Source organism: Pseudochaenichthys georgianus, unplaced genomic scaffold (genome assembly GCF_902827115.2).
Source record: "Pseudochaenichthys georgianus unplaced genomic scaffold, fPseGeo1.2 scaffold_558_arrow_ctg1, whole genome shotgun sequence".
Taxonomy (NCBI): Eukaryota; Metazoa; Chordata; class Actinopteri; order Perciformes; family Channichthyidae; genus Pseudochaenichthys; species Pseudochaenichthys georgianus.
Genome location: NW_027263119.1, coordinates 51,240 through 113,739, shown reverse-complemented (window position 1 = coordinate 113,739; position 62,500 = coordinate 51,240). Strand labels below are relative to the sequence as shown.

General features: G+C 41.7%; 2 protein-coding genes across 4 annotated transcripts in view; one reads left to right on the top strand and one right to left on the bottom strand.

Annotated features, from left to right (window-relative positions):
* stxbp4 (syntaxin binding protein 4) overlaps positions 1 to 4,178 on the bottom strand; it is a 17,195-nt gene extending 13,017 nt beyond the window's left edge. Inside the window, exons 1-4 of one of the 2 annotated variants that reach the window (XM_034079197.2) lie at positions 4,064 to 4,178; positions 792 to 865; positions 94 to 189; positions 1 to 18 (exon numbers count right to left, since the gene is read on the bottom strand). The exon at positions 1 to 18 is cut by the window's left edge and continues 52 nt beyond it. In XM_034079197.2, the coding sequence (XP_033935088.1) occupies positions 1 to 18; positions 94 to 189; positions 792 to 865; positions 4,064 to 4,113 (238 nt within the window). In that variant the 5' untranslated portion in view covers positions 4,114 to 4,178. Of the gene's footprint in view, positions 19 to 93; positions 190 to 791; positions 866 to 2,548; positions 3,086 to 4,063 lie in introns of those variants that run through there. The other variant, XM_034079198.2, reaches the window with a different exon arrangement.
* A 19,347-nt stretch (positions 4,179 to 23,525) lies between these two features.
* LOC117443236 (hydroxycarboxylic acid receptor 2-like) lies at positions 23,526 to 44,934 on the top strand. Of its 2 annotated transcripts, none has more exons than XM_034079194.2 (5): positions 23,526 to 23,722; positions 24,687 to 25,280; positions 37,133 to 37,300; positions 40,052 to 40,198; positions 43,575 to 44,934. In XM_034079194.2, exons 2-5 carry the CDS (start codon positions 24,888 to 24,890, stop codon positions 43,926 to 43,928), a joined length of 1,062 nt encoding a protein of 353 aa, XP_033935085.1. In that variant the 5' UTR covers positions 23,526 to 23,722; positions 24,687 to 24,887; the 3' UTR covers positions 43,929 to 44,934. The 2 variants fall into 2 exon arrangements, with proteins under 2 accessions (XP_033935085.1, XP_033935086.1); XM_034079195.2 differs by lacking the exon at positions 23,526 to 23,722 and adding an exon at positions 23,764 to 23,781.
* The last annotated feature ends 17,566 nt before the right edge of the window (positions 44,935 to 62,500 follow it).

The following is a 62,500-nucleotide window of genomic DNA, read 5'->3' as shown; positions in this document are numbered from 1 at the left end:
CACCTGACTTTAACCGACCTGGAAGAGACGGACAGGTGTGCGGTTTAATAATAATTATATTAACTAAAATATAAATAACCCTAACCCCCGTACCGTCCTGGGCGGCGAGCCCCCCGGCGATCACTCTCTTCACGTAGATACCGAACTCCTCTCCGGTCAGATCTCGGTACCCCCCGATCACCTTCACCCCTGAGCAGAGGCAGAGGTGATTCAGAGTCTCTCATACTCTGCATCTTCCTATGTATTCTTTAAATGTTCTTAAACTTAATTAAATGACTTTACATTTTTTCCTACATTTGATTTTAGTACATTATCTTCTTTGTATACAATTTGCATTATATTCATACATATTCATATTTCTTTCTTCATTTTATTATATTTTCATAAATCTTGTATTTTTTTCTACATTCTATGACTTTGTTCTACATTTCTATACATTTGCAAACATTTTCCATCATTATATTCACATTTGTTTTGCTTATAAAACTATTCTAACTTTTAAGATATGGTTTTCTTTGCTTTACTTGAAAGTCATTCATATTGTTTGTGTGGTATTCTTTAATATAAGTTGCATTGGAGATAAAACAGACCTGAAACGATGCTAACATCTAAACATACCGTCTGCACACTTCTATAAAGACATTTCTGCACAAACGTGAAGTGTTATTGGTCCACAGCATGCAGAGGTCACAGAGGTCACAGAGGTCAGGTGTGGTGTCCTTGGGTTTATGAAAGGCTCTATATAAATGTAAGTTATTATCGTCAGTATTATTTCGGGCTAGCATGCTCACCGAGTCCCTTCTTGCAGTTGCAGAACTCCAATTTCTGAACAGATCTGCTCGTGCCGTGCGGGCCCATCGCGCTCCTGAAAACAAGCAGGGACACATTCAGAAACCTTCCTCCTCCTCCTCATCCTCCGCCACGCAACACACTCTCAGGTTGGTCTGCTTGTCCTCAGAGGCTCGGGGACCTCGCCGGCTGCTGTCAGAGTCTCTGCTCAGACACACGTCACTGTGTCGGACTGAACCTCCAGGGCCGGAACCACAGGCTGCTAAAGGGGTCTTTAACCCCCCCCCCCCCCCCAACACACTTATAAACACAAATACGTTTCTATAGAAGCTCTAAGAAAAATACATGGAGGGGAAATTCCCTGAAAGCTGTTTTTAGGATAATGGTTTGTTATTATTTAATTTGTTTATCGTCTGATACAGGTGGAGATGAACGGCTCTAACAGGGATTAGTTATTGCATGAGAGGCTTACTTTTAATTCACCAGCGAGGTATTATACTCATCTCTTGAGCTTGTGTTAACCACAGATTTCAGGCTAACAACCCAAAACACAATTTGTGTCCTCTGCAGACCATTGACATGCACTAACACCTGTACAACTCACTACAGGAGAGGGAATAGGGACTCTTTAAAGGGAAGGTTGATGATCCAGATATTTGGGTCATTGAGTAAACAACAGATTTCAGACTAACAACCAAAAACCCATTCAGAAAACCATTGACATTTTCCCTGGAACATAACATATTGTTACCTAGGTCAAAAAACGACTTTCACACCAACGTAAGTACTAGCAGCTTTCTTATCAGTTTCAACTTAAGATAGGAACTCCCGCTGGAGGTAACCCTTTAGGATTTTAGCCTTTGCAGACCATTTACATGTACTATATAACACACTACAGGAGAGGGAATAGGAACTCTTTAAAGGGAAGGTTGAGGATCAAGATTTTGGGTCATTGAGTAAAAAATAGATTTCAGGCGAACAACCAAGAATATGTTCAGAAAACCATTGACTTTTTTCCTAAAACATAAAGTATTGTCACCAAGGTCAAAAAACGACTTTCACACCAACGTAGGTACTAGTAGCTTTCTTATCAGTTTCAACTTAATATAGAAACTCACATTTTATCCTCTGCAGACCATTGACATGCACTAACACCTGTATGAACCACTACAGGAGAGGGAATAGGGACTCTTTAAAGGGAAGGTTGATGATCCAGATTGTGGGTCATTGAGTCAACCACAGATTTCAGGCGAACAACCAAAAACACAATCAGAAAACCATTGACTTTTTTCCTGAAACAAAAATATTTTAAGGTCAAAAAACGACTTTAGCGTCCATGTAGGTAGTAGCTTTCTTATCAGTTTCAACTTAAGATAAAAACTCACATGTGATCCTCTGCAGACCATTGACATGCACTAACACCTGTATGAACACTACAGGAGAGGGAATAGGGACTCTTTAAAGGAGGCACGAGGGATAGTGATCCAGATTTTGGATTCTGGGTCACTGAAACTAAAGGTGAGCCAACGGGAGCTGAGGCCTGAGAGCGGTAAGCAGATCATGGGATGACCTGGAGTCAAAACACCTGACCTAATCTTCACGCCTGAGACACTATAAGAGAGGAGATTAGATCAGATTAGATCAGATCAGATTAGACCGGACTTTATGTATCCCGGAGGAAAGAGTTGAGCCAGAGTCACATGGAGACAATAAACACAGCAGCGTAACAATACAGTGAAGAGAGCAATGCAACACCTACAGGAAGCAGACGTGTGCACGTGAAGAGCTGCAGGGCGACGAGCTGCGGTGCAGAACGGCGTGGTGGCAGATCCGCTACGGCACGTTACTTTAGAACATTATTAATAATACTGCACCTGTTATGCAGCACAGAGTGTCATGGTATTTACTTTGCACAGAGGGGTGGAAGTTCTCCCTGACTGAAGGGGGAGGAGTCACAGAGTCATGATTAACTCATCAGCGTCATCGTGCATAAATAAAATCACAAACAGTCGACAACGAGCAATTCACCGATCACCTGATCATCGCCTGCCACGAGACATTAACACACGCACACGCACAGACGCGCACACACACGGACGTGCACACACGCACACGCACAGACGCACGTTCGCGTGTGTGCGTCCGTGCGTACACACACACGCACGGACGCGCACACACGCACAGACGCACACAGAAGCACAGACGCACACACACAAACGCACACATGCACTAACGTACACACACGCACACATGTACACACACAGGCGCACACGCACACACACGCACACATGTTGGCGATGTTCCGACCTGCAGGAATCCCACCTTTAGCAGTGGAAGCTAGTTGTAAACAAAACGTCCCGGCTTCTCCTTTCCGCCTCGTTTCATATCAAACATCGTGCAGACAAACACACACATCCAACTCATCCAGGCAGCGCACACGATGAACAACACGGCCCCAAAAGCTACGAGGAAGGCAGGAATATGAGAGACTTCCTGTCTGGAATGCAGCAGATGTTTTCAAAGGACTACAAATCCATCATGGTGTCGCAGGAGTTAGGAGTTAGGAGTTAGGAGTTAAACATAGCACACATTTTAAAACCCGAAACACTAAACTATATGTCTGTCATTTTACTAGAAGTTTAAATAAGAAATGGTAACATATTAATTTCCTTTAAAAAATATTGTTGGTATCTCCCTTTAAAGCAGCTGTTAGCATGCATGATGTAGAGATGTGCACATGCATGAGGACTTGTGTTCACCACAACAACAACAACAACAACAACAGCAACAACAACAACACCCATAAAAGATGATTGACTTGCATCCTTTGTGCAGCGTTCAACCAGCTCACACACTCATCAGCAAGCATGTTACTGCATAGGAATAATAACTCCCTTTAGAAGTTGGTATGTCCCTTCGCAGCAGCTGTCAGCGCGCAGGATGGAGAGATGTGCACACGCAGGATGGAGATGTGCACACGCATGGAAGCTGTGATCGTTAATGTTGCAGCGTCCATCTCACAAGCATGTTATGTTGCGATACGCAGAATAACATAGAGCACTCTCAGTTTCCTGTAAACACGTGTTGTCACGTTAACATGCACGACTGAGCACATGCACGGGCTTAAAGCAGCTGCAGAAAAACAAAAGGCTTTCATGCAGATCGTCAGGTAAGAGAGAAAACAAAAGGCTTTCATGCAGATCGTCAGGTAAGAGAGAAAACAAAAGGCTTTCATGCAGATCGTCAGGTAAGAGAGAAAAGAGGCGGAGCTTACCGGGAGAGAAGAGACATGAGTCCCGCAGAGTCCTCTGGGAGCAATGGCATCTCACGTCGAATGAAAACACAAACGCACACACCGTGTGTCAGGGCTGCACGTGTGTGTGCGTGTGTGTGTGTGTGTGTGTGTGTGAAGAGAGAGAGAGAGAGAGAGAGAAGGAGAGGTTCATCTGAGGGCGGAGGGATGGAAATCCGCCCGCCCGGGAAGAGACACACGCTTACCTTTACCCACTAATCCCTGCTGACACACACACACACACACACACACACACACACACACACACACACACACACACACACACACACACGCACGCACGCACGCACGCACGCACGCACGCACGCACGCACGCACGCACGCACGCACGCACACACACACACACACACACACACACACACACACCACACACACACACACACACACACACACACACACACACACACACACACACACACACACACACACACCAAGTATACATCACTTCAGGGGACATTACATTGACTTACATGCATTTCCTGGAGACTTATCCTAACCTGAACCAGAACCAACACATGCCTAACCCTAACCAAGTCTTCACCCTAACATTAATGACTCCCCTTATGGGGACCTCCAATTTGTCACCATAAGGGAAGCCAGTCCCCACACATGACTATGTAAACAGATTTAGGTCCCCACAAGTATAGTAATGCTAGACCACGTACACACACACACACACACACACACACACACACACACACACACACACACACACACACACACACACACACACACACACACACACACACACACACACACACACACACACACACACACACACACACACACACACACACACACACACACACACACACACACACACACACACACACACACACACACACACACACACACACACACACACATTGCAGCATCTGATATTTAAGAAGTGTGTTACATTTGAAATGGCAGAAAGTCTTGTTGCAATCTCCAGATATTAAAAGAGGTCCTTTGAGTTTCTCTGGTAATTATCAATAGTAGCAGTTAAGTGAATACTGTTCAAACAATACTTGTGTTTGTGTTTTATATTGATTCCTCTGTTTTATCCTTACATAAAGGTGAGGACTAAAATGGCTCTAAACAAGGGCTGTTTAGAGTAAACAGGGTGTTATTGCCCTGTGGGGGAGGTGTAGGCAGGACAGGGTGCTAGGTGGGGGAAGAGAATATTCTGCTTAAGATCTCTAGCATGTCATGTTTCAGGGAAGTCTACATATCTTGAATAGTATATGTGTGGGTTTAATTACTTTGTATTCTGTGTAACCAGAAGTTGGAGATATGACAGATGAAATATTTGTGTTATCTTAAATATCCTTTAAGACACATCTGAGGTCTCTGGAATGTGGGGGGGGGGGGGGGGGGGAAGGTCGTGGCAGCCCGTGAACAAGGGCCAGGAGTAGGCCTACTCCTGACATTACGCATATGATATGACTTTGTATGGTAATGTATTGATTGTATTGCATTGTTATATTACCATTAAAATAGATTATTGTTTTAACGGCTACTTGTATGTTCTGGATTCCTTCCTGTATGATAACCAGCTTGTTAGGGACGCGCAGAGATTTGGAAAGCGGACCAGTTGTCCCAACACATTTCTATCAACACACACACACACACACACACACACACACACACACACACACACACACACACACACACACACACACACACACACCACACACACACACACACACACACACACACACACACACACACACACACACACACACACACACACACACACACACAACACACACACACACACACACACACACACACACACACACACACACACACACACACACACACTTTCCCTGCCCCTCACCCCTCTCCCGTTAGAAGTTGGCTAAATAAAAGCCAGCGTCTTTTGGTCACTCTTCAATATTTTTCAAGTCGAGAGAAAATGGCCAAGAGACGTCTTGATATGAGTTTAATCAGCGAGACACCGGTGACAACTTACAGCCATCCGTTGGGTGCTCCAATCAAGAAACGAATGCAGTTTGTATGCCGGGTTCAGACGCCTACAGCCGAAGAACTTCACGAAGAATGGACTCTGAAAAATGGCGATGTTTGGGGTTATATATTCAACTATATGGCTAATGAACTGCATTTCTACAATCTGAAGAATGGAGAAACGTATGGACCCCGTAGTGTTAAAGCGACACTGACCTCAACAGATTGGGCTGTGTTAACTCTGGTGTCTTCCCGAGATCTACACGCAACCACTGTATCGGAAGAAGTAGTTAATCAAGAAACCATCGTGGAACCAGAGGCACACAAGATATTTGCAAAGAAAAGCAAAGAAACACAAACAGCATGCGAGATTAAAGAAGAGTTTGCATCGCTACCCCTCAAGGTGAAGGAAGAAGTTTAAAAAAAGTCACCCTCTTTGTTTTTGTTTCAATCAATTAGTATGCATAGGACATATGTCCCGCCTCCTAACCACTTCCTGTGCCCCTAATCCTGTATACAGTATTGAATGTAACTTACAAATACTTGCAAATAACATGAAATAAATCAAAGTAAAGCATCTAAAAAACATATATTTAAAAAAAGTCAGCCTTTTGCGAACAGTCTGAGACAAGTCAGGACAGGGGGGGGGAGAACCCATAAACCCCCTATGGAGATGACCATATGGCGGCCGAAGGGAGAGGGGTAATATACTAGCTAAATGTTTTTTGTAATGTGTATGCATATTTTTAATATATATATATACATATATATATATATGTGTGTATATATATGTGTGTATATATATTTATGTGTGTGATATACATATATATATATATATATACAGGAGAATAGCCTACACCTAAAAAAGTATTTGCTCTGCCATAAAAACCAAGTACAATATAATGCTAATTTGTTAAACAAGCAGGAATAACCCTATTGGCTGCTTTCTAGAGTCATTTACATATTGCGTTGCCTATAAGTAAGATCCGAACCATCTAGACAGCCTCTCTTTGCTTTTCCCCCATCAGGCACAGATATCTGGTAAGTACTTTTATTTTTTTATGTTATAATATCATGTAGTTAGTTAATGCTGCTTGATGTGTGTTAAAGAACCTCTATGCATCTGTTGTTTTTTCTATTATATAACAGCCCAGATTGTAATTATTTAGAAGCTTTTAATGAAGTATCCTTCGAAGTACAAAATACATTTTGAAGCCCTCAAGTAAAATGAAGGAGTTTTCTGTATTATGCATCACTGAGTTTTAAAAGCTACATAGTTTGACTGCAAAAGACTCTGACTTTTCTCCAATGGGCTCCGCCTACCACTCAACACAACAAGCCCCACCTTTCCTCACAAGATCATTTAAAAATGAGAACCCTTCAAGGATATTTTAGAGAGCAGCAACCATGGATCTGAGAAAAACCAAGTCTCTCCCCACGATCTGCAGCTTGGATCAAACGCCTACAGGACCGCCATCCTCACCAACAATTTGGACACCAGATCTGGACAGCGCTATGGCTGGCATTGATATTACAGGATGGTTGAATATGTATCAACCTCCATCTACTCACGACTCTCCAGAGGAATCAACAGCAGTAGGCATTGATTCACCATGCTTTCCTTGTGCTCCCGAGGGTGATGCTACAGAACGTGCTAGGACATCGGCATTCCTGAATACGGTAAAAGCAGTTGTAGTTCATCTGTTGGATAGAGTCGTATACCTTTACAGAAAGGAAACATGTAACGGATGTCAAGTCGATCACCCCAGTCAGATGCAGCACGAGTGTGTATTACCTACCGGTGAATACTATCTGGATCGAAACTATGATGAAGTGGTAAAGAGACTGTGGACCGTTCGTTTCATTCCAGCCATTCGGGACGTCGGGTATTGAGGTTACCAAGGCCTTTGATACAATTTTAACACACAACGAGATTCCTAAAAAGATACAAACAGACGCAGGGAAAGAGTTCCTTAATAAAGTTTTTCAAAACTTGTTGAAGAAAAGAGGTATTGCACATTATGCAACAGCCAGTGACATGAAGGCATGTGTGGTAGAGACATTTAACCGTATGCTGAAAACTAAAATGTGGAGGTATTTTACAGCTAAAAACACTCATAGATATATAGAGGTCTTACCCGAACTACTTGGAAGTTACAATAATAGTTATCACCGAAGTATTAAAATGAACCCACTGCAGGTAACCAAGGAAAATGAGGCTCAAGTGTTTCGGAATCTATATAACCCCTCCAGCCTTCGTAAAAAAGCTGCTGTCAAAAGTAGTATTCGAAAAAAAGTTATACGGACGAATTATTTACGGTGTCTGAAGGCTTTCCTCGGCAGCCACCTGTTTACAAGCTCAAAGATTATGATGGAGAAGAGATCCAGGGGACTTTTTATGAGAAAGAGTTACAAAAAGTGAAGATAGCCAATGACAAGGCTTTTCAAGTCGAGAAAATTCTAAAAAGGCGTGTGGTGAGAGGGAAAAAACAAATGTTTGTATCTTGGCATAATTGGCCCGAAAAATTCAACAACTGGGTTGATGCAGACGAAATCAAAGATGTATAAAAGCAAACAGAATCAACGCTCAGTCCTTCATTACAGCCATGGCAAAATTATTTCAGGTGGCTCTGGCTTTATTAGGAAAACAAACATATAATACAAATGGGTTAGGGGTTAAATGTAATCATCGTGGACTTAATAGTCTAACAAAATACTTTTATCTGAATACATTTGTTCTTTTTAAGAGCACTTTTTGAAATTATTTATTAATTATTTCAGTGGAACAATACAGTTTTTGTTAACATTAACGCTTTCTTCTCTTTTTCTGTGTTACTAAGATACTTTTAGACACACTTTGTGTATGCAACACTTGTTCAGATAAACAAGGTTTTTCTTTTCTGATAAACTTACATATTTTAGTTATTTTATGTTACCAAGATACTTTGAGATACACCCTGATGTACGCAACACTTAACAAAGGGTATAATATGAAGTAGTTGGTAAGGAAGGGGTTTTTCTTATGGGTGCAAAACTTTAGAACAGGGTAAAATATTCATTAATTGTATTGAATTGAGTTTTCTTTTTTATTTTCAACATACTATGACTTTTCCATATTTCTGACATACTCTACTTTTTTGACTTTTTTCTGTAGAATCTTGACAAAACTATTACTTGTTCTTAAATGATGACCTATTGCTGGAGATGAGATGAAAAAGCTACAACGCTTAAAGAACTTTTTTTCTAAAAACTCTCAATTCTATAATTGACTACCACCATTCAACGCAATGAGCCCCACCCTCCACTCAGCAAATCATCTAAAACGAAGGACCTCGCTAAGATGACCGTTGTAAACTAGCCATGGAGCAGAGAATAGCCAAGACTCCCCCCGCGAGTTGCAGCCAGGAACAGAGTCCACCATCATCACCACCAAGGGGGAAACCCGAATCTTGTAATACTACTGCTGCTGATTTTGCTCCTTGGGCCAAAACGTCTCTGTCTATGGACACAGTGAAAGCGGTGTTGGTTGATATTGTGGAGAGGGTGATACATCGGTACAGAGAAGAAATATGCAACGGGTGCCGAGTCAGTCAGCCCGGCCAGAGGCAACACGATTTTCTGAATGACATGTCCGATTTTTTACTTCAGAAACAATTACAACGCGTTAATGAAAAGACTCTGGCTCACCAACTTCATTACTGAGATCGACCAGACTCTTAATGATAAAGACATTTTCACGGATGATTGGAGGATCCAAGGCGCTTCGGAGGCTTTTCTTCACAATCTCAAAATGCAGATGCCTCAAGGAGAGACTTGAAAAGATCCATGCCGAGTTGGATGGAGAGAAGAAGACTAACAACCAGCAGTTGGATGGAGAAGCCAGGGACTTGTTCGATACATTGACTTTTTTCTTTAAGTAAAATAAAAATGGGAAACTACTATGCAAAACGCTCTGTATATATTGATCATAATGTAGTCATTACCCTTTTAATAAGTGTGGTGATGGGGACGATTGAAAACAGAACGAGTAGTGACCCCTGTGTAAAAAGAATGGCCGAAGTTTGTAAACTGGAAGACATTTTGGATATAGTTCGTTCTGGCAGTACTATTCCGGGTCATTGGGAAACGATTGTAAACGAAACATTTAAAGTGGTCCTGGAATCTTCATTTTCCGAAACATTCTGTAACATTATCTCAGAAATGAAACAAACATCAAAAGTGTATCATGTGCTCTCATTGTATGCTCTGTTTGTAGATGTAATGCATCTGTGCGTCGAAAACAGCATACACGTGAATATTTTGACTGAAGTGAAAAAACTCCATCAGGATATATCCAGTAATATGGGGAGTTCTGAGCTGGAGACTGTCCTGGGGATGCTACAATCAGTATAACTATTGATTTTTGTGTGAAAAAAATAAAAAAAGGTTTTTTTACATCTAAAAACTGTTGTCATCATTATAGCAAGGGGAGCGTGTCTGATACATGTGTATTACAGTCCTTCTTGTTGTGTTTTTCAAGTGTTTTCTGTGTGTCTGTACACACAAAGCACACTTCATTATCTACTTTTCAGCTTTTTTAAAAAGAAAAGTGTATCTTTCGTAACTTCTCATGAGAAGTTTAAGCATAAATCTGTCAAATGTTTCAAAACAGCCTTGTTTCACTGAAATACCCTCACAAATGACCAAACTGCCATTAAGAGTCAGAATCCTAACGAAATCCTCCTCAAACAGAGTACTTTCTACAGATGAAGCCTCCCACTCAACGCAATATGTCCCACCCACTCAGCAAATCATATAAAACTAAGGACGACCGTTAAAAACTAGCCATGGATCTGAGAAAAACCAAGTCTATGTAGCCTCCCTTATTATCACCAGGATAATGGATATGGGCTTAATGACTGGATGCTACAAAGTAGGGGAGAGGATGTTCCCCGAAGAAGAGCTCTCCTCTATATCATATCCATGTAAGGTCTTTAGGACAAAAGAGGACCATGATAACATGACATATGAAGAATATCTTTCTTTAAAAGATGGTATTATAGATAACCTTTATAGAAACAGTATATCTCATACCACTCGCCAAGATCGCAAACGACATTAGCAGAAAGAATGAATAGAAAAAGTAAAGAAAAATGAAGAAAAGAAAGCAACATGAAAAGGAGAAGAAAAATTAAAAGCAAACGCAGAATGCGAATGAAAAGAAAAGGGACCATAAGACGGAAAACTAAAAAGACAAAAAGAAGGAAGGTGAAAAGAAAAAGAAACAAAGTGAAGAAATTTAAACTAGAGGATGGTGTTGTAGAGCCATTACCGGATCATAATAATCTTATAGATCATCTCCCGCTAACCGACTGCTGCGAATGTGTTGAGCAAATACCAAAAGCAATGTCAAAAAAACAGAGCATACAATGAAAGCACATGATACACTATAAATGTTTCGTTTACAATACTATTACTATATATGAAAGCAAAAAAAATAAAACACATTTTCATCTTTGTAATGGTTGATTTAATTGAAAAAACACAACATTCAACACAATTTCATAGAAAACATATTACATTTTAGCCAAGTTAATGTCGTAGTGCATACAAGGATAATAGACTTTAAGATTTGCACTGCTGCTTCTCTCCGCGATTTCATTGACAGGTGATCGGTTTGTCGTTCAATTCACACAGACCAAGTTAGATGTTTAGGGGTCTCTTGGAAGTATACGAATGCAATTTTTTATATCAGATAAATGCATTAACATCACATGCAAATTCTCTATCCTTTTCACCCGCAAGCAATTATAATCTGCTTTACTTCTTCTTCGGTTTCTCCATTATTAGCTCTGAATGTAATCTTTTCTGGGGCTTCTTGTGCTTCTTGTAACGTAAATCAGCTCAACGCCCTCCTGTGGAGAGCCTGTTCCACTCAGACCAGCTCTCTGGTGGAGACGTCCTCCTGTGGAGAGCCTGTTCCACTCAGACCAGCTCTCTGGTGGAGACGTCCTCCTGTGGAGAGCCTGTTCCACTCAGACCAGGTCTCTGGTGGAGACGTCCCCCTGAGAGAGCCTGTTCCACTCAGACCAGCTCTCTGGTGGAGACGTCCTCCTGTGGAGAGCCTGTTCCACTCAGACCAGGTCTCTGGTGGAGACGTCCCCCTGAGAGAGAGCCTGTTCCACTGAGACCAGCTCTCTGTGGAGACGTCCTCCTGTGAGAGCCTGTTCCACTCAGACCAGCTCTCTGGTGGAGACGTCCCCCTGAGAGAGAGCCTGTTCCACTCAGACCAGGTCTCTGGTGGAGACGTCCTCCTGTGGAGAGCCTGTTCCACTCAGACCAGGTCTCTGGTGGAGACGTCCCCCTGAGAGAGAGCCTGTTCCACTGAGACCAGCTCTCTGTGGAGACGTCCCTGAGAGAGCCTGTTCCACTCAGACCAGGTCTCTGGTGGAGACGTCCTCCTGTGGAGAGCCTGTTCCACTCAGACCAGGTCTCTGGTGGAGACGTCCTCCTGTGGAGAGCCTGTTCCACTGAGACCAGCTCTCTGGTGGAGACGTCCCCCTGAGAGAGAGCCTGTTCCACTGAGACCAGCTCTCTGGTGGAGACGTCCCCCTGAGAGAGAGCCTGTTCCACTGAGACCAGCTCTCTGTGGAGACGTCCCCCTGAGAGAGAGCCTGTTCCACTCAGACCAGCTCTCTGTGGAGACGTCCCCCTGAGAGAGAGCCTGTTCCACTCAGACCAGCTCTCTGGTGGAGACGTCCTCCTGAGAGAGCCTGTTCCACTGAGACCAGCTCTCTGGTGGAGACACAGGGGACTTGACATAACGTCAACATAGGCCGACCTGGGAGTGAGGATGTGTTGTCAGTGAAAACCCCAACATGCAGAAACGTCTCTTTTCGAGTGATCCAGATTTTGGATTCTGGGTCACTGAAACTAAAGGTGAGCCAACGGGAGCTGAGGCCTGAGAGCGGTAAGCAGATCATGGGATGACCTGGAGTCAAAACACCTGACCTAATCTTCACGCCTGAGACACTATAAGAGAGGAGATTAGATCAGATTAGATCAGATCAGATTAGACCGGACTTTATGTATCCCGGAGGAAAGAGTTGAGCCAGAGTCACATGGAGACAATAAACACAGCAGCGTAACAATACAGTGAAGAGAGCAATGCAACACCTACAGGAAGCAGACGTGTGCACGTGAAGAGCTGCAGGGCGACGAGCTGCGGTGCAGAACGGCGTGGTGGCAGATCCGCTACGGCACGTTACTTTAGAACATTATTAATAATACTGCACCTGTTATGCAGCACAGAGTGTCATGGTATTTACTTTGCACAGAGGGGTGGAAGTTCTCCCTGACTGAAGGGGGAGGAGTCACAGAGTCATGATTAACTCATCAGCGTCATCGTGCATAAATAAAATCACAAACAGTCGACAACGAGCAATTCACCGATCACCTGATCATCGCCTGCCACGAGACATTAACACACGCACACGCACAGACGCGCACACACACGGACGTGCACACACGCACACGCACAGACGCACGTTCGCGTGTGTGCGTCCGTGCGTACACACACACGCACGGACGCGCACACACGCACAGACGCACACAGAAGCACAGACGCACACACACAAACGCACACATGCACTAACGTACACACACGCACACATGTACACACACAGGCGCACACGCACACACACGCACACATGTTGGCGATGTTCCGACCTGCAGGAATCCCACCTTTAGCAGTGGAAGCTAGTTGTAAACAAAACGTCCCGGCTTCTCCTTTCCGCCTCGTTTCATATCAAACATCGTGCAGACAAACACACACATCCAACTCATCCAGGCAGCGCACACGATGAACAACACGGCCCCAAAGCTCGAGGAAGGCAGGAATATGAGAGACTTCCTGTCTGGAATGCAGCAGATGTTTTCAAAGGACTACAAATCCATCATGGTGTCGCAGGAGTTAGGAGTTAGGAGTTAGGAGTTAAACATAGCACACATTTTAAAACCCGAAAACACTAAACTATATGTCTGTCATTTTACTAGAAGTTTAAATAAGAAATGGTAACATATTAATTTCCTTTAAAAAATATTGTTGGTATCTCCCTTTAAAGCAGCTGTTAGCATGCATGATGTAGAGATGTGCACATGCATGAGGACTTGTGTTCACCACAACAACAACAACAACAACAACAGCAACAACAACAACACCCATAAAAGATGATTGACTTGCATCCTTTGTGCAGCGTTCAACCAGCTCACACACTCATCAGCAAGCATGTTACTGCATAGGAATAATAACTCCCTTTAGAAGTTGGTATGTCCCTTCGCAGCAGCTGTCAGCGCGCAGGATGGAGAGATGTGCACACGCAGGATGGAGATGTGCACACGCATGGAAGCTGTGATCGTTAATGTTGCAGCGTCCATCTCACAAGCATGTTATGTTGCGATACGCAGAATAACATAGAGCACTCTCAGTTTCCTGTAAACACGTGTTGTCACGTTAACATGCACGACTGAGCACATGCACGGGCTTAAAGCAGCTGCAGAAAAACAAAAGGCTTTCATGCAGATCGTCAGGTAAGAGAGAAAACAAAAGGCTTTCATGCAGATCGTCAGGTAAGAGAGAAAACAAAAGGCTTTCATGCAGGATCGTCAGGTAAGAGAGAAAAGAGGCGGAGCTTACCGGGAGAGAAGAGACATGAGTCCCGCAGAGTCCTCTGGGAGCAATGGCATCTCACGTCGAATGAAAACACAAACGCACACACCGTGTGTCAGGGCTGCACGTGTGTGTGCGTGTGTGTGTGTGTGTGTGTGTGTGTGAAGAGAGAGAGAGAGAGAGAGAGAAGGAGAGGTTCATCTGAGGGCGGAGGGATGGAAATCCGCCCGCCCGGGAAGAGACACACGCTTACCTTTACCCACTAATCCCTGCTGACACACACACACACACACACACACACACACACACACACACACACACACACACACACACACACGCACGCACGCACGCACGCACGCACGCACGCACGCACGCACGCACGCACGCACGCACGCACACACACACACACACACACACACACACACACACACACACACACACACACACACACACACACACACACACACACACACACACACACACACACACACACACCAAGTATACATCACTTCAGGGGACATTACATTGACTTACATGCATTTCCTGGAGACTTATCCTAACCTGAACCAGAACCAACACATGCCTAACCCTAACCAAGTCTTCACCCTAACATTAATGACTCCCCTTATGGGGACCTCCAATTTGTCACCATAAGGGAAGCCAGTCCCCACACATGACTATGTAAACAGATTTAGGTCCCCACAAGTATAGTAATGCTAGACCACGTACACACACACACACACACACACACACACACACACACACACACACACACACACACACAACACACACACACACACACACACACACACACACACACACACACACACACACACACACACACACACACACACACACACACACACACACACACACACACACACACACACACACACACACACACACACACACACACACACACACACACACATTGCAGCATCTGATATTTAAGAAGTGTGTTACATTTGAAATGGCAGAAAGTCTTGTTGCAATCTCCAGATATTAAAAGAGGTCCTTTGAGTTTCTCTGGTAATTATCAATAGTAGCAGTTAAGTGAATACTGTTCAAACAATACTTGTGTTTGTGTTTTATATTGATTCCTCTGTTTTATCCTTACATAAAGGTGAGGACTAAAATGGCTCTAAACAAGGGCTGTTTAGAGTAAACAGGGTGTTATTGCCCTGTGGGGGAGGTGTAGGCAGGACAGGGTGCTAGGTGGGGGAAGAGAATATTCTGCTTAAGATCTCTAGCATGTCATGTTTCAGGGAAGTCTACATATCTTGAATAGTATATGTGTGGGTTTAATTACTTTGTATTCTGTGTAACCAGAAGTTGGAGATATGACAGATGAAATATTTGTGTTATCTTAAATATCCTTTAAGACACATCTGAGGTCTCTGGAATGTGGGGGGGGGGGGGGGGGGGAAGGTCGTGGCAGCCCGTGAACAAGGGCCAGGAGTAGGCATACTCCTGACATTACGCATATGATATGATATGGCTTTGTATGGTAATGTATTGATTGTATTGCATTGTTATATTACCATTAAAATAGATTATTGTTTTAACGGATACTTGTATGTTCTGGATTCCTTCCTGTATGATAACCAGCTTGTTAGGGACGCGCGGAGATTTGGAAAGCTGACCAGTTGTCCCTCAAAATCTCTATCAACACACACACACACACACACACACACACACACACACACACACACACACACACACACACACACACACACACACACACACACACACACACACACACACACACACACACACACACACACACACACACACACACACACACACACACACACACACACACACACACACACACACACACACACACACACACACACACACACACACACACACACACACACACTTTCCCCGCCCCTCACCCCTCTCCCGTTAGAGGTTGGCTAAATAAAAGCCAGCGTCTTTTGGTCACTCTTCAATATTTTTCAAGTCGAGAGAAAATGGCCAAGAGACGTCTTGATATGAGTTTAATCAGCGAGACACCGGTGACAACTTACAGCCATCCGTTGGGTGCTCCAATCAAGAAACGAATGCAGTTTGTATGCCGGGTTCAGACGCCTACAGCCGAAGAACTTCACGAAGAATGGACTCTGAAAAATGTATTCAACTATATGGCTAATGAACTGTATTTCTACAATCTGAAGAATGGAGAAACGTATGGACCCCGTAGTGTTAAAGCGACACTGACCTCAACAGATTGGGCTGTGTTAACTCTGGTGTCTTCCCGAGATCTACACGCAACCACTGTATCGGAAGAAGTAGTGCATCAAGAAACCATCGTGGAACCAGAGGCGCACAAGATATTTGCAAAGAAAAGCAAAGAAACACAAACAGCATGCGATATTAAAGAAGAGTGTGCATCGCTACCCCTCAAGGTGAAGGAAGAAGTTTAAAAAAAGTCACCCTCTTTGTTTTTGTTTCAATCAATTAGTATGCATAGGACATATGTCCCGCCTCCTAACCACTTCCTGTGCCCCTAATCCTGTATACAGTATTGAATGTAACTTACAAATACTTGCAAATAACATGAAATAAATCAAAGTAAAGCATCTAAAAAACATATATTTAAAAAAAGTCAGCCTTTTGCGAACAGTCTGAGACAAGTCAGGACAGGGGGGGGGAGAAACCATAAACCCCCTATGGAGATGACCATATGGCGGCCGAAGGGAGAGGGGTAATATACTAGCTAAATGTTTTTTGTAATGTGTATGCATATTTTTAATATATATATATATATATATATATATATGTGTGTATATATATGTGTGTATATATATGTATGTGTGTGATATACATATATATATATATATATATATACAGGAGAATAGCCTACACCTAAAAAAGTATTTGCTCTGCCATAAAAACCAAGTACAATATAATGCTAATTTGTTAAACAAGCAGGAATAACCCTATTGGCTGCTTTCTAGAGTCATTTACATATTGCGTTGCCTATAAGTAAGATCCGAACCATCTAGACAGCCTCTCTGTGCTTTTCCCCCATCAGGCACAGATATCTGGTAAGTACTTTTATTTTTTTATGTTATAATATCATGTAGTTAGTTAATGCTGCTTGATGTGTGTTAAAGAACCTCTATGCATCTGTTGTTTTTTCTATTATATAACAGCCCAGATTGTAATTATTTAGAAGCTTTTAATGAAGTATCCTTCGAAGTACAAAATACATTTTGAAGCCCTCAAGTAAAATGAAGGAGTTTTCTGTATTATGCATCACTGAGTTTTAAAAGCTACATAGTTTGACTGCAAAAGACTCTGACTTTTCTCCAATGGGCTCCGCCTACCACTCAACACAACAAGCCCCACCTTTCCTCACAAGATCATTTAAAAATGAGAACCCTTCAAGGATATTTTAGAGAGCAACAACCATGGATCTGAGAAAAACCAAGTCTCTCCCCACGATCTGCAGCTTGGATCAAACGCCTACAGGACCGCCATCCTCACCAACAATTTGGACACCAGATCTGGACAGCGCTATGGCTGGCATTGATATTACAGGATGGTTGAATATGTATCAACCTCCATCTACTCACGACTCTCCAGAGGAATCAACAGCAGTAGGCATTGATTCACCATGCTTTCCTTGTGCTCCCGAGGGTGATGCTACAGAACGTGCTAGGACATCGGCATTCCTGAATAGCAGTTGTAGTTCATCTGTTGGATAGAGTCGTATACCTTTACAGAAAGGAAACATGTAACGGATGTCAAGTCGATCAGCCCAGTCAGATGCAGCACGAGTGTGTATTACCTACCGGTGAATACTATCTGGATCGAAACTATGATGAAGTGGTAAAGAGACTGTGGACCGTTCGTTTCATTCCAGCCATTCGGGACGTCGGGTATTGAGGTTACCAAGGCCTTTGATACAATTTTAACACACAACGAGATTCCTAAAAAGATACAAACAGACGCAGGGAAAGAGTTCTTTAATAAAGTTTTTCAAAACTTGTTGAAGAAAAGAGGTATTGCACATTATGCAACAGCCAGTGACATGAAGGCATGTGTGGTAGAGACATTTAACCGTATGCTGAAAACTAAAATGTGGAGGTATTTTACAGCTAAAAACACTCATAGATATATAGAGGTCTTACCCGAACTACTTGGAAGTTACAATAATAGTTATCACCGAAGTATTAAAATGAACCCACTGCAGGTAACCAAGGAAAATGAGGCTCAAGTGTTTCGGAATCTATATAACCCCTCCAGCCTTCGTAAAAAAGCTGCTGTCAAAATGAACTTTAAGGAGGGGGAGCTTGTAAGGATATCCAAATTGAGAGGAGTATTCGAAAAAAAGTTATACGGACGAATTATTTACGGTGTCTGAAGGCTTTCCTCGGCAGCCACCTGTTTACAAGCTCAAAGATTATGATGGAGAAGAGATCCAGGGGACTTTTTATGAGAAAGAGTTACAAAAAGTGAAGATAGCCAATGACAAGGCTTTTCAAGTCGAGAAAATTCTAAAAAGGCGTGTGGTGAGAGGGAAAAAACAAATGTTTGTATCTTGGCATAATTGGCCCGAAAAATTCAACAACTGGGTTGATGCAGACGAAATCAAAGATTTTTATTAGGAAAACAAACATATAATACAAATGGGTTAGGGGTTAAATGTAATCATCGTGGACTTAATAGTCTAACAAAATACTTTTATCTGAATACATTTGTTCTTTTTAAGAGCACTTTTTGAAATTATTTATTAATTATTTCAGTGGAACAATACAGTTTTTGTTAACATTAACGCTTTCTTCTCTTTTTCTTGTGTTACTAAGATACTTTTAGACACACTTTGGTGTATGCAACACTTGTTCAGATAAACAAGGTTTTTTCTTTTCTGATAAACTTACATATTTTAGTTATTTTATGTTACCAAGATACTTTGAGATACACCCTGATGTACGCAACACTTAACAAAGGGTATAATATGAAGTAGTTGGTAAGGAAGGGGTTTTTCTTTAAGGGTGCAAAACTTTAGAACAGGGTAAAATATTCATTAATTTGTATTGAATTGAGTTTTCTTTTTTTGATTTTACTATATGACTTTTCCATATTTCTGACATACTATACTTTTTTGACTTTTTTCTGTAGAATCTTGACAAAACTATTACTTGTTCTTAAATGATGACCTATTGCTGGAGATGAGATGAAAAAGCTACAACGCTTAAAGAACTTTTTTCTAAAAACTCTCAATTCTATAATTGACTACCACCATTCAACGCAATAAGCCCCACCCTCCACTCAGCAAATCATCTAAAACGAAGGACCTCGCTAAGACGACCGTTGTAAACTAGCCATGGAGCAGAGAAAAGCCAAGACTCCCCCCGCGAGGTGTAGCCAGGAACAGACTCCTGGACTACCATCATCACCACCAAGGGGGAAACCCGAATCTTGCAATACTACTGCTGCTGATTTTGCTCCTTGGGCCAAAACGTCTCTGTTTATGGACACAGTGAAAGCGGTGTTGGTTGATATTGTGGAGAGGGTGATACATCGGTACAGAGAAGAAATATGCAACGGGTGCCGAGTCAGTCAGCCCGGCCAGAGGCAACTCGATTTTCTGAATGACATGTCCGATTTTTTACTTCAGAAACAATTACAACGCGTTAATGAAAAGACTCTGGCTCACCAACTTCATTACTGAGATCGACCAGACTCTTAATGATAAAGACATTTTCACGGATGATTGGAGGATCCAAGGCGCTTCGGAGGCTTTTCTTCACAATCTCAAAAATTGCAGATGCCTCAAGGAGAGACTTGAAAAGATCCATGCCGAGTTGGATGGAGAAGAAGAAGACTAACAACCAGCAGTTGGATGGAGAAGCCAGGGACTTGTTCGATACATTGAATTTTTTCTTTAAGTAAAATAAAAATGGGAAACTACTATGCAAAACGCTCTGTATATATTTATCATAATGTAGTCAATACCCTTTTAATAAGTGTGGTGATGGGGACGATTGAAAACAGAACGAGTAGTGACCCCTGTGTAAAAAGAATGGCCGAAGTTTGTAAACTGGAAGACATTTTGGATATCGTTCGTTCTGGCAGTACCATTCCGGGTCATTGGGAAACGATTGTAAACGAAACATTTAAAGTGGTCCTGGAATCTTCATTTTCCGAAACATTCTGTAACATTATCTCAGAAATGAAACAAACATCAAAAGTGTATCATGTGCTCTCATTGTATGCTCTGTTTGTAGATGTAATGCATCTGTGCGTCGAAAACAGCATACACGTGAATATTTTGACTGAAGTGAAAAAACTCCATCACGATATCTCCAGTAATATGGGGAATTCTAAGCTGGAGACTGTCCTGGGGATGCTACAATCAGTATAACTATTGATTTTCTGTGTGAAAAAAATTAAAAAAATGGTTTTTTTACATCTAAAAACTGTTGTCATCATTATAGCAAGGGGAGCGTGTCTGATACATGTGTATTACAGTCCTTCTTGTTGTGTTTTTCAGTGTTTTCTGTGTGTCTGTACACACAAAGCACACTTCATTATCTACTTTTCAGCTTTTTAAAAAGAAAAGTGTATCTTTCAGTAACTTTCTCAGAGAGTTTAAGCATAAATCTGTCAAATGTTCAAAACAGCCTTGTTTCACTGAAATACCCTCAAAATGACAAACTGCCATTAAGAGTCAGAATCCTAACGAAATCTCCTCAAACAGAGTACTTTCTACAGATGAAGCCTCCCACTCAACGCAATATGTCCCACCCACTCAGCAAATCATATAAAACTAAGGACGACCGTTAAAAACTAGCCATGGATCTGAGAAAAACCAAGTCTGATGTAGCCTCCCCTTATTATCACCAGGATAATGGATATGGGCTTAATGACTGGATGCTACAAAGTAGGGGAGAGGATGTTCCCGAAGAAGAGCTCTCCTCTATATCATATCCATGTAAGGTCTTTAGGACAAAAGAGGACCATGATAACATGACATATGAAGAATATCTTTCTTTAAAAGATGGTATTATAGATAACCTTTATAGAAACAGTATATCTCATGCCACTCGCCAAGATCGCAAACGACAATTAGCAGAAAAGAATAGAAAAAGTAAAGAAAAACGAAGAAAAAGAAAAAGCAACATGAAAAGGAGAAGAAAAATTAAAAGCAAACGCAGAATGCGAATGAAAAGAAAAGGGACCATAAGACGGAAAACTAAAAAGACAAAAAGAAGGAAGGTGAAAAGAAAAAGAAACAAAGTGAAGAAATTTAAACTAGAGGATGGTGTTGTAGAGCCATTACCGGATCATAATAATCTTATAGATCATCTCCCGCTAACCGACTGCTGCGAATGTGTTGAGCAAATACCAAAAGCAATGTCAAAAAAACAGAGCATACAATGAAAGCACATGATACACTATAAATGTTTCGTTTACAATACTATTACTATATATGAAAGCAAAAAAAATAAAACACATTTTCATCTTGTAATGGTTGATTAATTGAAAAAACACAACATTCAACACAATTCATAGAAAACATATTACATTTTACCGAGTTAATGTCGTAGTGCATGCAAGATAATAGACTTAAAGATTTGCACTGCTGCTTCTCTCCGCATTTCATTGACAGTGATCGGTTTGTCGTTCAATTCACACAGACCAAGTAGATGTTTAGGGGTCTCTTGGAAGTATACGAATGCATTTTTTATATCAGATAAATGCATTAACATCACATGCAAATTCTCTATCCTTTCACCCCAACAATTATAATCTGCTTTACTTCTTCTTCGGTTTCTCCATTATTAGCTCTGAATGTAATCTTTTCTGGGGCTTCTTGTGCTTCTTGTAACGTAAATCAGCTCAACGCCCTCCTGTGGAGAGCCTGTTCCACTCAGACCAGCTCTCTGGTGGAGACGTCCTCCTGTGGAGAGCCTGTTCCACTCAGACCAGCTCTCTGGTGGAGACGTCCTCCTGTGGAGAGCCTGTTCCACTCAGACCAGGTCTCTGGTGGAGACGTCCCCCTGAGAGAGCCTGTTCCACTCAGACCAGCTCTCTGGTGGAGACGTCCTCCTGTGGAGAGCCTGTTCCACTCAGACCAGGTCTCTGGTGGAGACGTCCCCCTGAGAGAGAGCCTGTTCCACTGAGACCAGCTCTCTGTGGAGACGTCCTCCTGTGAGAGCCTGTTCCACTCAGACCAGCTCTCTGGTGGAGACGTCCCCCTGAGAGAGAGCCTGTTCCACTCAGACCAGGTCTCTGGTGGAGACGTCCTCCTGTGGAGAGCCTGTTCCACTCAGACCAGGTCTCTGGTGGAGACGTCCCCCTGAGAGAGAGCCTGTTCCACTGAGACCAGCTCTCTGTGGAGACGTCTCCCTGAGAGAGCCTGTTCCACTCAGACCAGGTCTCTGGTGGAGACGTCCTCCTGTGGAGAGCCTGTTCCACTCAGACCAGGTCTCTGGTGGAGACGTCCTCCTGTGGAGAGCCTGTTCCACTGAGACCAGCTCTCTGGTGGAGACGTCCCCCTGAGAGAGAGCCTGTTCCACTGAGACCAGCTCTCTGGTGGAGACGTCCCCCTGAGAGAGAGCCTGTTCCACTGAGACCAGCTCTCTGTGGAGACGTCCCCCTGAGAGAGAGCCTGTTCCACTCAGACCAGCTCTCTGTGGAGACGTCCCCCTGAGAGAGAGCCTGTTCCACTCAGACCAGCTCTCTGGTGGAGACGTCCTCCTGAGAGAGCCTGTTCCACTGAGACCAGCTCTCTGGTGGAGACACAGGGGACTTGACATAACGTCAACATAGGCCGACCTGGGAGTGAGGATGTGTTGTCAGTGAAAACCCCAACATGCAGAAACGTCTCTTTTCGCAGCAACAGCGTAAATCCTGAGATTTCTAAACGTCCCGTAAAGTTTGTACTTTTGAACCCGGAGAGGAAGCGTTTAAAAACCTGCAGAAACTCGTCCGTCCGAAACAGGAAGTCACCCCTTCATCATAAAGCGCAGAGTGAGCTAACGAGCTGCTTCTGAGTCCTTCACACGGTGAGTTCTGCTTCGGCCACACACTGTATTATACTCTTCATTATATCGTGTTTAACTTGGTGCGTGTTCAAAATGGGATTTCCTATAAATGAATGAGCCACATGTATCACTATTTTTGCCATATATTTATTAAAATGTAAAGAAAAGAACATATTAAAAAAAGTACATTAAAAAATAATTCATTAAGTTTAATTTAGATTTTCTGAATTTTTTTATTTGACATTTTCAATTTGGTGCATGAGAAGTGCTCTGCAAATAAAGCTTTATTATTATTATTATTATTATTATTATTATTATTATTATTATTATTATTATTATTATTATTATTATTACCATCATTAGATTTTTGGGTCATTTTTCTGTAATTGTTTTTACATATGAGTCCCTCACCATTTCATCAAGGAGGGCAACGGGTTTCTGAATGTGTGTGTGTGTGTGTGTGTGTGTGTATTTTGGAATTGTTTGGAATAATTAATTAAGAACATATATATAACACTTGGAAGAAAAAGGGATCAACCATGTTTTACTGTTTTAATTATATTTTTAAGATTTATAATATGTATTTTATTATTTTAAAAGCTTTAAAATTCTTAACCTAATTAAATTGATATATATTTAAAAAACATATGCTGAGATGTTCAGGTGCAGTTGTGTACTAAATATAAAAATAAATAATTAAATATCATAAATATAGAATATCTAACAAAAATCAATGATGTAAAATAAAAATAAGATATTAAAAATAATATATAAATACTAAAATAAGAAAAATAAACAAAAATAAATAAATATTATAAGCTTTAATGTCTTTAAAAATGTGCTTTAAGAATAATGTCAAATGGCTTGTAATAAACCACTTTATTTAACATTAGACTGTTTTGTACAAAATGTTATCTGAACAGGAAGTCACATTACTTCATGTTCTTACGCTAACAAGTACTCTCTGTGTCTTCCTCATTTTCAGAGAAAAGGAGGAAGGTGAGAAGGGGAATTGGGGAATTGGCAAACACCCTGAATCTCGACAGCTCCCTGTGTGCGTATCCGACCTCTAAAAACACAACATTATTTATGAGAATCATCTAAAATAATCCTGTCTTTGTCCGCCTCTCTGGAAACTCTTAACTAAACGTTTATCTGGGTTGGAGTGAAGATAGAATTAGCCGAGATGCTAACGGAGCTAAACGCCACCACAATGTTGAACTTCACAACCGCGCCCCCCGTTGGCGGTTGCCCTCCGGTCGGGATCCAACTCGAGGGTCTCATCCTGCCCCCCGTCCTCACCATCGACGTCACCCTGGGGCTTCTGGGTAATGCAGTTGCCCTGTGGATCTTCTGCTTTAAGGTGAAGAAGTGGAACCCCAACACGCTGTTCCTCTTCAACCTGGTGATCGCAGACTTCCTGGCGCTGGTCAGTCTGCCTCTGAGGATCCACGCTCTGCTCGTCGGTCACTGGGTGTTCGGAGACGCCATGTGTCGGATCAACCTCTTCCTGATGTTCTCCAACCGCTCAGCTAGCATCGCACTGATGACCGTGGTGGCCATCTACCGCTACTTCAAGGTGAGGGGATAACATCTACCGCTACTTCCAACACATCCTCACTCCCAGGTCGGCCTATGTTGACGTTATGTCAAGTCCCCTGTGTCGGCTTTTTCCAACGCAAGGGGGGGGCCCTTAGCGTCCATTTTCAATGCAAGGGGAGGGGGCCCTTAGCGTCCGTTTTCAGCTTTCCGGGATGTCCATACCCAGATAGCAAAATATGTTAAATCAACGTTGAATTATGGTCAAAAATGTTGATTTTTGGTTAAGGTTGAAGATTGATGGTGGATCAACCTTAAATGTTGAAAAGATGTCATTGAATCAACGTTGTATTGTGGTCGAATTTAATGATTGAAATGCCAACATTGAATCAATGTTGAATCTATGCTGTTTGCCTTTTCTTTTCTTTTTTCCTCGATGGGGGAGGGAGGGGGGTACTCTGTAGGGGGGGGGGGGGGGGGGGGTGTAGTCTGTGTGTGGGGGTGGGAGAAATATCCCACATAAATCTGAAAAATTCACTAAGTGTTGAGGCCAAAATTGACCACCTAAAAATAATTAGGAGCACGTTTCAGGCCATTTGGATTCTATTGGTAGTACTTTGTAGCGACACTATTTTGGGTCCCTAACATTCATTGAGCTAGGGATGATAATCAGCTCTTCAGCTATACCTGCCAACCTCACACCGTGCGATAACAGGAGATTCTTTTTCCAGGGGGGGGCACATACTGAACACGCCCTCAAGCGGGGTGTCTGGGGGTCCCCCCAGGACATTTTTAACAGAGTAGATGTAATTTCCAGTATTCTGGTGGATTTCGGGAGTTTGACACTTTTATCAGGCTTTACTTACATAGGATCCATTAAAAAGTTAAAAGTAGCAATAAAAGAGCCAAATTTAATAATAACCACTAATTACTTAAAAATGACTATCTCTTTAAAATTGCATTGGACTGGAGTTTATCCAGACATAAAGTGACAGTAAAAGAGTAACATTCCCATTCTCTCAGAAAGAGAGTTTTTTTTGGGGTGTGTGTGTCAGAATCAAAGTGTGTGTGTGTGTGTGTGAGCGTGTGTGTGTGTGTGCGTGCGCGTGTGCATGCCTCACATTTTAAATTAAGCACCATATGTTGAGGACAATGGGTTGTGATTTTTTTTAAAATTATTATTATGTGTAAATCTTCTTAAGTTTGTGCGTAATGACAAAAACATATAAAAGTTACCTTTGGACAGAGACTACAAGGAGTGGAGCAGTCCAAATGTCCCATAATATCCTATTGTAACCTAGTGGTACACCGTACATTTTTTTTATTGTACTGTATTATTTTACAGACCTTTCTTGTTTTTCTATATTACGTGTAAATACCATAAAAGTAAATTACTTTTATTTAAATTAAATAAAGGTTTTATTCTGTAAATTGGTTTGATGAGAAATTATCGTTTTTTTACAGGATAATTCCATTGTTTAATTGTCTTGAATGTTAAATTACTTTGAATTCTATGTAAAAACACATAAAATACACATCATTTTACTGCATGTAAAATGAAGGCAACTGTCTTTTTTTTGTTGCAGTAAAACCTTATATTTAATGTAACTAAATGTAAAACAACAACAAAATAACTGTATTCTGTACTGTTGTAGAATAAAAAGAAATCTTATTATAAAACATCTCTTAAATGTTAAATAAATGTATGCATCTTCACAAAAAATGTAATATATTGCAGAAATACCCAAAAATGATTTTGTGTAAATAAAGTAGCTTTCATAGTAGGCTATATTAAAATAGTTAACTGTAAAATAAATAAAAAACGTAAAATGTATGTAAAAAGCTACGCCACTTGAAATGGAATCCAGCCATACAATGGCAGACAACACAAGCAGGATTGGAATGAGTCCACAACACTCCTGATTGGTTGATATAAACGTCATCGAAAAAACCTGCCAATGAGAACTATCCGCGCCTTTCAATCCAATTTGAAACTTCCACGTCAGTTTGAGCGGCTCTCCTGTGGAGTTACAGGTGTCTGTATATCTGCTCACGAGTTTATGGACTAATATCGGGATAGTTTTACATCTACACGTTAAATATGGGCATCGGGACGTCAACAGAGAACAGAAGACTTGAGATCTGGTGAGTCCTGCAACTTTAATGGAGTTAAACATGTATTTAGATAATCCTTAGTTTGTGAATGTTTAATTCTGTATTTAAGGTTACGTTTCTTCTTCTAGTTCAGTGAGTTTTGAGTGATGAGACATATATTTTAAGGGAATCTGTGGAATCTCAGCTTTCATATGATACGTTTGTGCAGATAGCATGAAGTAAAAAAGATCGCTTTTGCCAGTTATGTGCTAAAGTAGCGTTAGCCCCGTTAGCTGTTAGACTTGTGTTTCGTTTAGTTAAAAATGGTTAATATCGTCCGTTAGCTGAGTTTCTTCCCGTTAAGTAAGCATCATTAATAGGTTGTTACATTTTAAGAAGTCCCGAGATGCTGTTTCTTGCAAGATGTCCCACCGGCGGGACAATCGGTGGCTGCTAACGTTAGCTTACAGCTTATTGCAGTGCTGCCGCCACCCTCTCGTCTCCAACGCGGGACGATTATACATAAACGTGCAGCAGGGTGTCACAGCGTTGTCGCCAATCTTATTGTAAAGTTTCACAGCTTTTGTACTGCGGAATCCAGTTTGTTAATGTTCAGTAGCCAACAGCTATCATAGCATAAACTGCTAACCACTAACGTTTGGCTAACTTGCTAGTTAGCTCTGCTACAATGCAGACTCTACTCTTACATAATGGAGATCACAGGATGGTAAATAATGCAATGTTTAAATATTGCTTACTGCACATATTTTATATTCTATAATTTATTGCATTCTATTTCGATGTAAAATACTGCTTTATTTTATTGCTATCTTACTATTTTTATTACAGTGTTCTTAATATAGTTTGCTATCTGTGTACTTTTTTTTTTATTTAATTTTTTTATTTGTATGTATGCACCACGACACCTAGTCAAATTCCTTGTACATGTGAACCTACCTGGCAATAAACCCGTTACTGATTCTGATCTGTTTGTCCTCTAGGTTGCACTGCCACGTCTACAGTAGCGCAGAATGGACAGAGGAAACATGATTGGCCCTCAAGTTTTTTGCAGCCAACATACATTATCCTACAACTTGGGATAGGAGGGTGAGTGAACAAGCTATCCATTGGTTGGAACCTACCATTGTTAGACATACTAAATCCTGCACACTGCTCCTTCAAATTGACAATGTGAACATATGTCGCCATTTTGTAAATATTGTTATTTTCTGCAAACTACTTATTAGCTTAAGTTTAGGGAATGAGGTGTGACGGATGGTGATTCAGAACAGAATTATGCTCTTTGTGAGCCATATAATACCGACTACTGAGTTTGAATCCAACTCCTATAATGCATTTTATGTCTCTTTTCTGCCCTTGTTTCATGTCTCTCTGTAATCCCCTGTTGAAGAATAAAGCAAGAACTTAATCTAACAAAAAAGTTTAGGTTGGAATCAGCTGATGGTGAAGCTATAAGAAATAAACCAAAAAAAGACAACCTAATTGGTGAGCTTTAGAGGTGCTCGGGTGCAAATGTTATTACCTGGATAGAGCCAGGCTAGCCGTTTGCTCCTCTTTCCAGTCCAGTCTTTTAGCAAACTGGCTGCTGACTGTAGCTTGTGTTACTGTACAGAGTGAGAGTGCTTTTCTTATTATAACAGAAGTTGTATGGGATACACACACTCTCTCTTCCTCACGCTTATTTTTGTAATCTTGTCTTTCAGCTGCTGCTCGGCAGTTCGACCGCAAGCTGACCCACAATGGCTTCAGTGAAACTGTGAAGAAGTGGCTTCGTTATGCTCCAGAGCGCGAGGGAGGCATCCCAAGGAACACAAGTGAAATGAACACAAGTTAAACAAGCGCAAGTCTAACTTAGGGTACCCCACCACACTCTGTGTTTTCCTTGTGCATACAGTACAAAGGTTACCGCCTCATAGACAATACTGTTCTTTCATGGACAATAGACTGTTGTTCTTACTGTCTTCATGGAAGACTTGAAGCTTCAGGCTGTTCTTGTTTGGAGTTGCACCAATGGTTCTTACATACCCTCTTTTTTATGGGGGTATCTTGTGTCACTGTATATTTGCACATGCGATGTGTCCTCTGCATTTATTCCACAGCGTTTGGGGAGCAATAACGGGTTAAGAGTCTTGCTCAGGGACGCATTGCTGCCTGTTTTAAAAAAATAAATTTGAATATTAAAATCATGTTTTCTGTCATTTTTAGTTTGATTTCACACATTTTGGGAAATATGGTAATTCAAGGTAATTTTGAACAAGCTAATACAACCGTCTGCCAACAATACATGGTGAAGTGTGTGTTTACAAGTTTGGACCACTTCATTCAGTACAGTATTGATGTTGCACTTGTTAATGGTCTGTTAAGATGTAGACCTATACGCAGAAAACTCACTGGTGAAAAACATTCACTTTCTTAATGTGTTACAGTATGCTTTGAAAAGTTGAATATTTGAAAGTAAGTTTTACATTTAGATGATGGTTGAATCAATATTGATTCCTAACACTGATTCAATATAAAATCAACTAAAATGTATATGTAGATTCCCATTTGGATGATGGTTGAATCAATGTTGATTCCTAACATTGATTCAATGTCAAATCAACCAAAAATGTGCGTGTAGATTCCTATTTAGATGATGGTTGAATCAACATTGATTATATGTCAGTTATGGTTGAAAGTCCAACGTTTATTCAACATTAAAACAATTTGCGCTTTCTGTTTAATTTCAATGTCCGGGTTTCAACATGGATTCAATATTTCTGCCTAACCATATTTCAACATTGATTCAATCATATTTTGCTATCTGGGTATGCTTCTATGGATGCTCATGGAAGCACGGCATTCGTTTGTGTCGGCTGCCCTTAAAGGCAATGTGAGCGTCCATTCTCATTGGATAACGGAGAATTGTACACCCGGAAGTAAGTATTCCCCTTACTGTGGATTGATGTTACAGTGATATCTGCACTACTCATCGACTAAAACACACCAGATTGTCCTTGTTGATTACACAACATTGATTGGTTTAAATTGTGTGCAATGCTTTTGTATTTTTCCCCTTCGATTCGGAGAAACAAATATGTTTTCGGAGTAAAGGATGGCAGAAGACACTACACTACCCAGAATCCCCAGCTATCGTTTGGACTACACCATGTGCTCTGGTTGACAAACCCCGTGATAGTCCTCAAGATCTGTGATTGGAGAGTGTGCTCCGAGGGTTACCGAGCCTCGAACAGCACTTGAAATGGGATGGAACCACGGCAGACTGTCCAAAACTGGATTTGAACGGGTCCACCGCGTCCCCCCTCCCCCACCCCATCCCCAGAACTACACATGCTGGCTATTCTGTTTCGCAACATGTTCTCTATGGCACGTCTCTACTGGGAGTTGCAGTTTTAAAAGACGTTTTCGTATTTCCCATAATAAGAAGTTGCCAGTATTAAACTGTGTACATCCCTGGAGGTTTAGGGGACAGGAAACACTCACATTTAAAACATATAATTAATAAATGGGTGAAAATTGCTTGTGCCCATAATGGGCAGCATTAATATATATACACACATGCCAGCTAAGGTCAGAAGAGCTTTATGTAACAGCTGGTCTTATGTCTGTGACCCCTGTTGTTCATTGATAACATTACATTACATTAATTCAGGGGTGGCCAACCAGTCAGAGGTTAAGAGCCACATTCTTTCTCTGTTACTGCAAAGAGCCACATCAAACACACATACCGCTTGTTTCAGTTTTTTGTTTTCTGGAGACAAGATTTCAACCACGTCACTGATGCATTTTTGTGGCATTGGGATATATATTCTTTAAATCCGCTGGAGCAGAGAGAGGCGCTGTGGATTATTGTTATTTATTAATGCATCAGTGTTTCTTAGGGTCAAAAACACTAAACTCACAACTTAAAATGAAAGCGTTTAGTTTATTTAATAAAAGAGCACATGTTCAATGTGAAAAGTGACAGTAGTCATAGATTATTTGCAATTTAGTGCTACATATTTAAAAAAATAAAATAATATATATATATTTTTTTTTAAACACCTTGAATTTCAGGGGGGGGGCGCGGGGCTCCGTTGGCGGGGCTCCGTTGGCGGGGCGCAGCGCCCCTCCCAACACACTCTCACTCCCTAAGCGTCCAATAGCGACGTTTGGTCAGTGTCCGTGGCGTCCAATTGTGACGCTCCTAGGCTCCTTCAGCGTCATAAAGGGACGCAAATAGCTTTCAACTGATTGCAATGTATTCCCATCTGCGTCGGGATTTGACGCTCATGGAAGCACGGCATTCGTTTGTGTCGGCTGCCCTTAAAGGCAATGTGAGCATCCATTCCCATTGGATAACGGAGAATTTTACACCCGGAAGTAAGTACTCCTCTTACTGTCGATTGATTTTACAGTGATATCTGCACTACTCATCGACTAAAAAACACCAGATTATCCTTGTTGATTACACAACATTGATTGGTTTAAATTGTGTGCAATGCTTTTGTATTTTTCCCCTTCGATTCGGAGAAACAAATATGTTTTCTGAGTAAAGGATGGCAGAAGACACTACACTACCCAGAATCCCCAGCTATCGTTTGGCCTACACCATGTGCTCTGTTTGACAAACCCCGTTTTTTTCACCATTCATTCCGATGGCTGGCGTCTATGTCACGTGATCTTCAAATTTCTCCCTGCAGAAAAAGAAAACATGGCCGACCTTCGTTTTATTCTCGGTGTAAAATGCCTATTTTAAAGTTAGTTTGGCCATTAAAATGCGTTTTGATGTCATTTGATGCGAGAAATATGAGTTGTTATTTCAGATTATGTGTGCAGTGGATGTACATGATCTTTAGGTTGCTAGTTATTACGAAGATTACTTCAGGAAATCGCGACGTTTTCATTGTTACCAAGGTGGTTGCTAGGGACGCTGCTATCGATATTATTTCTGTTATGTTGTGTAACTGTTTAATGGTGTTATCTTTATTACTACCCCCTTCCCCGTCAATGTATAGTGTTGGTCCACAGCCTAAACATATTAGTTTAACAAAATCCGCATCTAAAGATAGCCTATGTTATTTCCCCCCTGTGCAATTCCAGTCTCACATCTCAGAGCACATCGTCATTAACAAATACCGGAAACAGACCAAAATAATAATAATAATAATACCTTATTCGGAGTGTGCTTGCTTTTCTCTTTGAAAGTCATCACATAACGGCATTGTAATACACGGTTCGGCTGCATTACATATTACATATCTGCCGTAGTTCTGTATTTATAGAGCCCTGATGAGAAGACAAACATGAGGAACTGAAAACGTGACGTGGATCATAAATATATCAGCCATTAAACAACATCTTACATTTCTTTTCACACAATAATGTCTCCTTGCAGTATCAATACTAATTCGGCTCACTTTTATATTTGATCCAATTGGTAGATAGGCTGTATTTACACCATAAAGGTGCACAGCTGATATAAAGGGACACCTGGTGGTTAAAGCATGTTATTGAATTTCAATATTTTTATTATTAGATATTAATACGATCCCTATAAAGTATATTCATTACTCGTTATTCTCTACTAATAGTTCATTAAAGACTGTATATAATGACTATTTTGCACATCCCTTTCAAGATTTCAAGATTTTCTAAGGTTTATTGACATATCATATAGGCCTACACAACTGTGGTGTAGTTCTGCACTGAATGAAAAACTTTGGTTGCAGGTTCCTCAATAGTGCATTACAAGACATCTATCAATATGTGTGCATACCTCCAGCAATGTTAACTATGTTGAAGCACTTATTTTAACTGATATTATACATAATGTATTATACTCTAATAAGATGTATGTAGATATTTCATCTCCGGCCTTGTCAGGTATTGAACAATCAATAAATAAAGAACACAGAATTTGTGTGATTATACTAAATGATTTACAAATAAACACAACTGCATATTTAACTGTTACACATGCTGATGTAACGCAAATGTTCCAACTTGGTGTCAATAAAGTATATCTTATCTTAAGCTGATCGATGGCTACTGCCATATTTGCACAATGTGCCTCTGAACCTTGACAAGTACATGTTTCAGGCTTATCAATTAATGTAATGTAATGTTATCACAGGGGTCACACACATAAGACCAGCTGTTAAATAAAGCTCTTCTGACCTTAGCTGGCATGTGGGTATATATATTAATACTGCCCATTATGGGCACAAGCCATTTTCACCCATTTATTAATTATATGTTTTAAATGTGAGTGTTTCCTGTCCCCTAAACCTCCAGGGATGTACACAGTTTAATACTGGCAACTTCTTATTATGGGAAATACGAAAACGTCTTTTAAAACTACAACTCCCAGTAGAGACGTGCCATAGAGAACATGTTGCGAAACAGAATAGCCAGCATGTGTAGTTCTGGGGACGGGGTGGGGGAGGGGGGACGCGGTGGACCCGTTCAAATCCAGTTTTGGACAGTCTGCCGTGGTTCCATCCCATTTCAAGTGCTGTTCGAGAATCGGCTTAACCCTCGGAGCACACTCTCCAATCACAGAGCTTGAGGACTATCACGGGGTTTGTCAAGAGCACATGGTGTAGTCCAAACGATAGCTGGGGATTCTGGGTAGTGTAGTGTCTTCTGCCATCCTTTACTCCTGGGAATGGACGCTCACATTACCTTTAAGGGCAGCCGACATAAACGAATGCCGTGCTTCCATGAGCGTCAAATCCCGCCGCAGATGGGAATACATTGCAATCAGTTGAAAGCTATTTGCGTCCCTTTATGACGCTGAAGGAGCCTAGGAGCGTCACAATTGGACGCCACGGACACTGACCAAACGTCGCTATTGGACGCTTAGGGAGTGAGAGTGTGTTGCCCCTCCAAGACAATGGTAGGGGAAACACTAGATAGTGTTTAATCAACGATAGGTCCCCCCCCCCTCAAAGGTGATTGGTTCACTGCATCGCAGGTATTATTGTGATTGGCTCTTGGGCCACATCAAAATTAGACGCGCTGTCATCCTCTCATACTGACACCTCGATACTTTTCTTAAAAAGAGGGAAACAGTCTTAAATGTAATTATTGTGCTTTATTTCACACCAGAACCATAACCATAACACCAACTTTTAAACAATGATAACAATAAATAAAATAAATGACAAGAATTCGTATTAAATAAAATTAATACATTTCTTACAGACAGGCCTTGTGGTGTCCGTAGGCTTGCCCTCACTGTCAGAGATATCGCTAAAATACTTCCAAATGTAGCTTCTGGCGTCTTTTCTGTCAACAAGCCGAGGCGCAGCGGCAGTTGCACTCCCACTCGCAGCCATGCTTCTCGTTTTCTCACATGCTCTGGCAGCTAGCGCGTGCACGAGAGAGGGGAGGGACTTGAGCGTGCTTGAGAGGGAGGGACTGCAGGCACGGCTGCAGTGCAGGGAGTGGAAGCAGATCGCTGAACACACACGGCTCTTATTAAAGCGGCGCTTTCTCACCCGAGTACTTTCCCCCGTCATTCTTAAAGTACCGATACTAATGAAACGGAGGAATCGTAACGTTTTTAACGGCAGAGTATCGCGGTATACCTTTCAAGTATCGGTACACCGTGCAACACTAGTCAGGAGTCAATGTCTCTCGATCAGCTTAAGATAAGATATACTTTATTGATCCCAAGTTGGAACATTTGCGTTACATCAGCATGTGTAACAGTTGTAAATATGCAGTGGTGTTTATTTGTAAATCATTTAGTATAATCACACAAATTCTGTGTTTTATATTTAACAATTATGTGTTCTTTATTTATTGATTGTTCAATACCTGACAAGGCCGGAGATGAAATATCTACATACATCTTATAAGAGTATAATACATTATGTATAATATCAGTTAAAATAAGTGCTTCAACATAGTTAACATTGCTGGAGGTATGCACAAATATTGATAGATGTCTTGTAATGCACTGTTGAGGAACCTGCAACCCAAGTTTTTCATTCAGTGCAGAACTACACCACAGTTGTGTAGGCCTATATAATATGTCAATAAACCTTAGAAAATCATGAAATCTTGAAAGGGATGTGCAAAATAGTCATTATATACAGTCTTTAATTAACTATTAGTAGAGAATAACGAGTAAAGAATATACTTTATAGGGATCCTATTAATATCTAATAATAAAAATAATGAAATTCAATAACATGTTTTAACCACCAGGTGTCCCTTTATATCAGCTGTGCACCGTTATGGTGTAAATACAGCCTATCTACCAACTGGATCAAATATAAAAGTGAGCTGAACTAGTGTTGATACTGCAAGGAGACGTATTGTGTGAAAAGAAATGTAAGATGTTGTTTAATGGCTGATATATTTATGATCCACGTCACGTTTTCAGTTCCTCATGTTTGTCTTCTCATCAGGGCTCTATAAATACAGACCTACGGCAGATATGTAATATTTAATGCAGCCGAACCGTGTATTACAATGCCGGTATGTGATGATCTCCAAAGAGAAAAGCAAGAACACTCGGAATAAAGTATTATTTTATTTTTTTTAAATGTTTTCGGTCTGTTTCCGGTATTTATTAATGACGATGTGCTGTGAGATGTGAGACTGGAATTGCACAGGAGAAAATAACGTATCTTTAGACTAATAAGTTTGCGCTGTGGACCAACACTATACATTGACGGGGAAGGGGGTAGCAATAAAGATAACACCATTAAACAGTTACACAACATAACAGAAATAATATCGATAGCAGCGTCCCTAGCAACCACCTTGGTAACAATGAAAACGTTATGGACGCAATTTCCTGACGTAATCTTCATAATAACTAGCAAACTAAAGATCATGTACATCCACTGCACACATAATCTGAAATAACAACTCATATTTCTCGCATCAAATGACATCAAAACGCATTTTAATGGCCAAACTAACTTTGAAATAGACATTTTACACCGAGAATAAAACGAAGTTCGGCCATGTTTTTTTTTCTGCAGGGAGAAATTTGAAGATCACGTGATATCAAACAGAGCACATGGTGTTGTCCAAACGATAGCTGGGGATTCTGGGTAGTGTAGTGTCTTCTGCCGTCCTTTACTCAGAAAAAAGATTTGTTTCTCCGAATCGAAGGGGAAAAATACAAAAGCATTGCACACAATTTAAACCAATCAATGTTGTGTAATTAACAAGGATACTCTGGTGTTTTTTAGGCGATGAGTGGTGCAGATATCACTGTAACATCAATCGTCAGTAAGGGGAATACTTACTTCCGGGTGTACAATTCTCCGTTATCCAATGAGAATGGATGCTCACATTGCCTTTAAGGGCAGTCGACACAAACGAATGCCGTGCTTCCATGAGCGTCCATAGAAGCATATGGACATCCCGGAAAGCTGAAAATGGACGCTAAGGGCCCCCTCCCCTTGCGTTGAAAATGTACTCTAAGGTCCCCCCCCTTGCGTTGAAAAAAGCCGACACAGGGGACTTGACATAACGTCAACATAGACCGACCGACCTGGGAGTGAGGATGTGTTGCTACTTCAAGGTGAGGGGATAACATCTACCGCTACTTCAAGGTGAGGGGATCACATCTACCGCCAACAGTCGTGTGTTGACAGGGTTTAGCTAACGTTAACACTCTGTGTTTCAAAAGAGTTGCAAAGAGAGACAAATCTCAAAATTGGTCTCAAAATAATGAATTCTCTCGTGATTTCTGTACGAAGAATATCATTTCTTGTGTGTTTTCATCCTAAAATGGTGCCAGAATGCTAACGTTAGCTCTCACTGCAGGTGGTCCACCCTCACCACCGGGTGAACCTCATGACGAGGCGTCAGGCTGCGTTCGTGTCTCTGGTCGTGTGGTTTCTGGTGATCGGCCCCCGTGTTCCCATGCTGGCCTTCAACCACATCAAGAGGCGCGGCCATCGCTCGCAGTGCTTTTTCTTCACCTCCTACAAGGTGAGAGACCTGCTAGCAGAGGTGGAAGTAGTGGAGAACAAATACTTTGTTACTGCACTTAAGTACATCTTTCTGGTATCAGTACTTTACGCCACTACTTATTTTTCTGACGACTTTTTACTTTGACTTCTTACATTTTGAATACAAATACCTGTACTTTCTACTTCTTACATGTTGAACACAAATACCTGTACGTTCTACTTCTTACATTTTGAACCCAAATACCTGTACTTTCTACTTCTCTCATGTTGAACCCAAATACCTGTACTTTCTACTTCTCACATGTTGAACTCAAATACCTGTACTTTCTACTTCTTACATGTTGAACTCAAATACCTGTACTTTCTACTTCTTACTTGTTGAACTCAAATACCTGTACTTTCTACTTCTCACATGTAGAACTCAAATACCTGTACTTTCTAGTTCTTACATTTTGAACTCAAATACCTGTACTTTCTACTTCTCTCATGTTGAACCCAAATACCTGTACTTTCTACTTCTCTCATGTTGAACCCAAATACCTGTACTTTCTACTTCTTACATGTTGAACTCAAATACCTGTACTTTCTAGTTCTTACATGTTGAACCCAAACACCTGTACTTTCTACTTCTTACATGTTGAACCCAAATACCTGTACTTTCTACTTCTTACATGTTGAACTCAAATACCTGTACTTTCTACTTCTTACATGTTGAACACAAATACCTGTACTTTCTACTTCTTACATGTTGAACCCAAATACCTGTACTTTCTACTTCTCTCATGTTGAACCCAAATACCTGTACTTTCTACTTCTTACATGTTGAACTCAAATACCTGTACTTTCTACTTCTTACATGTTGAACCCAAATACCTGTACTTCCTACTTCTTACATGTTGAACCCAAATACCTGTACTTTCTACTTCTTACATGTTGAACTCAAATACCTGTACTTTCTACTTCTTACATGTTGAACACAAATACCTGTACTTTCTACTTCTTACATGTTGAACTCAAATACCTGTACTTTCTACTTCTTACTTGTTGAACTCAAATACCTGTACTTTCTACTTCTTACATTTTGAACTCAAATACCTGTACTTTCTACTTCTCTCATGTTGAACACAAATACCTGTACTTTCTCCTTCTTACATGTTGAACTCAAATACCTGTACTTTCTACTTCTTACATGTTGAACACAAATACCTGTACTTTCTACTTCTCACATGTAGAACTCAAATACCTGTACTTTCTACTTCTTACATTTTGAACTCAAATACCTGTACTTTCTACTTCTCTCATGTTGAACCCAAATACCTGTACTTTCTACTTCTTACATGTTGAACCCAAATACCTGTACTTTCTACTTCTTACATGTTGAACTCAAATACCTGTACTTTCTACTTCTTACATGTTGAACCCAAATACCTGTACTTTCTACTTCTTACATGTTGAACTCAAATACCTGTATTTTCTACTTCTTACATGTTGAACACAAATACCTGTACTTTCTACTTCTTACATGTTGAACACAAATACCTGTACTTTCTACTTCTTACATGTTGAACTCAAATACCTGTACTTTCTACTTCTTACATGTTGAACCCAAATACCTGTACTTTCTACTTCTCTCATGTTGAACCCAAATACCTGTACCTTCTACTTCTTACATGTTGAACCCAAATACCTGTACTTTCTACTTCTTACATGTTGAACCCAAATACTTGTACTTTCTACTTCTCACATTTTGAACTCAAATACCTGTACTTTCTACTTCTTACATGTTGAACCCAAATACCTGTACTTTCTACTTCTTACATGTTGAACTCAAATACCTGTACTTTCTACTTCTTACATTTTGAACTCAAATACCTGTACTTTCTACTTCTTACATGTTGAACACAAATACCTGTACCTTCTCCTTCTTACATGTTGAACTCAAATACATGTACTTTCTACTTCTTACATGTTGAACACAAATACCTGTACTTTCTACTTCTCACACGTTGAACTCAAATACCTGTACTTTCTACTTCTCTCATGTTGAACCCAAATACCTTTACTTTCTACTTCTTACATGTTGAACACAAATACCTGTACTTTCTACTTCTCACATGTTGAACTCAAATACCTGTACTTTCTACTTCTCTCATGTTGAACTCAAATACCTGTACTTTCTACTTCTTACATGTTGAACCCAAATACCTGTACTTTCTACTTCTTACATGTTGAACTCAAATACCTGTACTTTCTACTTCTTACATGTTGAACCCAAATACCTGTACTTTCTACTTCTCTCATGTTGAACTCAAATACCTGTACTTTCTACTTCTCTCATATTCCAAACAGCTGGTTCCTTTAGTCTGAATGTGTGTTGGTGCGTGATCATTACTCTGTAGAGTCATTGCGTGCCTATTGATTGGAACACGATCCGTGTATCCATCACTTCCTGGTCTTCTCTAAAGAAGAGGGACCAATGGAAACGTTGTCATGTTGCCGTTGTTCAGCATGGAAACATTCATTAGCTAACAACGACATTATTGTTCTATTAATATAAAGGGAGGTCAGGTACTCTTTAAAGCAGCTGCTAGTTATGGGTACTTTCTACTGAAGTACACTTCAAAGCCTCTTTACTTTGACTTGAGTAAAGAAGTTTAGTCAGTACTTCTACTTTTACCAGAGTATTTTTAAACACGAGTATCTCTACTTGAGTACAGGATGTGTACTTCTACTTGAGTAAAGGATGTGCTTCTTCTTCACGTCCTGTTAGGAGGCGTCTCGCTCCATCCTCATATTGCTGAAGATGCACCGCATCCTGACGGTTCTGGAGTTCTTCCTGCCGGCCGCCATCTTGCTCTTCTGCTCCGTCAGGATCCACAGCTTCCTGCGAGGACGACAGATCGGGAACCCGGAGAAGGTTTGTCTTTGTTCTTTCCTTTATTTCACAGAGAGGGATTTATCTATCATACCTTTTACCTCTCTGAACAACCAGCACCTCACCGTGGTAGAGAGGTTTGTGTGCCCTGATGAAACTGGGGGCTGTGTTGTCTGGAACCTTGTGTTCCTGGTAGGGTCTCCCATGGCAAATTGGTCTCAGGCAAGGGGCCAGACTAAGATTGGTTCAAAAGACCTCATGAAAGAAAAAACAAGAAGTGAGGATACCCGGCCCGGAGGAAGCCCGGGCTCCCCTTCTGGAGCCAGGCCCAGAAGGAGGACTCGTCGGCGAGCGTCTGGTGGCCGGGCTTGCCACGGAGCCCGGCCGGGCCCAGCCTGAAAAGGCAACGTGGGCAACACCTCCGCTTCTCCGTCCCGCGGGCCCACCACCTATGGGAAACAGCGATGGGGTCGGGTGTGCTGCCAGAAGGGTGGCAGTGAAAGTGGGGGGTCTCGACGGACCAGACCCGGGTGACAGAAGCTGGCTTTGGGGACGTGGAACGTCACCTCTCTGGGGGGGAAGGAGCCGGAGCTTGTGCGGGAGGTGGAGCGGTACCAGTTGGATCTGGTTGGGCTCACCTCTACGCACAGCGTCGGCTCTGGAACCTTACTTCTGGATAGGGGTTGGACTCTATTCTTCTCCGGAGTTGCCCAAGGTGTGAGGCGCCGGGCGGGTGTGGGGATACTCACAAGTCCCCGGTTAGGTGCTTCGTTGTTGGAGTTTACCCCAGTGGACGAGAGGGTCGCCTCCCTACGCCTGCCGGTTATGGGGAAAACTCTGACTGTTGTGTGTGCTTATGCACCCAACAGCAGTTCAGAGTATTCGGCCTTCTTGGAGACCCTGGAAAGAGTCCTGTATGGGGCTCCTGAAGGGGACTCTTTAATCTTACTGGGAGACTTCAGCGCACATGTGGGCAATGATGGAGACACTTGGAGGGGCGTGATTGGGAGGAACGGCCCCCCTGATCTGAACCGGAGTGGTGGTTTGTTACTGGACTTCTGTGCTAGTCATGGATTGGCCATAACAAACACCATGTTCGAACATAAGGATGCTCATAAGTGTACGTGGTACCAGAGCACCCTAGGCAGAAGGTCCATGATCGATTTCGTTATCGTATCATCGGACCTGTGGCCGTATGTTTTGGACACTCGGGTAAAGAGAGGGGCGGAGTTGTCAACTGATCACCATCTGGTGGTGAGTTGGGTCGAGTGGCGGGGGAAGCCTCTGGATAGACCTGGTAAGCCCAAACGTGTAGTTCGGGTGAACTGGGAACGTCTGGAGGAGGCCCAAGTTCAGGAGGCCTTCAACTCACACCTCCGGCGGAGCTTTTCGGGCATTCCTGTGGAGTTTGGGGACATTGAACCAGAGTGGTCGGTGTTCAAAGCCTCTATTGCCGAAGCGGGGAGCTGTGGTCTCAAGGTCCTAGGTGCCTCAAGGGGCGGTAACCCTCGAACGTCCTGGTGGACACCGGTGGTCAGGGAAGCCGTCTGACTGAAGAAGGAGGCCTTCAGGGATTTGTTATCCCGGGGGACTCCCGAGGCAGTTGCAAGGTACCGGCAGGCCTGAAGGGCAGCTGCCTCATCCGTGGCCGAGGCAAAGCAGCGGGTGTGGGAGAAGTTCGGAGAAGACATGGAGAAGGACTTTCGGGCGGCACCAAAGTTGTTCTGGAAAACTGTCCGACACCTCAGGAGGGGGAAGCAGGGAACCATCCAAGCTGTGTACAGTAAGGATGGGACGTTATTGACCTCAACTGATGGAGTGTTAGGGTGTTGGAAGGAACACTTTGAGGAACTCCTGAACCCGACAACTCCGCCCTCTATGTTAGAGGCAGAGCTGGAGTATGACGGGGGATCAACACCAATCTCCCGGGGGGAGGTCACTGAGGTCGTCAAACAACTCCACAGTGGCAAAGCCCCGGGGGGGGATGAGATCCGCCCGGAAATGCTGAAGGCTCTGGGTGTTGAGGGACTGTCATGGTTGACACGTCTCATCAACGTTGCGTGGAAGTCGGAAACATTACCGAAGGAGTGGCAGACCGGGGTGGTGGTTCAGAGGGTGTGTGCCAATTACAGAGGCATCACACTACTCAGCCTCCCCGGGAAAGTTTACTCCAAGGTACTCGAAAGGAGGGTCAGGCCGATTGTCGAACCTCAGATTGAGGAGGAACAATGCGGATTCCGTCCTGGTTGTGGAACAACGGATCAGCTGTTTACTCTCAAGGATCCTGGAGGGGGCCTGGGAGTACGCTTATCCGGTCTACATGTGTTTTGTAGACTTGGAGAAGGCGTATGACCGAGTTCCCAGGGAGTTACTGTGGGAGGTGCTGCGGGAGTATGGGGGGAGGGGGTCTCTACTCAGGGCCATCCAATCTCTGTGCTCCCGAAGCGAGAGCTGTGTCCGGGTCCTCGGCAGGAAGTCGGACCCATTTCCGGTGAGGGTTGGCCTCCGCCAGGGCTGCGCTTTGTCACCAATCCTGTTTGTAATATACATGGATAGGATTTGGAGGCGTAGTCGTGGGGGAGGGGGTCTGCAGTTCGGTGGACTAAGGATTGCACCGCTGCTTTCTGCAGATGATGTGGTTCTAATGGCTTCATCGGTCTGCGACCTTCAGCACTCACTGGATCGGTTCGCAACCGAGTGTGAAGCGGCTGGGATGAGGATCAGCACCTCCAAATCTGAGGCGATGGTTCTCAGCAGGAAACCGATGGACTGTCCACTCCAAGTAGGGAATGAGTCCTTACCCCAAGTGAAGGAGTTCAAGTATCTCGGGGTCTTGTTCTCGAGTGAGGGAACAATGGAGCGTGAGATGGGCCGGAGAATCGGAGCAGCGGGAGCGGTACTGCAGTCGCTTTACCGCACCGTTGTGACGAAAAGGGAGCTGATCCAGAAGGCAAAGCTCTCTGTCTACCGGGCCATTTCCGTTCCTACCCTCACCTATGGTCATGAAGGATGGGTCATGACCGAAAGAACGAGATCGCGGATACAAGCGGAGAAGATGGATGGATGGATGGACCTTTTACCTCCTTCTATCCCTTCTAGTCCAGCAGTGTGAACCTTTTTTAAATGTCCCAACATATGCAGGTTAGCAGCATGCAGTTCTATGGAGACCCTACTCTACATTTCCATCATAAAACGTTTGGGTACTCAACATTACCGGGTTTGTGTGTATGGGTGTGTGTGTGTGTGTGTGTGTGTGTGTGTGTGTGTATATTGGACATTTGTGTGTAACGTTTTAAATATAATTTTTTCAATTTTCTGCTTTTTTCTGAATATTTTAACATGTTTTTTGTACACATTTTTCGATTCTGGTGTATGCAAAGTGCAGTACTAATAAAGCTTTAATGTTACTCCTTACTAGGTGCGTAAGGCGATGCGTGTGTGTGTGGCCATCGTGCTGGTCTTCACGCTGTGTTTCCTGCCCACCACCCTCTCCACCATCGGCCTCTGGTTCATCACCTCCTTCAGACCCTGGGACTGCGCCTCCTTCTACTCCTTCACCCAGATTACCATCGTGTCTCTGGGGATGAACTTCCTGAACTCTGCTCTGGACCCCGTGGTCTACGTGTTCTCCAGCTCCACCTTCCGGAGGGCTCTCTGCGACTCGCTGCCCAGGAGCCTGCGCTGCTGCAGGGGGGAAGAGGAGGCGCAGTCATCCTCCACCACGGGGACTCAGAGCACCGTCCAGCAGGAGCTGAAGACCATCAGGGCCTAAGAATTACGGGCATAACTACACTGTAGCTATGTTCGTATGACACAATAAAGAACCTTTAGCTGAAGTCCATCGGGGGAAGAGGAGGGGAAGCAGTGTAGAAATACACCGTCAATAAGAGAGGTTCAGGAATGAGTCCCAACAAGACATGAGGCAGCGCTTTACCACTTCCTGTCCCTTGATCTGGAGGTCAATGGCTTTTTGTGTGTGTGTGTGTGTGTGTGTGTGTGTGTGTGTGTGTGTGTGTGTGTGTTGCAGCATGTGATATTTAAGAAGTGTGTTACATTTGAAATGGCAGAAAGTCTTGTTGCAATTTCCAGATATTAAAAGAGGTCCCTTGAGTTTCTCTGGTAATTATCAATAGTAGCAGTTAAGTGAATACTGTTCAAACAATACTTGTGTTTGTGTTTTTTATTGATTTCTCTGTTTTATCCTTACATAAAGGTGAGGACTAAAATGGCTCTAAACAAGGGCTGTTTAGAGTAAACAGGGTTGTATTGCTCTGTGGGGGAGGTGTAGGCATGCAGGACATGGTGCTATGTGGGGGAAGAGTATATTCTGCTTAAGATCTCTAGCATGTCATGTTTCAGGGAAGTCTACATATCTTGAATAGTATATGTGTGGGTTTAATTACTTTATATTCTGTGTAACCAGAAGTTGGAGATATGAGAGAAATATTTGTGTTATCTTTGGAAGCAAATAAATATCCTTTAAGACACATCTGAGGTCTCTGGAATGTGGGGGGGGGGGTGTGTGTGTGTGTGTGTGGAGGTTGAGTAAACTCCACCCCTTCCTGTATCTGTTGGTATGAAAGCCTATCCAGCTTTTTGTTCTGTCTCTCTCTCCTCGCGCCGCCCGGACCGGAAGGTCGTGGCAGCCCGTGAACAAGGGCCAGGAGTAAGCATACTCCTGACATTACGCATATGATATGATATGGCTTTGTATGGTAATGTATTGATTGTATTGCATTGTTATATTACCATTAAAATAGATTATTGTTTTTAACGGATACTTGTATGCTCTGGATTCCTTCCTGTATGATAACCAGCTTGTTAGGGACGCGCGGAGATTTGGAAAGCGGACGAGTTATCCCTCAAAATCTCTATCAAATGGTGACTCGACGTGCCTGATAAACAAAGCTGTGGAAGAATCCGGACGACCGGAATGGGTCGGGAACAAACGCTTTCAAACATCTCAGACAATCAGCAGGGCCCTGCACAAAATAAGGTATGCAGACGCCTGCTATGAAAATCAACTGTCTGTAATTGGATATGCTAAAACTTTAGGATTGTCTGTAGGCATTTCACAGTGTTTTTAAAGTTTAAATGGAATATACAATGCATATTTTTCTATGTTAGGAAAGTTGTATACAAAACGTGAACGTTGATCGCCAGGTAGACAGAAAGTCCTGCGTAACGTAAATAGAGCAGTTTGGCGTGGATCTACAGGTAGCTTATTACTGAGTGGCGTGGAGACGGTGCAGTTTGTGGGTTGCGAGGTTTTATTCCTGCACGACAAAACCTGGAAACTCGATATTTTAGCTCGGGTCGCCGTTTAAAACTGGGGTTAAATAACAGACCAAGGCTGAAAGCTAAAAGCCAGAGGTCTGTTATATGTTGAATCGGGGAAAGAGAACGCGAACCTCACCGAAATTGTGACGGGACCGGCTCTCGTTTCCCTTTGTCTGTAAACTTAATTTGAAAAGCTAACGTGTGATAAAGGGCTCGTTACGACCTGGGTTTTATGCCCCATGGAATGGTCACATTCTTTATGAGTGTCGAAGCATCATTTGAGGTCTTTCTTGTCTGTTGAAATAAACATCACATTATCAAGCTGGACAAACTGTACGGGGAATAAATCTGTGTGATTTTTACCTAAAATACCTGTGTGAGCGATTGTCTGTGGAACTCAGACAATGCACTCAGAAGAGTGAAGCTCATTTGTGGTCTGCTGCTGAAAGGGGGTAACACACCCTTGACATTTTTTTATTACATTGCTGGCCGGTATTGAAGAAGGAAAGCACATTAATAGTAACAACGACAATAGCCCAGTATATTAATACAAGTGAACACATATTAATTAAGTCAGATAAATAAAAGCGAAGTGAATATGGAACGTCAGAATGGTTAAGACAATTCTGAAATTCCAGGGAGTTACCGGGAGCAATGGGAACAGATTAAGAGATTGATTTTAAGTGGAATCAAACAGGGGGCTAAAGAAAAGGCTTGTACATTTAAATAAATAAGAAACATTGCATTGTGAATTTCGTGGTATTCGTCATTTACTGAGAATTTTACTTATATTTCAGAGCAATTAATTGCATACAGTAACGTTGAGGGGAAGTAAGAATGGGTTTTGCTGAGTATATGAAGTACATGCAGGTTAAAGTTTGATTCAAATTGAACATAATAGTGGATTATTCCACCTAGATTGGACATGGAGAGATGATAATTTGTTGGGCATTGGATGGCGAGCTCACTGTGAGAAATATATATTGTCATGCAACAGTGAGGCTAAACTAGTGGGCCAGCAAGTTGGCATATTGAGGGTGGAAAGAACAATGAGAGTAGATTAAGTTGTTTTGTCTTTCATGCTTTTCACCAAGGCTCATTTGAGTGGTTATTGTCTTAATGTAGTGTTGTTTTGTGTTATATTGTGTAAAATATGATGTACCCACAAGCATGTGGTTTATTTGTCACAGGGCTATATCTAATCTCTGAGAGTCCATTGGGTTAATGAGTAAGAGGTCCTTTTGTTCTTCAGGCCACATGTTCAGGAGGAGCAGCATCCAAGTAATTTGACCCCATGAGGTCAGGAGTCATTCTGTTAGACCACAATCTTGTGTAAGACAAATCATTGTTCTTTTGTCACAATTTGAATTACATAACATTTCATTTTGCTAAATCAATTTATCTATAAATGTTGTAGGAGTTTGCTAACATTTTTTAGGAACGACATGGTCCTACATTTGGGTCAAATTACATTACTGTGATCGGATTAGTGTGCTCTGCAGGTTTTCTATTGTTCTAAGTAAAAGTGGGATTTAAAATATGAAGATGTTCTTTCGTAGTGTGTGGAATATGTGATGCTGGAAACATGTCAGTTTTTCAATTTATAGGAGAAAATGGTTTCCTGAAAGAGTTATGTTGGGTAAATATGTAGCAATGGATGAAACAATTTTTAGAGTGAGTTTTTGTAATATCATTAGTAAACATCAGTTATGTTGTTTAGATGGCATTTAACAATTAAGACAGATAGTATGATTAGAAAGAGTCAGAGTGGAAAGGGTTGGAGGTAATGCGTCCCGAGATCTGGACTCCCCCTCTGAGTTAGAAAAGCCAAGAAGCCGACCCTCCAAGCAGACAAAAGACCTAACCCAACAGGAGGCTCCTCCTTCTCCATCGAACAGACAGAGAACCAGAGCTGGAACAACAACAACAACAACAACAACAACAACAAGACTTCAGCCAGAACTATCTCCACCTGTGGCACCCATAACCAAACAGCTTGCTGACAGGCAGAGATCTACGCTCATCAGTCCCTCAGACGGGACCATGAAGTTCCAAGCTGAGCCATGAGATTTGGCACAAGAGCAAAGTGTGGGACATGAAAGCAGAATCCGCCCTCCATAAAAACAGCAGAGAGACTGTGAAGGAGGAGATGAAATGCAAAGCAGTACAAGAACAGTGGCATGATGGGGGCTGCAGATGTAACTGGGCCAATGGCTGCCTAAAAGAGTTACAGCGGATGGAGTTACAGCTGATAGACTGAAGAGAAGACAGAATCAGGGGAGTTGGCATGGTCGATTAGAAGTGAGGAGGCCGGGGTCACGGCTTGAGAAAACCAGAGGAGGAGAAAAGGAGAAAAGGAGAACGGGAATGAGTGAGTTTACACATAAACACACTTATTCACAAAACGCACGTTTAAAGAACTTGAATTAACTTCAGTGGGTTCTGGAGTACAGAGTAGAACCATATTCTTCAATCTTTTCATCATGTTAACAAAATATCCTTTAACAGATTTTTATTCACGTATGAATAAAGTAGTGATCTCATTTGTTACAATATTGATCACCATTAAAGGGATAGTTTTAGGAACCACTCTATAAGACAAATCTTTATCTGTATGGATAATGTTAAAGGGAGAGCTAGTGCCAAGCCAGATATAGTATTCCAATCTAAAGAATTGATTTCACCAATGTGGCATAGTTATTATCATAGGAGGGCTTTAAGATGGAAATATGAAATGACTTCTGTTTTTAAATCCTTGATAAAGGAGGGAGTAATTGTTGCATGTTCGGACACCCAAGGTCCACACACTGCTAAAGAGTTAACATTGATTTTTAGGTGGACCCAGAATTGAAGATGAGCTATGAAATGCATAGCAGAGCTACACAGATCCTAGTGATGTTTTGACACAAGATAATAGTTATGTACACAAGTTTCTGAAATAGATCTATTAGTCATTTTAATACTAATTAGGTGTAAATGAATTGCAGTAGTAGTAGTAGTACTCTAAGGAAGTGACATTTTTTTGGCTAGACACTTTTCAGGGAATGTGGGAAACAGCTGTTCCAATGAGGGGTTGGAGATATCTTGGACATTATAGTTGTAATTGTGAATTAATAAATGATGGCGCTCCATATATACAGATTTTATAGACGGAGGATGCTGGCCTGTGCTGGAACATAAAAGTCTCTGCAGAGCACGACACATGGCCAGAAAGACTGAGACAAACTGACCTTTGACCCTGACCGACAGGGTAACTTGGGAAGGCACTCTCAATGACTGACTCTGAGGTGTACCTGACCAAACCTGACTTTACAACCTGACAGTGTGAGTGTGAGTGAGTGTATGTCTGCATCTGATCAGTGCAACGGCATGATTTAAAACAATGACTAATCAAGCATGTTTTTGGACTAACACATTATTTCTGGGGCTCTGTGTGAAATGAGAGGTTTCCTACAATTCCACAAAAGGGGAAACCGCACATGTGACCCGTTTCTAATCTGCTTGATGATATTTCACTCCCACAGGAGGTGGCAGTTTGCAGAATGTGAAACTCAAACTAAAACATGAAGATTCTGTTTCTTTTAGGACTGAATGAGGGAGAGAAACACTTAATTTCACTGAAGTGTTTACTGTGGAAATGATGGATGTACATTGGGAAAAATGTTTGGTATTTTCTTATAATCCATTATGACCTGAAGGTTTTCTTCCCATACAGGATTTTGTTTACACATGAGTTAATGTGTAAAAAAGGGGGAGTGTAAACTTCACAATGTACATTTTTCATTTAGGGACTGAAAGGAACCTGCTGCCCCAACTCGATTGTTCAATCTGACCATTGATTGATAGTTTTAGAATTGACCTGCTCCATATCTGGGATAAGAGGCTGTTTGAATGAATGTTGACATGTCTCTAATATTGATTGAGTTATAGCAGGTAACACAGATAAAGAATCAGTGGCCAAGGGGCTACCAGAGAGATGTAAGTCCAGAATGGAATACTGAAGAAGTTGACCTGTGAGTAAAGTTTCAACTAATGTGTCAACAGGTATTAAAGTAACTGAGGTTTGAAATGTAGAAAGAACATATTTACAGTTAAGCTAAAACATAGTAATGTAATGAGACACAATTTAATTTAGACAACATCATGTAACTAGTCTGGTAAAGAAGTAAAAGCCATAGACTTTATTGTTTAGGTCATTATGAGGATATACATTTCATCTACATTTATAATAGAAAGACATTTGATGACAGTTTGTTGGAATTCTGTATTCATTTTTTCAGCGGGATAATATCTAAGCACTGACGGGTAGAAGCAGTATCACCAGGAAGCCTTTCACTTTGTTAGTATTGTGATTTTGGTTGTTTTTGAATCCATAACATTAGTGTGTTTCTTTACCAGAAACATTAGCAGTTCAAATCATACTTAGATTTTTAATGGGATCTCAAGGATTTCATTTAAAAATAAACACAGATGCTTGTCAGAAATTCAGAGCTATTGAAATATGTTATTTAGTTTACCTAAAGATGTTGGGGTTCTTATTTAGTTGGCACAGTCCAAGTATTAAGATTCTGAAGCTGCACAATTAATTTAGAAAACCTGTTCACAGACGTCTGTTGTTTTAAGACACCCCACCAACAGGCTCCAAGTGGCCACGCACTGGTGGGTCAAACAGCCGAGGGCCCCAGAGCCCGGAGCGTAGGTTTGAGGGATTTGTATCAGATTTCTCCACACAGGTTGTTGATGCCAAAAGGGGGACCCGAGACGCAGGAGGCTGACGCTCATCAGGACAAAGTGGATCAACCCCAGGCTCTCCGGCCCCGACCGAGTGACCCAGCGGATCTCTCATGCCGTCCGCATAGGAGGAAAGGGGGACAGCTCGTACCACGGGAGCCAGTGTGCAGCGTTGAAACCACCTGCTAGGACCAGGGGACGACATCAAGACGGATCTGGGTCTCGTCATGGAGGTCGACACGGATGCTGTCATCAGCGGACTGGAGGAGAAGGACCTCGAGGACATCCATGCAGCAGACGACTTGGAAGCGGCTGACAGTGGGCTGGGGGACTTGTCGAGGCAGCAGAGGAGTCTACTTCTCTCTGATCAGTTCCACCCGTGAAGGGAAAGCCGCATCTCCCCCTCCCTATCAGCTGTCGTGTGGGCTATTCCTTTGGGGGGGGGGGCGGGCAGGCGGGCTGATGATTCACCACCAGGAGACTGCTTCTTAGCACTCAGCTGCCCCCCTCATGGTTCCTTCACTGCCATGGGAAGTGATGTTCTGTTCCTTCACGATTTCAAGTACTTTGGATCTCAGTTTCTGATGGATTTATACGATATTGGGGGACAGACACAGTAGATATGTTTCAAGTGCCTTGTGTAAGTTGCACTCTTTTAAAAGAGTGCAAAAGGGGGATTGCAGCATCTGATATTTAAGAAGTGTGTTCTATTTGAAATGGCAGAAAGTCTTGTTGCAATTTCCAGATATTAAAAGAGGTCCCTTGAGTTTCTCTGGTAATTATCAATAGTAGCAGTTAAGTGAATACTGTTCAAACAATACTTGTGTTTGATATTGATTTCTCTGTTTTATCCTTACATAAAGGTGAGGACTAAAATGGCTCTAAACAAGGGCTGTTTAGAGTAAACAGGGTTGTATTGCCCTGTGAGGGAGGTGTAGGCATGCAGGACAGGGTGCTAGGTGGGGGGAAGAGAATATTCTGCTTAAGATCTCTAGCATGTCATGTTTCAGGGAAGTCTACATATCTTGAATAGTATATGTGTGGGTTTAATTACTTTGTATTCTGTGTAACCAGAAGTTGGAGATATGACAGATGAAATATTTGTGTTCTCTTAAATATCCTTTAAGACACATCTGAGGTCTCTGGAATGTGGGGGGGGGGGCGGTGTGTGTGTGGAGGCTGAGTAAACTCCACCCCTTCCTGTTTCTGTTGGTATGAAAGCCTATTCAGCTTTTTGTTCTGTCTCTCTCTTCTCGCGCCGCCCGGACCGGAAGTTCGTGGCAGCCCGTGAACAAGGGCCAGGAGTAGGCATACTCCTAACATTACGCATATGATATGATATGGCTTTGTATGGTAATGTATTGATTGTATTGCATTGTCATATTACCATTAAAGTAGATTATTGTTTAACGGTTAATTGTATGCTCTGGATTCCTTCCTGTATGATAACCAGCTTGTTAGGGACGCACGGAGATTTGGAAAGCGGACGAGTTATCCCTCAAAAATCTCTATCAACACACACACACACACACACACACACACACACACACACACACACAAACGCACACACACACACACACACACACACACACACACATACACACACACACAACACACACCACACACACACACACACACACACAACACACACACACACACACACACGCACACGCACCACACACACGCGCCACACACACACACACACACACACACACACACACACACACACACACCACACACACACACACACACACACACCACACACACACACACACACACACACACACACACACACACACACACACACCCACACACACACAGCTGCAGGATTAGAGCAGTGGAAACATCAGAGGGAGATGAAAGGGTCTCAAATGGAAAGCCTTCAGAGAGATAACACATTAAGGGTCTGCAGGTGTTTTATTGAAACTGGTTAAGATTATATTTGTATTAAGTATTCAGTCACATTATGGACGATGAAAAATATCCTTGATTCATTAATAAAAACAAGACTTAAAAATGTGTGCTTAAGACCTCCAAACAACTTTAACAGTAAACAGTCAAATGTTGTCAGACACAGATACACCTGGAGACTAGTGTTAATTTCGTTGACTAAAACTATGACGAAATATGTTCGTCAACAACCTTTTTTTCCATGACGAAAACGAGACGATGACGAGACGGCACCGACGGCAGTAAACAATAACTGTAACGAAATCATCATGCAATATCGTTGACGAAAAAGTGACGAGACGAAAATGTAGTTTACTAAATAAAAACTATGACAAAATCTCTCTTTACTTTCGTTGACGAAAAATGAGTAGACGAAATATTATCAAAGATAACGTTACATCTCTGATAGTCAGTTTTTCTCCCAGCAGTTCCATTTCCAGTGCTGCGGCAAGAGCAGCAGCTGTTTCTGTGCTGCGCGCGGTGGTACATTTGAATTACACCGGGCAGCGGCACACTGTGAACTGTCAGGAAGACTCGGGTCTAACTCATGGTCTAACTCGTGGTCTGACTCGTGGTCTAACTCGTGGTCTAACTCATGGTCTAACTATGTCTAACTCATGGTCTAACTCATGGTCTAACTCATGGTCTAACTAACCTTATTTACAGAAAATAAAATGGCAACAACAGGGCTTAGGAGCAGTGGTCGCACTCGCGTTAACCGAATACCCCCCCGTCAGCGCGAGTGAGTGATACATTGTGCACTCGACGGATAATAATGGATTATGATGGAAATGTTACGATCCTGTCCGTCAAAATGACTGACAACGAAAAAGTCTAAAGCCACCACTGCTTGGGGGAAAGAAACGATGTGATATTTGGGCCCATTTCGCTACAATGAGGCGGAGAAAAAAAGCGAATGCATTGTTTTATCAGAAGGAAGCATGCGGCCAAAACACAGCTGGTACAAACACCACAAACCTGAGCAGATACTCTCTGCAAAGCTGCTTTCTTAACCAGTCAACCTGAGTTTTTCATCAAATAAGGACATAGATCATCTTATTTATTTATATACTAAAATGACAAATTATGGTTTTGGGTAGACTAGTTTGACTGACATGTTCTATATAATCTGATGACTGAAAAAGACTCAACAGTTTTCATTGACAAAAAGTAGACTAAAATAATTCGTTTTCTTTGACTAAAATAAGACTAAAATGCTCAGACTTTTAGTCGACTAAATCTTGACTAAATAAAAACAGGATGAAGGTGACTACATATGACTAAAACTAAAAAGGAAATTTAACACAGGACTAAGACTAAACTAAATTAAAAATAGCTGACGAAATTAACACTACTGGAGACCCTGTACCTCAGGCAGACACACCTGGAGGCCCTGTACCTCAGGCAGACACAGATACACCTGGAGACCCTGTACCTCAGGCAGACACAGATACACCTGGAGGACCCTGTACCTCAAGCAGACAACACCTGGAGACCCTGTACCTCAGGCAGACACAGATACACCTGGAGACCCTGTACCTCAGGCAGAAACACCTGGAGACCCTGTACCTCAGGCAGACACAGATACACCTGGAGACCCTGTACCTCAGGCAGATACACCTGGAGACCCTGTAAGTAGTTATACAAATGCCACTTTCATCACATTAGTATGCATGGAATGTGACAGGTCGCCCCGCCCCTTTTGACCGAAAGTCCCGCCCCCACTTCCGGTGGATGTCCCGCCCCCGCGTCCGGTTTACAAAATTAAATACAATTAAATAAAATTAAAATTAAAAAAATGAGAAAAATAAAATGCCGTTGTTTCAATCAATTAGTATGCATAGGATATATGTCCTGCCTCCTAACCACTTCCTGTGCCCCCCCCCTAATCCTGTATACAGTATTGAATGTAACTTACAAATACTTGCAAATAACATGAAATTAATCAAAGTAAAGCATCTAAAAAAAACATATATTTAAAAAAAGTCAGCCTCTCTGTTTTTGCGAACAGTCTGAGACAAGTCAGGACATGAGGGGAGAGACCATATGGCGGCCGAGAGGAGGGGGAACACACACACACACACACACCACACACACACACACACACACACACACACACACACACACACACACACACACACACACCCACACACACACACACACACACACCACACACACCACACACACACACACACACACACACACACACACACACACACACACACACACACACACACACACACACACACACACACACACACTTTCCCCGCCCCTCACCCCTCTCCCGTTAGAGGTTGGCTAAATAAAAGCCAGCGTCTTTTGGTCACTCTTCAATATTTTTCAAGTCGAGAGAAAATGGCCAAGAGACGTCTTGATATGAGTTTAATCAGCGAGACAACCGGTGACAACTTACAGCCATCCGTTGGGTGCTCCAATCAAGAAACGAATGCAGTTTGTATGCCGGGTTCAGACGCCTACAGCCGAAGAACTTCACGAAGAATGGACTCTGAAAATGTATTCAACTATATGGCTAATGAACTGTATTCTACAATCTGAAGAATGGAGAAACGTATGGACCCCGTAGTGTTAAAGCGACACTGACCTCAACAGATTGGGCTGTGTTAACTCTGGTGTCTTCCCGAGATCTACACGCAACCACTGTATCGGAAGAAGTAGTGCATCAAGAAACCATCGTGGAACCAGAGGCGCACAAGATATTTGCAAAGAAAAGCAAAGAAACACAAACAGCATGCGATATTAAAGAAGAGTGTGCATCGCTACCCCTCAAGGTGAAGGAAGAAGTTTAAAAAAAGTCACCCTCTTTGTTTTTGTTTCAATCAATTAGTATGCATAGGACATATGTCCCGCCTCCTAACCCACTTCCTGTGCCCCTAATCCTGTATACAGTATTGAATGTAACTTACAAATACTTGCAAATAACATGAAATAAATCAAAGTAAAGCATCTAAAAAACATATATTTAAAAAAGTCAGCCTTTTGCGAACAGTCTGAGACAAGTCAGGACAGGGGGGGGGGAAACCATAAACCCCCTATGGAGATGACCATATGGCGGCCGAAGGGAGAGGGGTATATATATATACATATAGATATATATGTGTGTATATATATGTGTGGTATATATATTTAGGTGTGTGATATACATATATATATATATATATATCTATATATATATTATATACAGGAGAATAGCCTACACTAAAAAAGTATTTGCTCTGCCATAAAAACCAAGTACAATATAATGCTAATTTGTTAAACAAGCAGGAATAACACCTATGGCGCTTTCTAGAGTAATTTACATATTGCGTTGCCTATAAGTAAGATCCGAACCATCTAGACAGCCTCTCTTGGCTTTTCCCCCATCAGGCACAGATATCTGGTAGTACTTTTATTTTTTTATGTTATAATATCATGTAGTTAGTTTAATGCTGCTTGATGTGTGTTAAAGAACCTCTATGCATCTGTTGTTTTTTCTATTATATAACAGCCCAGATTGTGAATTATTTAGAAGCTTTTAATGAAGTATCCTTCGAAGTACAAAATACATTTTGAAGCCCTCAAGTAAAATGAAGGAGTTTTTCTGTATTATGCATCACTGAGTTTTAAAAGCTACATAGTTTGACTGCCAAAGACTCTGACTTTTCTCCAATGGGCTCCGCCTACCACTCAACACAACAAGCCCCACCTTTCCTCACAAGATCATTTAAAAATGAGAACCCTCAAGGATATTTTAGAGAGCAACAACCATGGATCTGAGAAAAACCAAGTCTCTCCCCACGATCTGCAGCTTGGATCAACGCCTACAGGACCGCCATCCTCACCAACAATTTGGACACCAGATCTGGACAGCGCTATGGCTGGCATTGATATTACAGGATGGTTGAATATGTATCAACCTCCATCTACTCACGACTCTCCAGAGGAATCAACAGCAGTAGGCATTGATTCACCATGCTTTCCTTGTGCTCCCGAGGGTGATGCTACAGAACGTGCTAGGACATCGGCATTCCTGAATAGCAGTTGTAGTTCATCTGTTGGATAGAGTCGTATACCTTTACAGAAAGGAAACATGTAACGGATGTCAAGTCGATCAGCCCAGTCAGATGCAGCACGAGTGTGTATTACCTACCGGTGAATACTATCTGGATCGAAACTATGATGAAGTGGTAAAGAGACTGTGGACCGTTCGTTTCATTCCAGCCATTCGGGACGCTCTGCACCAGAACCACCTTCATGTGTCGGAGAGGAGAGTCTTTGGAGCTACCGAGGCGATTCTGCACAACCTCAGAAACACCAGACTCTTTGATGCTAAAATCGAGAAGCTATACGAACAGCTTGTAGAGAACGACGAGACCCAACTGAAGATTACAAGAGCAGCTTGGGCCTTCTGGCAGCATTAGGAAGAGTTTTTATTTATTTTTGATACTTTTTCGTTAAAGTATGTTTTATTTTAATTTTACTTGATATAGTGTGTCCTTCCTTTTATTATTCTCTGCTTGGAGAAATGTTGTATATACATATCAATAAAATGCATTGTAAGAAAAACTGTTGTACTCATTACCTCATCGGGCTGTAACAGGAAACATGTCTGAGAAACGTGTTATGCATAGGGTTATTACACTCCATCTAATCAGGGAGTTTAGGAGGTGTGGATAAACTCCATAGAGCTGTACAGAATGAAATGGGTAAACAAGTAAATGTAGAGAAAGTCAGAGAATATTTATCGGAGCAGGATGCATATACTTTTGCATAAGCCGGCACGGGTGCATTTTGTAAGAAACAGAGTTTTTGTACTCAGACCGCTACAACAATTTCAAGCAGATCTCTGCGATATGCAGTCGCTGTCCGAATATAATGATGGTTTTAATTATTTGTTAACAGTCGTAGACGTATTTTCGAAAAAAGCCTATGCTCAAGCATTAAAAAATAAGTCGGGTATTGAGGTTACCAAGGCCTTTGATACAATTTTAACACACAGCGAGATTCCTAAAAAGATACAAACAGACGCGGGGAAAGAGTTCTTTAATAAAGTTTTTCAAAACTTGTTGAAGAAAAGAGGTATTGCACATTATGCAACAGCCAGTGACATGAAGGCATGTGTGGTAGAGAGATTTAACCGTACGCTGAAAACTAAAATGTGGAGGTATTTTACAGCTAAAAACACTCATAGATATATAGACGTCTTACCCGAACTACTTGGAAGTTACAATAATAGTTATCACCGAAGTATTAAAATGAACCCACTGCAGGTAACCAAGGAAAATGAGGCTCAAGTGTTTCGGAATCTATATAACCCCTCCAGCCTTCGTAAAAAAGCTGCTGTCAAAATGAACTTTAAGGAGGGGGAGATTGTAAGAATATCCAAATTGAGAGGAGTATTCGAAAAAAAATATGAGCAGAGTTATACGGACAAATTATTTACGGTGTCTGAAGGCTTACCTCGGCAGCCACCTGTTTACAAGCTCAAAGATTATGATGGAGAAGAGATCCAGGGGACTTTTTATGAGAAAGAGTTACAAAAAGTGAAGATAGCCAATGACAAGGCTTTTCAAGTCGAGAAAATTCTAAAAAGGCGTGTGGTGAGAGGGAAAAAACAAATGTTTGTATCTTGGCATAATTGGCCCTACAAATTCAACAGCTGGGTTGATGCAGACGAAATCAAAGATGTATAAAAGCAAACAGAATCAACGCTCAGTCCTTCATTACAGCCATGGCAAAATTATTTCAGGTGGCTCTGGCTTTATTAGGAAAACAAACATATAATACAAATGGGTTAGGGGTTAAATGTAATCTGCAGGTCTCCCTTGAAAAAGAGATCTATGATCTCAATGGGACCAATCTGGATAAATAAAGGTTTGAAATGAAATGAAATGAAATCATCGTGGACTTAATAGTCTAACAAAATACTTTATCTGAATACATTTGTTCTTTTTAAGAGCACTTTTTGAAATTATTTATTAATTATTTCAGTGGAACAATACAGTTTTTGTTAACATTAACGCTTTCTTCTCTTTTTCTTGTGTTACTAAGATACTTTTAGACACACTTTGGTGTATGCAACACTTGTTCAGATAAACAAGGTTTTTTCTTTTCTGATAAACTTACATATTTTAGTTATTTTATGTTACCAAGATACTTTGAGATACACCCTGATGTACGCAACACTTAACAAAGGGTATAATATGAAGTAGTTGGTAAGGAAGGGGTTTTTCTTTAAGGGTGCAAAACTTTAGAACAGGGTAAAATATTCATTAATTTGTATTGAATTGAGTTTTCTTTTTTTGATTTTCAACATACTATATGACTTTTCCATATTTCTGACATACTATACTTTTTTGACTTTTTTCTGTAGAATCTTGACAAAACTATTACTTGTTCTTAAATGATGACCTATTGCTGGAGATGAGATGAAAAAGCTACGACGCTTAAAGAACTTTTTTCTAAAAACCCTCAATTCTATAATTGACTACCACCATTCAACGCAATAAGCCCCACCCTCCACTCAGCAAATCATCTAAAACGAAGGACCTCGCTAAGACGACAGTTGTAAACTAGCCATGGAGCAGAGAAAAGCCAAGACTCCCCCCGCGTGGTGTAGCCAGGAACAGACCTGGACTACCATCATCACCACCAAGGGGAAACCCGAATCTTGCAATACTACTGATGCTGATTTTGCTCCTTGGGCCAAAACGTCTCTGTTTATGGACACAGTGAAAGCGGTGTTGGTTGATATTGTGGAGAGGGTGATACATCGGTACAGAGAAGAAATATGCAACGGGTGCCGAGTCAGTCACCCCGGCCAGAGGCAACACGATTTTCTGAATGACATGTCCGATTTTTACTTCAGAAACAATTACAACGCGTTAATGAAAATACTCTGGCTCACCGACTTCATTACTGAGATTGACCAGACTCTTAATGATAAAGACATTTTCACGGATGATTGGAGGATCCAAGGCGCTTCGGAGGCTTTTCTTCACAATCTCAAAAATTGCAGACGCCTCAAAGAGAGACTTGAAAAGATCCATGCCGAGTTGGATGGAGAAGAAGAAGACTAACAACCAGCAATTGGATGGAGAAGCCAGGGACTTGTTCGATACATTGACTTTTTTCTTTAAGTAAAATAAAAATGGGAAACTACTATGCAAAACGCTCTGTATATATTATCATAATGTAGTCAATACCCTTTTAATAAGTGTGGTGATGGGGACGATTGAAAACAGAACGAGTAGTGACCCCTGTGTAAAAAGAATGGCCGAAGTTTGTAAACTGGAAGACATTTTGGATATCGTTCGCTGGCAGTACTATTCCAGGTCATTGGGAAACGATTGTAAACGAAACATTTAAAGTGGTCCTGGAATCTTCATTTTCCGAAACATTCTGTAACATTATCTCAGAAATGAAACAAACATCAAAAGTGTATCATGTGCTCTCATTGTATGCTCTGTTTGTAGATGTAATGCATCTTTGCGTCGAAAACAGCATACACGTGAATATTTTGACTGAAGTGAAAAAACTCCATCGCGATATCTCCAGTAATATGGGGAATTCTGAGCTGGAGACTGTCCTGGGGATGCTACAATCAGTATAACTATTGATTTTGTGTGTGAAAAAAATAAAAAAGTGGGTTTTTTTACATCTAAAAACTGTTGTCATCATTATAGCAAGGGGAGCGTGTCTGATACATGTGTATTACAGTCCTTCTTGTTGTTTTTTCAGTGTTTTCTGTGTGTCTGTACACACAAAGCACACTTCATTATCTACTTTTCAGCTTTTTTAAAAAGAAAAGTGTATCTTTCAGTAACTTTCTCAGAGAATTAAGCATAAATCTGTCAAATGTTCAAAACAGCCTTGTTTCACTGAAAATCCTCAAAATGACAAACTGCCATTAAGAGTCAGATTCTTAACCAAATCTACTGACACAAAAGTACTTCATTATCTACTTTTCAGCTTTTAAATACAAAAGTGTATCTTTCGGTAACCTTCTTGAGAGAATTAAGCATAAATCTGTCAAAGATTCTTAACGAAATCTACTGACACAAAGTACTTCATGATCTACTTTTCAGCTTTTATACACAAAGTGTATCTTTCAGTAACTTTACCAGAGAATTTAAGCATAAATCTGTCAAATGTTCAAAACAGCCTTGTTTCACTGAAATACCCTCAAAATGACAAACTGCCATTAAGAGTCAGAATCCTAATGAAATCTCCTCAAACAGAGTACTTTCTACAGATGAAGCCTCCCACTCAACGCAATATGTCCCACCCACTCAGCAAATCATATAAAACTAAGGACGACCGTTAAAAACTAGCCATGGATCTGAGAAAAACCAAGTCTGATGTAGCCTGCCCTTATTATCACCAGGATAACGGATATGGGCTTAATGACTGGATGTTACAAAGTAGGGGAGAGGATGTTCCCGAAGAAGAGCTCTCCTCTATATCATATCCATGTAAGGTCTTTAGGACAAAAGAGGACCATGATAACATGACATATGAAGAATATCTTTCTTTAAAAGATGGTATTATAGATAACCTTTATAGAAACAGTATATCTCATGCCACTCGCCAAGATCGCAAACGACAATTAGCAGAAAAGAAAAGAAAAAGTAAAGAAAAACGAAGAAAAAGAAAAAGCAAAATTAAAAGGAGAAGAAAAATTAAAAGCAAACGCAGAATGCGAATGCAAAGAAAAGGGACCATAGGACGGAAAACTAAAAAGACAAAAAGAAGGAAGGTGGAAAGAAAAAGAAACAAAGAAGAAATGTAAACTAGAGGATGCTGATGGTGTTGTAGAGCCATTACCGGATAATAATAATCTTATAGATCATCTCCCGCTAACCGACTGCTGCGAATGTGTTATAACATATCTTTGATACCTCTAATAGGAATATTGTGTTGCTGTACGTGTGTTACCTAACTGATCATTATCTCTAGACGCCTCTTCTTCCTCCGGCCGGAGGGCGCTCGTCCCAAAGAGTTGAACGCAGCCGAATGAAAACAGCGTTATCCCAGCAGCAACATCATAGCAGCACGCACTCAGATAACATTGATTTAATAAGAGTTTTGATGTCCATGGTTGTCTCGTGTTTCTCTTCCTGACGCAGGGTGCACTTTCTACTAGTCCTTTATTATTAATGATGTGTCTGTTGTTTGTGTTTGTTTTAGAGCGTGTCAGGAGGATGGGTGGATCCCTTGTCTTTAGCTCTGCAAACTAAATCTACCTACGGGTAAAGATAAAGAATCTGAACCAGGACCTGAACCAGAACCTGAACCTGAACCAGAACCAGAACCTGAACCAGAACCAGAACCTGAACCTGAAGCGGAACCGCACCTGAACCTGAACCAGAATCAGAACCTGAACCAGAACCTGAACCAGAACCTGAACCTGAACCAGGACCTGAACCTGAAGCAGAACCGCAGCTGAACCAGAACCAGAACCTGAATCAGAACCTGAACCAGAACCAGGACCTGAACCAGGACCTGAACCTGAACCAGGACCTGAACCAGAACCAGGACCTGAACCTGAACCAGGACCTGAACCAGGACCTGAACCTGAACCAGAACCTGAAGCTGAACCAGGACCTGAACCTGAACCAGGACCTGAACCAGGACCTGAACCTGAACCAGGATCTGCACCTGAACCTGAACCAGGACCTGCACCTGAACCAGGAGCAAATGGACGTCACTTAGAATATAAATAACTGAAGTTTGATTGATTTAAAATACTAAAATTCATCCAATCAGCATTTCTCTCCACGTCGTGGATCTTATTTCAGAGACAGTGGAAACCCCAACATGCAGAAACGCAACAGCGTACAGATGTAGCCGTGCGGGTCCGTGATCGGCACGGGGTGGGCCCCTGCTGAAAAGTAAACCCCCCCCCGCAGGACTTGAAACGCCCCCTTGATAAATACATTTAATTATAATGAAACCAGCAGCAATGGATCATGGATCCACCAGGGGGAGCCGTGAAAAGCTGCCACACTGGAACTCATGTGAAATAAACAGCTGATCTACAGGTATCTGATATAGCGGATATTTGTTAAGATCCATATGTCACGGATAGGATCATATTCTGTGCTAAGTAAGAGACATGTAATCATTTACTAAACATCACCATGTTTTTATTTAACAAAATAATGTTTAATTCACGTTGGCGTAAGTACAAAACCATCGCTATGTTTTTAGATCAGGAAATGCATCCAGGGTCAAACAAACGATGTTCGATCGTCATCCTCGCGATCATTTAATGTATCATATGTTCGCGAGTTGAAATGAATGCACTACATTTAATCCACGTGAGTTTACAACAACAACAATAATCGCTTTGTTTTTATATCACATCCGACCGGAGGAAAATGC

Bases quoted from the DNA above. Each gene is read 5' to 3' on its own strand.
- LOC117443236 (XM_034079194.2), top strand. From the start codon at position 24,888: ATGCTAACGGAGCTAAACGCCACCACAATGTTGAACTTCACAACCGCG. The intron at 25,281-37,132 runs GTGAGGGGATAA...CTCTCACTGCAG, and splicing joins CCATCTACCGCTACTTCAAG to GTGGTCCACCCTCACCACCG. The intron at 37,301-40,051 runs GTGAGAGACCTG...ACGTCCTGTTAG, and splicing joins TTTTCTTCACCTCCTACAAG to GAGGCGTCTCGCTCCATCCT.